This window comes from Lytechinus pictus, chromosome 2 (assembly GCF_037042905.1).
Source record: "Lytechinus pictus isolate F3 Inbred chromosome 2, Lp3.0, whole genome shotgun sequence".
In the NCBI taxonomy this organism is placed as follows: domain Eukaryota; kingdom Metazoa; phylum Echinodermata; class Echinoidea; order Temnopleuroida; family Toxopneustidae; genus Lytechinus; species Lytechinus pictus.
The window spans coordinates 16,357,509-16,429,597 of NC_087246.1; the positions used below are offsets into that span (position 1 = coordinate 16,357,509).

A 72,089-nucleotide genomic window follows, 5' to 3' on the forward strand; every position below is an offset into this window, starting at 1 on the left:
TCTGTAAATAAAGTAATATTGCATAAAGAACAAAAGAAATAGTGAGTGAGGGACATCATCGATACTTTCATTATTTTGCATGTGTCTAAACCGTGCATATATAAATCATTTTGTGAAAAATAAGCGAAACTTTAAATGTCAATACTTTTTCATTTTACATCCGATTTTGATGGAATTTTCAGCATTATGCTTGTCTGATTTTTCTCTATGGATCCAAATCAACATTTTTTCTGAGGTGGACTTGACCTTCAAACACATTTCTCGATTCTTGTAATGAAAGGATTGTTAATTCCTGCTGAATGTTACAGAGAACACAAACACGAATTAACAGGGCTCGAACCCGAATTCACCATCTAGTAATTAATTCGTCAACAGCTTACGATTAGCAGCGACCTCGTGGCGACGGAATATCTGGGATCTAAGCAATTTACCGCCATGAAATAACAACCAGTATGCAGGGTGTTCATGACCCACATTCTTGGGTTAGATAAAGTGGATTTTAGGCTCTAATTTCATTTCACCGAGGAGTTGATGATCAAGTGGTTTCTCACACAGCATGGGATGGATACCATGGTTACGTCATAACGCGCGGCAAGTTTAGAAGGGCGTGGTCGCTTGACTGTTCCAAAGTATGGTTTTGTATGGAAAATCACAATTATAGGGATATGCGTGTGATTCTTATAAATGCTATAGTTAAATGATTACGGAACATGGACTGCCGAACCCCAATTCCAGATGAGCTGTAATGCCCCCCCTTTCATAATTTTATTTAACATTTTATTCTCGTCGATATCCTTTCTTCATGCACTAATTAGAAGTTCACAATGATGACTGGCATCCATCTCGGATACATTTATTTACTATATTTCTTCAGTAACTTAACCGGGTGCAATTCAAACAACGTAAAATCCCATAGATCCCAAGTATCTCTATACGCGTTTAAGAAGAAAGTGCAGGTTTTGTGGCTATTCCTTTCTTAAGCAAAAATAACTAAAAGTAAACAACCCACACCCCCTCCCCCCCAAAAAAACCCAAACGATTACTGCCATGTCCAACTAGTTAGTCAATTTAGACAAGACACTTTATTTGATGAAGAATTAAATCAATAATTAACTGTTCTTTCTCTACTTCAATACCTGTTTTGACTTACAGTTCAAGAAGCATGCAAGACTTTTTGGGATATTCCCTTCCACGTGCAATTTTGCTTACAACACTAGATGGCGCTACGATGTCTACGAAAGTACAATGCATCGAGAAAATCCGAGGTCACACTACACACACAATGCAAGGAATGTTTCGGAATCTTTTTGTCTAAAACATCAGAACATGCTGTTCACCTGAAAAAGTATTGCATTTTAAAAATGCCAGTGAACGGTGTTGCTACGCCAGAAAAAAAAAGAAATCCAGACATGAGAGACAGGCGCAAAGCACACAATCTATTGTGCAAATGTGCACGTTTGATCCTTTTTTTAGAACATTGTGCAACGTCTTTTATCGATGAATTGAAATGCCATTGCCAGGCATGTCTTTAAAAACGTTTGAATTCAGATTATATGTTTTGTTCAAGAAATACGCATTGCATCATATACTACACTGGATAGGAGACTCAACCGTTCAATTATGGCAACCATTCGTCCTCATCTGATAAAAAGTTTTTTTTTTTTTTTTTTTTTTCAATTCTCAAAAATTTTGCTAAACAATTCAAGTCTTGAACAAGCTCTATTTGTGAAAAAAAAAGAAGGGGGCAAATATGTATTCACAGTATCAACATAATTCAATAGATATAATGGGGCTTTTTTCTTAATATTTTCAAATTCTATGCATTATATTCTTACAAAAGTCATTGGCATCCAGAAAGCTTGTCATAAGCTTATTAGATATATAGCAGCAAGTACTGTCTGTAAAATGGATTAAAGTATTATCTTTCATTTATCAACAGGTCAAAGGAATTCCTTATCACAATCCTGAACCTACTTTCTGAACCAGATATATTAATATTCAGAGAATATGTGATTAAAAATGTTGTTCAAATGATTTTTTTGTAGAATATAAACCAGCGAAGAATTCAAAACAAAAACAAAACAACAATCATCATCAGCTGTCAAAAAATGAAAAAAAAATGTTCATTTGAGATCGAGCAGTCTCTTGCTTGTTTTTCTAAACAAGCTAACCAATCTTTTTTTTTAAAGAAGAGGGCAAATATTATTTTTATCAATACCCAATTAATATATGTAAATATATTCAGTGAAGACCTAAGTTATCACTGGAAATATGAAAGCAAACGGGCAACATCAATTATACAATTTTTTTGGTTAAATGTATATAACCTAGCTTTTGATAAAGAATATTCTCCATTATTCCCCAAGATTACGTGTTAAAGCATATTAGATCAATGCCAATTAAGGTAACAATTTCAAAGTGAGATATAGAATCGACTACCCTGGTGTCTGTATGTATAAATGAAAACAAATGTGCCAAAGAATTCTGGAACAAATTGTGTAATTGCTGAGAAACAAGAATGAATTTGAAATTGATAATAATAGTTATTTTTTACATAGCGCTTTTCCCATACTGGCCCAAACCGCTTTACAGCATATTATTCCAACCCAGTGCTGGATCTTTTTCTAAGCAATAATAAACCATGAATAATACATGCACTCTCCCACAAGTGCTTATCTGTGTTCATTGACTCCAGTGCATGGGGTCATTTTTCAGCTTAGAATTAAAATTGCACAAACAGGAATAAAAATACGCCCAGGACACTCATGAAAATGACAATTTGCCTTCATTTTACAGACTTTTTCATGAAATCAATGTTTACTGCAAGTCCTTTCATTTCAATCAGAGTAGCTTAGTGATGATCAGAAGGAAAAGCTCCATTTCATGTTCTACCTATTTAGCTTTTATACAACTATTTTTTCTTGATTTTTTTGTGTGGTATTCATGCAAGTGAAATTTGGATTTGAGCACAATAGAAAAGATAGGTATTGTTTGAGAAATACAGTTTCAAAATAAGCTTTGGAAAACAAGGTCTAAGAGGATTCACCCGAGCAGACTGTTATATCAAGATATTTACAAAAGTCATTCCATGAGGTTTAGTTCACCCTGAAAAAAGTTTATTGCAAAAATAGCGGAAAACTAATAACAAATATTGATGAATATCTTGAGGAAAATCCATTAAAGATTAAAAAAAAAAAAAAAATTATTTGTGATGTCATGAGCAGCTTTCCATTTATTGTGAATCTAAAATTAAAAAATCAATGCAATGTCGTTTTCTAAAAAATTGTAAATGATCTTTATTATACCTGAATCATTTGACACTGAAAGAAAAAATGTTTTAGTCACCATGCATGATTAAAAAAAAAATGCATTTAATATATGGGGCAGCTGCTCGTTTATGACTTCAGAAATCAAAGACTTCAAATTCTTACTTTTATTATATCTGATAGATTTTTCTCAAACATTCACCATTATTCATTATTATTTTTTTGGTAGTTTAACAACAAAATTTTCATCAGGTGAACTTCCTCTTTAAGTTTCTTACCACTCCATTAATACATACTGAAAAACAAATTGGTTTGGCGAGCATGATTATGGTCATTTTTAATAAAAGCAACATAGTCTCAGAACATGGCAGTATTTAAGCACATAGAAATACATTTGAGTAACTATATTTTCATAAATATATATGTATTACACAGTTTATCAGGTAATAAATAATCATGCAAGTCTTCATTGCCAAATTACAACATGTAGCTATGTGTAAAGTAAATAGTGCATTATATTTCATGAATGGCATGTGAACCTGAAAATTCAGAGGTCTAATTATTTGAGACAGACCATAATATTAGCAAAGATAAATATACCACAACTTATTTAGAGCAACATAAAACATCTATTAATGTCATTTGAATGCACCAGGATTACATCATTCCTCTGGAAACATTGTAAAACCTTGTTATAGGCAAAATTAATAAAACAGTTTTATTTTTTCATTTACATAAAAAAACTAAAAAAAATATTTTATTGGCAACCCATTTTGTCATTTTTTATTGTTAAAAACCATGACTAAATCAATGGTAAACTATTATGTGCAGTAGGCCTAGTCTGCAGGCACAGACTCTGATTGAAACTTTGATCAACAAGTGGGGCTGTGTATTCAGACCAGTGTTTGCATAGCAGACTATAGTATAGGCCCAACATAAGATGATGAAATGAGTTCGGACATTGCTGTTATTATAATTATCCAGAAATATATAATAAAAAAATGTAAGTGAGAGAGCAAAGTGACAAGAGCTGATCACTAATGCATCTATAAAACATTACAATTAATGATGGATATTTGAGAAATATTACTGCAACAAAAAGGGTAGGGTTTGATCTGTCTACTCCTACTACTACTACTACTACTACTACTACTACTGATACTTCCGCTATAATGAAATGACTACAAATGCTACACCACATTGCTTTTGTTCCAGGTGCTTGAAATGCAAGAATGATCTTTACTACTTTGACAATGACAACAGTTTCAACAATATACTTCCTATTTTACATTGCCTATCTTTTCAATGCATAATAATCCAAGAATGTATTTCTTTTTAGGGGGTGGAAGGTTTCCTATAGCAATAGAGACCAGTTAAACAAAACATTTTCTTAAGATAAAAAAAAATCAAGGCACAGGCTAAATCATGAGAAAAAAAAAATCACAATTCCATTTACTTTCAGTACATAACGATGTATGCACAATGATCAATTTATAGGGGACTATAAGCACACAAATTAAATGTCAAAACCATCTTATCATTTTGATCCACTTGATGATATTCATCTTGTGGTTATATGATACAGGAATCTTTTTGCTGAAGAAGCTAAATTGCATAAAAAATATCACATAAAACATGAACACCATATTTGATTTGGAGCAGTCTTGAAAACATGATTACAAAGAATCCATACATAAATTGACATTGAAATAAGGCATAAAGTCAGTTAAAGAAATATCTTTGGATTCTGTAAATACAATAACAGAACAAACAAATTTTCTTATAAAAAGATAATTGTGTTATTTAACAAAATATGTGACTAGATTTGCAAGAATTAATAACATGAATCTTGACATTCTACTTTGATTTTAAGACATATATAATTAAAAAAGGAACATTACAATAAATGATGACCAGGGTCTAAAATCTTAAAAGTGTAGTTCAAACACTGAAAAGGTCTAACTACAAAAGTTTCAAAAACATATTAGTTTAAAAGTGTTCATTGTGATATAAAAAAGTTTTTATGAACTTCAATTCTTCATGAATGAAAAGGGTAAAAGGCAGATCAAAGGTGTATTCATGTATGCTAAGAGTTAAATTATGAGGTACATTATGCATGCATGTATGTCTTTGTCTTGATATAAATATTGTAGTATTCATTATTCCCTAATAAATAGAAGAAAGTACTTCCAAATTTAGAAACCATCAACGTATCTGACACCATTCATATAAATAGACTGTGTGAAAAGTGAATAAAATATAAAGATAAAAAAAGAAAAGAAAAAGTAGCATACAAGAAGAAAAAATACATGAATAAAAAAAATCAGAAGAGCAAATTCTAAAGGACTGGCGAAATATTGCACACTGCACCTGGAATGTTATTTGAGGTCTCCTTAAAATCTCTGTTATGTAATTTACATCAAGTCTATTTCTGATGTTGATTACATTGGCATGTTGATTTCTTTCTCTTGTACATTTCAATAAAGGCACCACACAACCACCACCAACACTAAGAAAGAAACATGCAAGGAATGTATTTTCTTTATAATGTTTGTGGAAAACAAGATGGTGGGAGTTGGAAGGGATGACCTTTCAAAAACCAGGTCAGATCTCCTTACAAACATATCCCATTGTACTATTCATGAAACTTATCAGACATAGCAACAAGCAATGTATGCAAACTGGATCCTACATATTTCAGTAGTGGTGCTAATATATTAAATTTTACGCACACCTTGTTTAAATAAATGTGTTTCTTGGCTACCTGAAAGCTAGTCAGAAGCTTGTCAGACATAGCAACATGGAATATAATATATAATATAATAATAATAATACAGGTATATTTACCCAGGGAAGCCGCTTCAGTTCCGAAAACTGTTCTCCCAGCGGGCCCTGCTATTATTATTACCCCGGCTTTAGCTGGGCTGCCTAGGCGCTCAAAGCATTCAAGGAATTTCTTCCTACCGGGTACCCATTCATCTCACCTGGGTTGAGTGCAGCACAGTGTGGATAAATTTCTTGCTGAAGGAAATTACGCCATGGCTGGGATTCGAACCCACGACCCTCTGTTTCAAAGTCATGGAATGCATGTTAATGGATCACACTTCCATTGTTACTATACCCATGATACCAGGCCGAAGGAATACTACATTGTGAGGTTCTAATGAACCTATTAGAAAACAATGCTCTGTACTTGCAATTACAAGTAGATTACGTCTTTTGGATTTTCCAAATATGAATCAATTAAATTTTTACTGATATCTGTAACATTTTTTATTGTTTGCAGATTTGATATATTTAAACAGCATTTTCTATTTTATCAATGTTTATCTTTTTTTTTTCAAGAGACAGATGAAAACTACAATTGATGCATAAAATGAGAGAAAAAAGGAAACATTAATTCCAAAATTTGAATTTATATAATATTCTTAATTGTATGTAATTATAATTAATGAAATAATCAACACCAGATAATGAATGCAATTGACTGAGAATAAATTAATTTTAATCAAAGAGATGAAGTAAATTGGATATTCTAAGTTTCAAAGAATATTTCTACTGCAACTCTTTTGGAGGAAACAGGTTCTCTTTGAGGCATAAAGCATATAATTTTTTTTGGTGTAATTATGTTTTCAAATATTTAATTTTTGAAGATTGATAATGGCACTGATAACTTTCTCCAAGCAAGAAATATTTATAGTTTCTAATACAAATGTTTGGCAAATTCATCTTGTTCATAATACTAGTGATTATAACTACATGAATATGCCATTCTTTAACTTTGAAAACAGACAAATATGTATATTTGGTCAACACAGCTGTTTGTCATGTATTTGTGCAAATCATGCACTCGCAATGTGAAAAAGTACACACACCATAAGTATAAATGCATTTGGCAAAGTTCATTTGTGAAAGCTTCCATACTAGAAATATTACACTGTATGACATCAAATACATTTTTTTTATTCAGAGTAGGATTTGAAATCCTCTCAAGACATGATTAGACATTATATGTTGTTCTTTTCCAACCAACATATTTTCTTTTGTTATACAAAATACAATGATTTCATTAATCTGATTCTATGTATCTTCTCCAGAGTGTCCTCAAATCAGGAAAAAAGGTCAATACTAATATAAAATTGAAGGTAATAAATCTGTTATATTTTGCTTTGCTATGTTTACATAGTTATCATCAAAGCTGGAATTGTCACTTAGATGAATTGAGACCTCACATTCATGCACAATTGACACATCATATTACCAATCCTTCTACAACAATATTGTACTGCTCAAATATGACTAGGTGTATATGTGCCTAAAGTCAAACGTACAAAAAAATATAGTTGTCTTATTATTCTTAGACATAATCACATGGATAATTTTTAGCTACAAATCTACATTATACCTCATATCTGTTATATTTGATTTGTAGCAACTTGCGGCAAACACCTTCAAGGGGTTACTTGTCAGAAAATTCTATTTAAATAAAAATATACCCATGTCATTAAAAAAAATCCTTGACATCCCAGAGGGAGGGGGCTCAACCACAGATTTCAAGTATTATACAAAGAAGAAAATGTGAAAAAGAAAACATAAATATTTCAGACATACGTTTTAAAATAAGTACCATCTTGTTTGAATGTTTCAATAAAATGTTGATTAATTTCAGATGAAAGTACAGTTAAATTATGTAACATTCTACCGGGTACTTTTTTTCTGTTCTCATGACCAATGAATCACAAGTTAAAAAAAAACTTCAGGATGTGAATAATGGATTTGATAACTGAGTAGGCAGTAGCAATTGAAGTTATCAATGGAACATTACTGAATTAAAAGCACAATACTGAAAATTACATCAAAATCGGATGTAAAATAACAAAGAAAAGTTGTGACTTCATAAACTTTGCCTATTTAAAGAACACAGTTATAATGTGGGACATTATGCAAGTGTGGGAATCAATGTCACCAATCAACTAGCATAATATCTCTTGTGCTTTCTTAATGCAAAGACTCCTCTTTGAACATGTGGTATTGCCATTGTTGTAACTATCAATCAAGAACTTCCTCATTGTCAATCCCCCCAAAAAAATAATTAAATATTCGATATATTTCATATAAAAATACCAAAGATGGTGAGTGTGTGTCATCATTGTTCCCTCATGTGCATCCTGATTAGGATGTGCACATAACTAGCCGAAATTCAAAATGTTATAACTTTCTTATTTGACATAATAGGTTCATTATATAGCACAGACAGTATCCTCTATTGCACTTAATTTGGTATCATATTACCCAAGCTGTAGTTGAGCCTTCATGTAGGCATTTATTCAAGGAATAAATCCTACCGGGTACCAAACTCATTCACCTCACCTGGGTTGAGTGCAGCCAGTGTGGATAAATTGCTGAAGGAAATAATGCCTGAAGTAGGATTTGAACCTGCGACCCTCTGATTACAAGGCGAGAGTCAGAACCACTACACCATGATGCTTCCACACAACCGATGCTGCTGAAATTTTCAGTGATATGCTTGCTTGATTTGTTTATTCATTTGAATCCATTTGCTGTTCTATAGACTTTACCTTTAACTATCAATTGCTTACACCAAGGACACGTTAGGAAGAGTGAACTTAAAACGGCCGTCAGTGTCTTCTTCATACAGACCTGAAGTTGCAACAACTTGTCCTACACATTTTCATAATTTTTTTCACTCAAACGAAGATCATTTTATATCAGAGAATCTCACTCACTCATCAAGTGTTTGTGGGCATGAAACGAGAAATAGTTTAATTTGATTTTATCTAAGAGGAAATGTCATATTGGAAACTCCTTTTATTTTAATTGAATACAATATTGAAATTCCCTCCTTAATGAAGTTAAATCATTCAGAATTTTTTCACATTTCAAAAGTGTACTGAAGCAAAATACAAAGAATGTCTCCACTCTTCAACTCAAATGTTTATCATCCTTTTTTTTTAGAAGCACAGGCATAAATCCGGGGGGGGGGGGGGGGATGGGGATGATATATTCCCCCATTTTGCAGAGAGGGGGATGGCATGTACAATCATCCAACCACTTTTCAAGACAAAAATTACATTTTGAATTGTCAACTTGGTTATTATTACTATCAATGGGTGGATTTATCTTTCAATGCAGTCAAAATGCTATTATTTGCCTAAGTTTGCATTCTAAAAATGCAAAAACTTCTCATGCAGGAGCCGAGGGACTGTGCTCAATCTTAGAATGATCATGACCATGACAAATCCCTACGTTTGGCTTTAAAACAAAGGTAATTATCCACTGCATCATGAGGGTATGGTTATAATAACTTTTTTAGGCTAAAAAATACCCATTAATTATTCCTGCATTCACACCGTCCCGAAACATACCCTTCGGGATAAATTCCTGAAGTTAGGAGCATGCGCAGTATGGTCTGATAAGCAGGCAAGGCGCGAGATTCAAAACCACTAGCTCAGCAGCCACCCACGGCGCCCGCGCCCAACTACACACTGGGCTAAAAGTTCCCGTAAATTGCTTTCACATTGCCAAAATACCTGCGACCTTGGAAAAATCCCCGCGAAAGTTCTCCTAATTTTGCCAAATACCTACTATTTAGTGGGTATTTTCTTTCGGGGATATTACGCGTAATTTGCTTTCACATTGCCAATATTACCTGGTATTTTCTGATCGGGTAAATTTCCCGATCAGAAAATACCTGGAACTGACGAACTTCGAGGCGGTCTGAAACCACCTATTGGCTCCATTTATGAATTGTTTGATTCCAATGACTTTTTAAATAAGTAAATTACAACTTTGATCAAAACATCCTTAAGATACACTGGTGTGAATGTAAGGGGGCGGTCATATCATGGCATCTTTATGTAAGCGAATGATAATATCCCATACTTCAAGTTCACTGTAAGATGAGTAATTAATGACATCAAATCAATGCCATTTATGAAACACAATGTTAGGACAGAAATATTTCTCACATATCTTTACAATTTTATCCATTGTTTAAAATCACATTTATTATAAACACAACAATCTGAAAAATATTTCAAATATGAATTTTGCTCAAAATCATGAATGTTACATCATATCTGAAAGTAAATAAAACGATTATTAAAAATCTTTCCTTCTGCGATCGTTTACTTTTCATTTGCATCATTGTACTATTTCCACATTTTTGGAAGTTTATATATTGTGGCCTGTGATGGCATACAATAATTTCATTAATGATCCTTGTTCCCGATAATCTTCATCCCATTTATTCATTCTCATCTCGCCTCTAACTAGTGAGTAAAAGATTTTTAATTGATTCTCGACTGTTAAATCCTTATTTCCCAATTTTCATATAAGAACTTTCTTTTCATCTGAAGTTTTGATTATTGATTAGTTACCCTTATTTTCCTCAGTAATACTGTGCACATTATTTTAAATGACTTTTTAAGGCTCTCCCACTATGCCCACTCACCGCATTTCTTCCACAATTACACACTCCTTGAAAAGACATTTTTTGATACCATTCTGTCTTCCAGTAACTGAAAATTTGCTTGCTCGCATCTATATTTACTGTAATTAAGTAGTTTATATCGCATAAGAACATTACAACAGCCATCTGAAAAAAAATTGTTATAGGCTTTTAACCGTCATTACTAAAATTTATATACCTGGTATACATAGCCCTTGATGTGATAATTACACACCACTTGAAAGACGTTTTGGACATCAATCTTTCTTCCAACAACTGAAAATTTGCTCACGAACTACATATTTTATATCACAATAACGCTATTGTATAGCCATATAAACAATCTTGATAGGACTTTAACTGTCATCACTAAAATGGGATAGATCATCATAGATGGTAGTAATATATATATATATATATATACACACAGTTACATGCCCCCCTTATACAAAGCCCCAAGGTGGGGGATTCCCCAAACTTTGATTTTTCCGCTCAATGTACTGCTATCATTCCCCAAATGCTTGGTATGAATTTATGTCACTGCTTTGAAGCATATAACTATGAACTATATACATAACAATCATGTATTACAATTATTATTCTCATCATCTTTTCTCTATGTAGTATGTTGTCCATTGCACATGAGTTTTTATTTCAAACACAATCATCTGTCCTTTTAAAAATAATAATTTATCTGGCTAATTAGTGCTCAAGACTAGTTTGAAGTAGTTGATAGATGTTACTTAATATGTTTTTCAGTGTACTTTGTCATCACTTACTATAGGTACAAACCCCATTGGAACTAAACAATCTCGGCTATCAAGATAGTTTGGTAGTTTTTATCTTATTCTTGTACCTGTTACATCATACCCAGCAAATGAAATCAATCAATCAACCTCTGAATATCTTTGTTTGAAGAATAGAGAAAATACAGACATAAGAGGAGCAAGAGTTTATCCTGTGTGTTTACTTGAATAAACCTATACCAGATCTTTTCATTACTGCTGTTACAAATATATCACAATGCAATATAACCATTCACACATAACAATACATACAGTTTCTCTTATATCAACACCAATAAATTAATATCATTGCATATGATTTAATTAAGCTGCATATTTCATATTTCTCATACAACAAAATACAATGAATTTGATTCATTACACCACAATGACATATCACAAAGTGCTTGTATCCAGTCTTGATGCAAGATTGATGTGTGGAGCCAAAAATTGCAATAATATTCATAATTTGATTGATGATGATGATAATAGTGATAGTTACAATGTTGATGATGATGCTAACGATGGATGATGGTGATGATGGATGATGACTATGAAAAAGATGATGATGAGGATGAAGATGGTGATAATGATGATGATGATAACGATGATGTCAACGATAATGATGATGATGATATGGTGTCGTGTACTAGTGGTCAAGTCCCCAGTCTCTGAACCAAGAATTCCCATTGCTGCACTTATGTCTGTTTGCAAGACATTAATCTACATTTGCCACTCTCTATCCAGATGTAATAGATTCCTGCAGGAATGACATTCCTTGAATCCTATGCACATTGTCAAAATGAAACCTAGCTAAGCCAGATCAACATGGGAGCCCCTTTAGCACCATTGTTAGGTAGGTAAGCTATCAATATAAATAATATTGTTATCTAATGTATAACAATGATAATTATGTTAATGTTGAAGATGGTGATGTAGATGGTGGTGAAAACAACAAGAACATGCTACATAAATCGGATTCCATGATCTCTCAAAAGAATCTTCTCTGCCTGGACCTCTAGCTTACCCTGTCTTGTTGCCATGGCAGAGGTTGCATGCATGATGGGAGATGACGAACCTGGTGATGGTGATGATGCCGATGTCGATGTGGTAAAACTGGATTGTGGCCTCAATGGCTGGAAGTAGGTCTGGTAAGCGTCGTTCTGACTCCCAATCACTGTACTGTGCTGACCTCTGTTATAAAACAAATGGTCAAAATCATATCACATCATCCCCATATGGTCTAATTCCACTAAGACTAATTTTAATCTCACATGACTATGTGTAATATATCTGATTAGATGAACTGTTAATATAAACCACATCACCACTACTTAAAAGTGGAAATAAGTAAAGAATGTGAAAATTAATTAAATAAGACAAAAAATGATTTTAGGAGGGTATTGGACTAAATGATGATGAATAGTACCAAACTGATAGTACACAAAATGTGTGTAACCAAAATGGTGTAAGATTATTCGAGTTTTCATAGAAATTGACAAAGGAGGACAAAAAAGACTGGACTGGACAAAATCTGGGACAAAAATATTGTAAAAAAAACCATTGTAAACAAGCAAAATCCAATCAAACAAAACTATACACCAGCAGAAAATCTAAATAAAAACTTTTTGCATTGTTTATTAGTATGTGTTTTTGTTAAGTTAGATTTGCAATTAAAAAATTGAATCAGAGTTATTTAGTTATTTTATCACAATCTTAAAGCAGATTTTTCTACTTAACATTGCTCCATGTCACTAAAAAAATGTACTTTAAATTTTAGAACACAAAAGAACACAGAATTTTACTTTTTTAAAATGAAAATGTGAGACAATTCATGAAGTAGACTATCAGGTCTTGGACCATATGGAAAGAAACCCTCCCCAGATCTGTTTCATTATCTAAATTTTTCAGGAGCATTAAAATAAAGTTAAAACAATGGTAAGAGCTAAAAAAATTAACATATCTGAGCGTTTTCAGGTCTAGGAAATTACTCCAATTCCCCCCCCCCAAAAAAAAAAAAAAAATTAAATAAAAAATAAAAAAATAAATAAATAAAAGGTATTTTTGGCTCATTTAAATCATGATACAGTAAAATATTCATAGTTCCATAAACACGAGACTTGAGTGTGCAAGTTACTCTTTCAAAAACAGATTTAACATTGTAACATTGAAGTAAAAATATTTTCTGAAGAGCAAATTTATTCTAAAATATCAAAGATTTCAAGTCCATGACCCCACACCCCCCAGAAAAACCCCCCACATATTTTTATTATTTTCATTGCCACATCAATGTCTGATTAACTTTTAGGCTTTGAAGTGGAAAGAGCTAGAGCTTGGAATGAGTTTAAACAATGATACATGATAAATGATAAATAAATCTATAAAACAAGACCTTGAAGGCATACTGAAAGATGGCCTAAAATATAATTCAACAGTCAAATACAAAATTTTACACCAAAGAAATCAAGACATTTATATCTATAGATGAATTCAACTTCAGAGTACTATAACTCATGGAAACCATAAGTGGGGGCTTCCAAACAAGAACAAAAGCCCTCTTAATTCATTATGACATCAGCCATGTTTGTTGATATGTTAGTGCATAAATTTGTTAGTCATACCTGAAGCCCCCCCCCCCCATGTTAGAAATTACCATAAAAAAACAGCACCCAAACCAAACTGGCCAGCAAACTTGGACTATAAAGACATCAATACAATAGTACAATACAATACGTCTGGCAGAAGTTTGCCAGACATAGCAACCAGCAATGTAGACAGAATGAATTTAAAGTATTTTCATCCATTCATTACTTACAGGGTCTCTGAATACCTCATTACTCAGAGTACAGGGAAAGAGATATTTATATCTCTGAATGATTAACCTCCATTGAGATAAGTGAATGTTTGTTGACTTCTTTACCAAAGTCTTTCAAATCCATGAATGCTCTTTCAGAGGGGCTTATCAGTGAGATATTTCATTCACCTGTTAATACTGATGAATAGACTGCAGTACTTGGAATCTAAATAAGCCTATTTTACTTTGCTAAATTTATTTATAATGTCAGACAAGCCTCAGACAAGTTTTCTGGTTGCTTAGAACAATCAAGAATGCACAACACCTGGATTCCAGTTGTGGTAAAAATGTATTAAAAAATAAAATGACAATGAAACAGAATCCAACTGAAGTGACAATCAAGTCATTTATGTATGAATTCAATATTGTGCTTTTAGACACCAGTTACAAGTATTTACACACATTGCCATGTAAATTCAGTAGACAAGTAGACTGAATGATGATCCTAAGCACTGTTTGAAGACATTGAAATTTGTGAGATATTTCCTATTTTTGAGCAAGCGCCATGAGCGCCCAGCTGAGGCGGATACCGGCGCTATACAAGAACCCATCATCATCATCATCACAAGAAAACACAAAAAATTTGCCTCTCTGAGAGGTATTGAATGTAATTAAATGCAAAGCAATGACAGGACTCATGGGGGGGGGGCATGGCACTACGGCCCAACATTGCGATCTCGCTGTGGATTGCGTGCTCACTTTGCACATTGGTAGAGAATGATGTAATCTACACCATTGTATAGGTATATCTCATAATAATAATTCTAAATTCACATATTTTCTTTTATATGAACCATGCTAATTTATTCATTAAATCTTACTTCTTGCTCCAATTTACTAAATAATGCTCACTGGATGCTAATTTGGTGTAAATATTCTTTATTCCTAATAATTGAAAATGAAAAAAATTCTGGTACCAAAATTGATTTCTTACATATTTTATTGCTTTTTTGCATTTCTTACGTATTATATATATTGTTTTGAAATGGTGATTGTTTGTTACATGACGCATACCTCATCACAAGATGGTTGACTTGGTCTTTGGAGACAAACATTTCATGCATTGCATCGACGACATTCACAAATTGTTTATTCTCCATCGTCAGGACACTAGCAGTATTGGCTGGAGGGTGCAGAAAAAAAAAGAGAGAAGAATTATGAGACAATTCATATCATAATGCTTTCGATTAGAATTTCAAAGTAGAAGTTTTTTAACTTATAGAAACATTTATAAAAAAAAACAATCACATACTCTTGTAGAAAATGCCCATATTAAAGATATATAAAGATGATTGCTAGTTAAAAAAACAAAAACAAATTCATAAGCAAACACCATACAGAAATTAGACCATTGATTGCCGGTATACAAGGACATGGATCTAAAATATGAACAAAATTGAAAGAATACAAGTACAGAATGATTTAGCTTTCTGGTGTAATAAAAAAAGTTATCAATAATTCTTGATTGAAATACATATGTTATCAAAAGCTTGTTGATATATTACATATAGACAAATCCAAAAAGGGATATAACAAATAATTATAACTAGTAAATACAGAAAGAGCAAAGTATGAAATCTTGAACAATACAGGAAATAGTCACTTTACTTGGAGTAACTGAAGTCTGGCCAAGAGATGGCGCTATACCACTTTCATACTTGGTAGAAGTAGGGTATTTCACATGGTTTCAAGGTAAAATTGTAAGGGAAATCCATCCTGACATCAAGTTAGTTTTAATAAAAGCAGAAAAATATAAAATAAACCTAGCATGGAGGCTCGAGAAAACTTCAAGGAATAGCACACTTATTATGGGATGTTCAAGTTCCTTTTATGTGATGTCACATGCCAAACGCTGCCCTATATATCACATACATTCCGTTTTTAGTGGTTTATGGTGATTGAAAATATTTTTCTAATAGAAACTTGAATGAAATAAACACTTCTGATCATGACATTTCCAATGCAAAGGTAGAATCATTTTCAGAGAAACTAGAATTTATATTACATGACATATGGAGGTGCTGCTTAAATACTATGTCACACACTGACACACACAAAAATCTATAACTGTTATTTTTCAACAAATACATTAAGCAACCCAATGATGTTTTTCTTCATCTTTCTGCTTTTAATTAAATCGACTAGATATCAGGGTAAACATCCCTTTCTAATAGAATGATTGAAAGCTTACTTTTGACTGATTTCTCAAAAGGACTAAACTGAAGAAAGTTGTAGACTTGATCTTGCTCCTGGGGGAGATAAAATAAAATAATTAATTCTATAAACCTGTCCACCCCCCCAAAAAAAATATTGTAAACAATAATTTACAAGACTGAAGAAAGTCCAAACTTCAGAGTTAGTGAAATAGCGTTAAATTTGCTAGATAAGAAAAAAAAACACAGAAGTTGTAAACAAATGTGTTTATGATCGCATGCTTGATCTGTGATGAAAATAATAAGTCAGAAAAAATTGGAACCAAGAGGATTCAAGTCGCTGCCCGGAAAGCAGTAGATGGCAGGTTTGAATCCCCCTGCTTCTAATTTTTTCTGACTAATGATTATCAGCACAGATCGAGCATGCGATCTTAAACACATAGGAGTAATGCCGAAAATTTGTTTACAAATTATAATTTCCTCCTATTAATGCCTCTATACCTACTAAATCACAGAAGTTTTCATTGCCTGAAAAGGATGTTAGATTCATTTCATAACAAAAAAGATACAGAATCAGAGAGGATGGGAAGGAAGGAAGCCACTTGCTCCCAAAGGCAGTGAAAAAGCATGCTCTAATTGGCAACCTACATCATTCTATTTCATTAATAAGATTTCAATTTTTTTTCTTATGAGATAGCGAATATGATGATTATCATCCTTATTTTTTCCAGGATCGCCATTTCAGCTGTTATAACCTGATTCCCAGTGGGCCCTGCATAACTTAATATGCTATTCTTCCCACTCTCCATTCTAATATGTCAAACACCTGACAAGAAGGCCACAGGTCTTTGGTATGACTCAGCCAGGCATTGAACCCACAACCTTCCAATCATGAGGCAGGTGCTTTACCACTGAATTTGAATCATTTAGCATAAATTAATCTGCTGAAGCTTGTTTCATGGGAACATCATAATATCAATGAAATCTGATTGTATCGGACAGGTCAAAACTCAAAGCTATTATGCACAAACAATAATAGGCACTGTCTATGTGCTCATGGCACGAAAGAGAGGAAAACACAAAATTACACCAATAACATTTGTTACCACCAATAAAACATGTTATTCCTACCTGGTGTGGGACCTTGTCGTCCAATACTTGCTGAAGTTCAGGTTCTAGCTCCGAGAGCTTCATGACAAGTGACTGCCACTGGAAGTAACAATAGGTAAACAGGATAAGTACATGTATGAAACAGTTGAATTTAACTAATAACGAACAATGGAAATACTTTTACTAAATAAATTTCAATAATTATAATTCAAAATATTATAAATGCAGGAAAGCCAGAGCCTAAGGAACATTATCTTGTAAAACATATTCCTCCCTCCTCCTCATTCTCTTCTGTCTCCTTATCTTTTTCCTTCCCTTCCTTCTTCTCTCTCTCCCCTCCTCCTCTTCTCTTTCCTCCTCCTCTTTCTTTTTTCTTCTTTTTCTTCTTCTTTTTTTTCTTCTCATCCTCCACCTAAGTGCATTATTAATCTATCCTTTAATATCCTACACTAACCCTCTCACCATTTCAAGAAGTCTTTTCCTATCCTGGATCCAATCTTTCTTTCCAAGGAAGATCAGCATTGTGTCAGAATGTGCTTGGACATAGAGGGAAACATTGACCATACCTTCAACCTATGAAATGATAATACAAAATAAAATAGTTTGATAACTTACAACATATCTCTTTTGTTTTACAATCAATAAAACTTATTGTTATGAGAAAATGATTTCTGGATTGCAAAGTTCAGATTTTTAGCTTTAAAATATTTATGGTATGAGAGAGCAAAAGCGATTCCAACCCCTATTTGTTTTACCCATTTTAAAATCCTGATTTCGGTACTAATATTTCATTTTCTTTTCCTGATTGCCATGGATTTTGTAGTGGTATTTTCTAAATAAGACAGGTTCAAGCATGTACATGTAACCATTCTGATGGTCAACTGATATCACATGGTGCCTGCATTTAATATTCCCACCATGCATTACATCTCCCATCTAAAAATAATAACCTATAAGCGTTAGCTTTCTGTTATCTCCGCATTGATATTACTCTCACAGATTGACATCAAATCAAACCAAGTGCGGTTGGATCACAGATTAAATACAAATTCTACCAGGTCGAGAAGGAAATCCATTCATTTCCAGTTAATCCGATTGTAAAATCTATAGATTTATATGCCAATAAGTTCTACACATTACCTTAATATGTATTTCTGAACTCAGTAACTTACTGGACAATAGAATTGTACATTGATGCCTATCAAATGACATAAAAATTACCAGCAGTTAATTCAAAAGGTGAGTTTATTTTTCTAATCAGGTTCTATAATGCAATATCAATTCCTTGTGGTGACTATTATAAAAAGATGACATCTAAAGAAAGAAAAAAAACTCACCAAAATAAACTAAGTTTAGCTCTATAGATTTGTAGGTTTAAAGAATCCCAAGAAACCACTTGATCTGACATGTCAAGAATTCTAAATCAGATATCAGTTCCTCAAAAGAAATGTGGGAAAATACAAATTTCCCCGAGCCATAGCCATGTCACGTAACCTGTCATATTTGTCTTGTTTTCAGTGTTCTGGGTCACTAAAAAGACTGAAAATTAAAGTCAAATCTGATTTTGAGATCAAGTAGATATAAGGACCATCTGTCTTTATTTACATTACCCCTGAATGTTGCTGCTCTTTTGAGCAAAAACAGCAAATATTTAGAGACCTGTCCATAAAGAGAATCAGCTTATTATCCTGCCCCCAGGGCAAGCCCATATAACAGAGTTTAGACTGTCTGTTGATATTTGTATTTGATAAACAAAATTGTGTATTATATGGAAGTCATGAAATCCACATGGATTCTTACCTTTGTTCTTTCTTCCTCTGATGCTTCTTGAGAGATCACTTTCTTTCCTGAAGTAGGTGATGTGGACCTTGAACGAGTCCATCCTTTTCTCCTTGTGCCATCTGCTCTGACAAGGCCTCCTGTAGGGGACTGAGAATTATCCTTAGGCTGGTCTGAAGCTACAGAATCATGGTGGACTGAAGCAGCCACAGACCCCAATCCTTGGTCACTGGTGGGTTGAACAGTGTGCGAATTGGGATGGTTGGTTTGATCAGAGTTATCAGTGAGCAGAGCCGAGTTTGCACAATAAGGTGTCTGATCGGTTTGCCTTGGTGAATCTGTAGACGCATCACCAGCTCCAGATCTGCTTAGATTCCTTGAAGCCTTGGGAGTACTGTATTCAGGAACTGATGCATAGTCCACACTTCCTTCATGTTTGGCAAAGTTTGGCTCAGTACCATGTGGAATGTGTTCATTGCTATAGGAATGTGAGAAGGTTGTCTTCAAAGAAGGCTGTTGCCCACCACGTTGCGGCAATTGCTGCATCGCAGGTAACCTTTCCTGACTCAAAGAATCCCTACTGTGGCTGTTATTTTTGCTCAAAGTAAAAGAATCCACGATATTCCCCAACATCCTATCATCTCCACCATTCCTCAATCCAACTGCCTGACTATATCCATCAGCCCCAGCATCCATTCTATCTAAATGTCCAAATTCATCCTGGGGGAGAATGTTCCCATTGTCATCTGCTAATGGCTCCAACATATGTCTGGCCATTCCTGCATTGCCTGAAGAGTCAGAATGTTCTGGAGATGACTCACTGTCTAGAGGGTTGATATGGATCTCAAAGGGTTCATCTTCAAGATTCTCCACAGCATGGTTCACTTCAACCTTTGGCAAAAGAATGTCACCAATACAACCTGCATTTAGTTCAGATACTGCTGTTGATATCACAGTCTTCCTGTTGGTTTCTACTTCACCAGAATGGTATTGTCCTGTTTCCTTGTCCTTACTCTCATTTGAGTGCGAACTACTAATGTGAGAACTTAAATGTGTATTGTTATAACCACAAATAATGTCTTCATGATTGTGAATGATGCCATTAATCTCACTAACTTTTGTGTCAAAGGCAATGCCAGTGGCTTTTACTTTGCTATGTTCATGATTTGACTTGTTATGAATATCTACTCTATCTTGACTTTTCCCAGATTTTCTGAAGTTGTCAATGTCTAGTGTCACTTCAGCCTCTTGGTTCCCAATATCTATGACCTTGGCATCCTCACTGGTCTTGGCACCATCACTTAAATGTTCTTGTCTCCTACCCTCGAATTCAGGAATATTTCTTCTGCATTCTGTGACTACAATCTCCTCATCTGTTAAGGAACATTTAGTATCTTCCTCATCACCACGGTGACATTGATGTCTTCCAGAGTCCATCAATGCATCATTGGTCTGTGCAAACTGGCTGACAGCATCACTGCTTTCTTGAGAACTGCTTGTTCTCTGCCCAGCATCACTCTCAGAAGAGTCTCTATTGCACCTGTTGCTCCCATCTTCCTTGAGTTGTTGTAGATACGGTAGAGTTGTTACTGACATTTGATCACCATCTCCAGACCCCAATTCCTCTTTTTGATGACTTTCATCCTTACTTTCAAAGGCTCCCTCTGACATAGCATCCCCTTTTCCATGCCTTATATCAGCTGCACTCTCCTGCTTTGCAAATAGTTTGTAATCCTCATTGCGAAGATAAATGGATAAGATGCGCACTCCAAAAGGCAAGTCAAAATCTGTTGTGATCTTTTCTCCTGGAAACTGTCAAATACAATGAAATATGAGATTAAATTATCATTTCTCCTTGAATGGTAAGAAAAAAACACAGAATATGCGAAGAAAATATACAAATTAGGTAAAAAAAACAGAATATGGATAGACATGTACTTACAGGGCTTTGTGAAGCCTTGACAAGAAATAACCTACTCATAAGGTCAGAGGTCATCTGAGTACATAGCACCCTAGGAGAAATAAAAGATAAACATTTTCATTCAGATAGAACTTGTAAATCCTTACTTTGTTGCTAGACAAAATGCTGCAATTGAATATAACATAGTTTGAATAATCAACACATCTGCAATTAAATCAGTATATGTTTGTGCAACATTGTACTTTATAGTTATAAATTATCTTGGAAGATGCAACATAAACATTTATTTTATAATACATGATGGTATATTGGGTATGTTAAAGGTTGAAAACTTATACATATTTCTAAAAAAAAAGGTCATCAAACCATACCCACTTTGTCCATTATCCTAAAGATGAGTTGATTTTTACAGGATTATTGAACTATGTACACTAATTGAACGACCACTGAGCAAAAAAAAAAATTCAATTGACGTAGGAGCCGAGGTTACATGGAAGAATTAACTGCTCTATAATTCAAAGACTCTTATTGCATGACAATCATCATTTTGCTAATACATGAAAGGGTTAAATTATTTCCTCTTTACTTTAATCAGAAAAAATATTAAACATTTCTTACCATTTCACAAGCTATTTTTGTATGATGACAACTTTGTAAAATGAGTTGTTGTCAATGAATAAAAATCTTGCTAACCAAACATTTATTTAAGAATGGGCAAAAACATAAGGTGATAAAGGTCTATTGCAAATGTGATAAGCTTTAAAAACAAGGTACAATCCTTATCAAGTATCTAACAACATTGCTCAAAAGAAAAATCCATGAGGGAAGTAAACACTTAAAATTTCATTTGGGGAATCAAAGCTCAACATATGGGTAATTCTAACTTGGTCCTCATTCAATTTCATGAATGTTTAGCACCATAGAATAACACACTGAATTTAATGATGCTAATCAGGTATTCATGTTGTTATATCTTGGGCCCCATAATTAATTTTGGCTGCGGATGTTTTCATAAGATATGATATAAAAAAAAGATGAAATACAATTTTTTTGTTCTTATGTTGTCACACAGACACATTGAAACTTTAACCCTATCTAGGCCGGGGTATTTTGGGAGTTCATATGGCCGGGGGGGGGGGGGGGGGGGGGGGGCCTCCCAGGCACCCCTTGAGATCTCGGCCGTCGACCGCGCGATCGCGCCGAAAATTGGCACGCGGGTTGCCTAGGACATAATCTACAAAATTGTATAGTAATTTATTTCATGCAAATCGCTATTAAGTGATTATGCTAATTTATGTGTAATTAGTATGCGAAATCATACTTTTTCCTTTAACTCCCTAAATAAAGCTCCAAACGTTCTATTTTTTGGTATAGAAACTCTTTGTGGTGTTCTTAGCAAGTGTACATGAAAAAAATTGCGATGTCAAATCATTTTCTTATGTATTACATTGTTTTTTGCAATTTCTTATGTATTTCTGTTTTTTTTACCTTTTGTTTTTCATTGTTTTTTCAATGAAATTTGTTGGGGACTCTTCTGAAATCAGGAAAAAGCATAAATAAATACATTTAGACCAGCAAAAATAAAAATAATCATACATTTATGAATTTTGGTTGAAAACACAGTTTGCATTGACTTTGTACACAAACCACGTTTTTGAGCAATTTTTGGTCTGTCATGCACTTACATAAAATGTTGCGTAATTTCGGAACCACGTACCCGGGTGACGCAAAATTGGTCTCAAAAGTTGCGCAAGACTTGAAAGTAAAGTCAGCGAGCGGCGCGGTCAAACAAATTTCGCGTGGCAAAAATATTGCGCGATTCATTGAGGGGGGGCCTCCAAGGCCCCCCCCCCCCCCCGGCCTAGATAGGGTTAAATTGGAAAAGGTTCATTTCAATATTTTGATTCTCAAGTGGAAGATAAGTAAATAAACCACATTCTGATTTCATAGCACTATGAATGTAATGCACAGGCTTTAACAATTTCATCAGTGATTTTTGCACTAAATCTTTACTATGCTTTTTAACCACCAATAAATAATGAGAAAAATATACCTTATATGGATATATTTGGATTATCAAAAGTAAAATACATATGTTTTATACAAGGAGAAGACATGTCACACTCTAATGAAAAACAAATCACTGATTTTCAAAGGAAATTACAGTACCCAAAATAGTTTAAAATATAACTTTTTTTTCAAGAAAGGCTGATGCTTTCTCTCACAACTGAACATTAAAGTAGAAATAAACTCACTTATTTTTGTAGAGAAGACAACCAGCTAGTAACCATGGTTTCCGTTTTAACCATTGCAGAAGATGGGAACACTTGAGAAAAATCCATCCACATTTCTAAAAGATAATGATACAGTCCAACCGCGTTTATCAAGCTTTCATTTTATTTAAACAACTTTAGTAACTAACTGGCCATGTATCTGGTATTTCATTTCATCTATAAATGTGAAGGTGTGTTGTGGTTCAGTGGATTAGTCTCCAGATTTTCAAACAGAGGGTCATGGGTTCAAATCCCAGTCATGGCGTATTTTCCTTCGGAAGGAAATTGATCAACATTGCGCTGCATTAGACCCAGGTGAGGTGATTGGGTACCTGGTAGGATTTGTCCCTTGAACTCTTTAGCGCCTACATGATGGCTCAGCTACAGCCGGGGTGATCTACCAAGTATCAAGCGTAGTATGCATGTAGTAACTGTGCTAAAATTAATGGACCATATTATCATATCATTATAGATAAAAATATGCAAAGAAGGAGTAGGGGAAGAAGATGATGATGAATAGAATGAAGAGAATGACAGCGATGAAGAAGAAGAGAATAGGATCAAGAGAAGGAGGATGAAGATAAGAAGGAAAAAGAACAGCTAAACATGAATTGATATCAAGATTCTAACCTTGGGTAGTTCTATAGTCGGTACTGCATGGAAGATCATCTTCATGTTGTTTCCATGGTGACGGATGAATGGCAAGTAACAATTCCATATTGATGACATCTGGGAAGAGAATGTCTCTCTGTTGCCATGACAGTGCTATCCAAATTGAAAAAAATATATATAGATCATAATTATAACTTATAGATATCATATCCGATATCATCTAATTACCATCATCATGATTACCATTGCCAACCTCCCCCTCATCAATTACCATCAACAACTTTTTGATCACCATTGCTAACATCTTCCTCCGCCTCACCCAACATCATCACCTACAATTCTTCATCATTATTTTCACCACAAGCATGACCATATCATCTCTATTATAATATAACAATAAAAATAACAGACCAATACAATCATGCAGATCTCACTGTTACCTTCAAGAGTCTTGTAAGAGAACCGTGGTACATGCAGAACAAGTCATAAAGGTTTTTAACAATTGCTATGGCAACTGTATCTGATAGCTTAGGATCATGTGCCAAGGCCTGAAATGAGAAAGTAAAGATAATGAGCATATAAGAGAGAAGGGGGGGGGGGGGTAATTACAATTGCAGTTTCTAGATGAATATGATTTACTGAACAATATACAGTAAATGAACGATGACTTAAAAACAAACATATACCGGTACATGAAAGAATACAAATAAAATGAAACTGATAAATGACCAAATGTATTTTCTGGAATTTCAAAAACAAAGAAAGCAAATAATCATTATGTTAAAAACATGTAGATCTGTGTATAAGACCTAGAAACAGGTCTCCAATTTTACCAAAATCTTTCACTCATCAGCAACATTAATCTCACAATCATTTGAATTTGATCTTGTACAAAGAGATGTGTACCACCTTTCCTCCCTCTAAACCAATTAACACAGAATATTCATTGACAAGTAAATGTGTACATTTATTTCTAAAACATACTAGTAATTTCTGATCATAATAATAGCATCACAGAATTTTCAACTCACCAGAGTAAAATTTCCTTCATGCTTTGTTGTGACTTTCATCTTTCTGAGTTTAAAGATACGAGGCTCCGATGAACACAAGATCTTCAGAAAGTTGACCATCCCCATCAGTTGTCCGCACAGCAAACATTGGGTGTCAATTGAAAACTATAAAAGACAATTAATCATTTTTTTGAAGAAAATAATGAGTGGTGGAAATATATTTTTTAAGTTCCAACTAAAATGAATAAATAATACTTGGTGTAGCTGTAGCATCATCAACAAAATTACTACATATTTTGGGAAAAAATGCTTGAAATTTTTTGTTTTTAATCAGTCTATCCAAAACCTAGATTTAAAGGTTGGATGGAATTACACCTCTAAAAATGTATTGTAACTACATGTACATGCCATGCAACTGCACTAAACACCACAAGAGTTACATTTCTGTTGAGTGACTTTGAGCATAAAGTCAACGAATTACAATTTTTTTCAAATTGAGAGTAATGGAGGCAGTACTATACTGTACAAAAAGTCAATCACGTGACGGAAGGTCAGAAATCTTTTATTGTGTATTGTAGCACCACACAAGTCACAATGCCAAAATAACTGTAACAAGTATCAGTCTATACAAAATTTGGATGAATGTCATATAAGTCATAATGGTATTGCTGATATTTACATTTGGAGGATAAAAGTATGCTATGGCATCTTTCGGATCATCTTCTTCCCTCTGAATAACAGAGTGATCGTAGACAAAAAACACTCGATCTAAAGGTCTGTAATGAAAAAAAAGTGGAGGAAAAATAACATCATACTGTAAATTTAGCAGTCATGCCAATGTATGGTAGTTTAATATCCATGGATTGTCAAATAAATGTGTAATTAAAGTGAATTTACATGTGTAATTGAAAGATGGTTCACTGAAAATTCATACCAATTTAATGACAAATTATCTTGCACAGTACTTAGCCATATATGACAAGTGATCACAATCTAAGAGACATAAACACAGAAGGGCTGAGCTGAGATTATATGTTATATACTGTATAGAAAACATATATTTTTACTTCTTAGCACCTCAAAGCAATTCTAAAATGTTCCTGATCGTCAGTTTAGTAATCTGAGATATTTATTTCTATTCTGTTTTGTTTTCCTTTCCGCCGCTGGCTGAATAATGCGTTATTTATATTTCTTTTTGGAGGACGGGAGTCAAAACGGAAGGTATATAAAATGTTTTCACTTGTTAGCACCTCAAAACAATTTCAAAATGTTCCTGATTGTCCATTTAGCAATCTGAGATATTTATTTCCATTCTGTTTTGTTTTCCTTTCGGGCGTTGGCTGAATAATGCATTATGTAGGCTATATTTCTTTTTCAAGGATGGGAGTTCAAAACGGAAGGTATATAACATACGTTTTCACTTGTTAGCACCTCAAAACAATTTTAAAATGTTCCTGATCGTCAGTTTAGTAATCTGATATATTTACAATTTCTATTCTGTTTTATTTTCCTTCCCGCTGTTGTCTGAATAATGCGTCATTTATATTTCTTTTTGGAGGACTGGAGCTCATAACGGAAGGTACCGGTATATGGAATATGTTTTCACTTGTTAGCACCTCATAACAATTTTAAAATGTTCCTGATCGTCCGTTTAAGCAGCGCGCACAATATGCGCGCATGTAAAGTGTGCGTGCGTAACGCAGCGGTTCAGCGCTAAATTTGGGTGTTAGAGAATAATCATCCATTTCAAAATATGCGCCACGCGTAATTCCCTACTTTGCAAGAGCCCTGGCTGAGTAGGAAATACTTATACTCGGTAGCCGTAAAATCGTCCAAGTCTTCAAGGGGAAGTTCGCTCTGACAAAATATTTGTTGAAAAATACCAGATTAAATAAGAAAAGATATTGTTGAAGGTTTGTGAAAAATCTTTCAAGTTATTAGAAGTATAATTTTTTCATTTGTGCAGCTGCCCCATATATTCTGTCATATAAAATGCATAAATTCTAATTTTGTAATGGTTCATGAGAACTACTTTTTTTCCACGAGTTTGTGTGAAATGCTTTGTCTGTTTATACTCTGTTGATATACTGAAGGAACAATAAAAACTATTTTCACCATTTTGAAAAAACAACATTTCATTTACATTTTCAATACATGGAGAAGCTGCTCGCACATGACATCACAGATCAAAAATTACATTTTTTTTAATTGTTGATGGATTTTCCTCAAAACTTTGACATTAATATTTTTTGCTACCTTTAAAATAAACTTTTTGTCAGGTTGAACTTCCCCTTTTTATAACAAGTGGAAAAGTCCTTCACAAACACTACATGTGTACTGTATATTTAGCTACACACATGTATACTATCAACAATCAAATAATTTTCCAGTTAAATCATAGTTGACATTTCTCAAGTATACCAATGAAATATGATAAAAAAATAATGTAGCTAAACAATATTACAGGGCTCCATACTAACCCTTTTTTCTACTGGTCCCACCTGATCTTGTTGGACCAGTAGATACCCACTTTTTCAATTTTTTACTGGTCCGAACCTAAACTTTACTGGTAAAAAAAAAAAAAACCATAAAAAAGACTTGAGTTTATTTTGCTGTCTTTTATCGCTTATTGTTACCCCCCCCCCCCAGTACACATACACAACATAATTCATGAGAGCCATTTCTCAATTTCAAAGAGCCATTTTTGAGACACCAGAGCCATTTATATATAAAAGAGAAAAGATATCATCTTTATCAGTTTGATATATATTTTACTGGTCATGTCGGACCAGTAAATCGGGCAATTTCTGAATATTACTGGCCTGACAGCAATTTTTACTGGTCTGGGACCGTCGGACCAGTGCCAGTGTCGCGCACTGCATTACAAACAGGCCTACCATTCACTTAGGAAAAAAAATAAGTACAAGATTCACAAGTAATGTGTGCAATGGTTTACACATATATTGTATTGCCTTTCCACATGTACATGTGCCTGCATTCAGAATGTTTGTATTATTGTATATCATTAGTTTCGGTAATCATTGTCACATATAAAGAACCATCCCCCCAAAATAATGAATAATACTAGTCAAGAGCTGTGCGTTTCCATCAGTTTAAGCACCAATTATTTTAATTTTCCTAGAGCTGCAAATCATAAAAAAGATGGAAAACTCATTAAAGGAGAAATTCACTCTGACAATAAATAAGTTGCTTTAAAAAAAAATAGAAAATAAATATTGGTGAAGGTTTGATAAAAACCCCTCAAAGAATATCAGAACTATGATTTGTTTAAGTTTTGATTTTGTGACATCACAGATGAGCAGCTTCTCCATTATTCCCTGAATCCCCATTTTCTAAAAAAAAATGAAAGTGATTTTATTTGCACAGTGAATATATGATTAGACTCATCATTTCAGAAATATATTTCTAATAATAATATTCCATTCCAGAATTTGAATTGTATGGAATGACCTCACAAATAAAAAACTTGAAAAATTCATTAAAATTGGACTCTCTTATTCTATAATAGATTTTCATCAAACCTTCACCAATATTTTCTAAAATTTCTGTTTTTCATTTAACCTAAATCATTGTCATAGTGAATTTTTAAAGATTGTGTTAAAGGACATTCCACAGTTAAAATTAAATCCATGTCATTTTCACCAAATTTTGCACTGAGTTAACTTTAGCACCCAAACATTTCAAATATGCAAAAAATAACATGGGTTCATGTACTTGATTTTTTGGTATTGAGCTTTGAATTTCAACCAATTGGAAGTTCTCGTCTTCTCGATAATTGCGCATACAAAAGAATTTGGCATTTTTAGACCCCACGAGATCACTATGTTAAACCTGTATTACAAACTCCAAATCCATGTAAAGTTTACAGTAAAGTACAGAATTGCAAACTGAAGAAGGAGAATTCATTCATATTGGTTTTTTTTTGCCCTTGTAAGGCTAGCAGCACCTTCATTTCTTTCAAATGGTGTGAAAGATGACACAAACATAATCTCGAAAAGTCTAAATTTCTATTTAATCTGAGAAGTACAATAAATGCTGCACTTTATTTAAAATCCATGTAATTTTCACCAAAATTTGAAAGCTTGTAAAGGAAGGTGTACTTAAAGGGAAATCCAACCCAAATAAAAACTTGTTTTTATAAGAAAAAGAAAAATCAGACAAGTTGTTAGGTGAAAGTTCGAACAATGTTGGACAAACAACAAGAAAGTTATGAATTTTAAAAAGTTGTAAATATTGGTAATCACTATACCCATGGAGACTTCTAATTGGCCGCATATGGGATGTCATAGTGATGTACATGTAAGGCAAGGACTACTCTTCCATGTACTGCAATACACATTATGGCTAAAATGTCATTTTTCCCAAATTTTTTATTTCAAATTATATTTTTCTTTCATGAGGACATAAAACAATATACTACCTGGGTTATATTTAGATTACTGCCCCAGTGGAATGGGTACTTAGGAGAAAACCACAATCCCTGATAATAAAGTACATGGCCTATGGGAAACTTGTCCTTGCCCCTTGTCATAATTTACTTACCCAGTTGCCAATTTGAAATCTACATACTATTAGTGATCTCAATTTTAAAGCAGCTATAACTTTCTTATTGCTTGTACAATTTCTTTCAAACTTTCACCATTCTGTTTAATTTATTTTTCTCCTTTCCAACACAAAATTTTATGGCCAAGGCTGGATTCCCCTTTAAAAATTAAGCGGTGTAAACGTTAAGAAATAAGGGTTCATGCACTTGTTTTCAAACTATTAGCACTTGTGTTGGAGCAAGTGTGATATTTATAACACCAAAAATGCGCCAAAGGCTTTGTATCTACTATGTGAGAAAAAAATCTAAACCATTCTACTATCTATTCAAACTCGAGATCATTCGTCATAATTTACAGCACTTTACAGTAGGGGAGACCGGGGTTAGTTGGAACATGGGGTAAGTTGAAACATTGTAATTTTCTTTAACGTCTTTAAATAAATTTCTGCAATACTGCCCTCAATTTATTGTCATTATCAACAGCCATCCACCATATTACAGACAACACATGTGCAACAAGCCTGGTGAAGTTAGAAAGGAATTTTTGTTTTTTGACCTTCTGAGTAATTTTTTTCTTTTTCAGAAATGTTTGATTATCTCAGAGAAGTTTATAGATCAAGTTGGCCAGTTTGGGTGTATAATAGACACTTGTACCAAGCTACAAAATGAGTTTATTAATATGCTATGGTGAAGTCCCTTTTTTGTGCTGTAAGGTTATAAACGTCAAACGGGCCTCCGGGGTTAGTTGGAACAACATTGAAGGGGCTAGTTGGAACATGTCCCAACTTACCCCAAACATAATTATGAATAAAAACATTGGATTTGATAAAAAAATATATAAAGTATTTCACACTCTTCTGAACATATATTGTATACCATGCTTGTTTTGTTTATCAGTTGGGTCTGAGTGTGCATTTAAGACCTATTGTAGGCGCCTAATGCAATATTAACCCTTATCAAAATGGGAGGGGGGTCAATTTGAGCCCCCTCCTCAAGAAATTTTGTCACTATGCCATCGTGCGAATATATTTTCCTACACTGCTCGCTGACTTTTTACTTACAAGTCTTGCGCATCATTTGAGACCAAATTTGCGATGCCTGTGTGCACGGTTTTGAAAATATGCAACATTTTGTACGTGCATGTTCGGACCCAAAATTGTTCAAAAACATGATTCCATGTACAAGGTCAATGCAAATTGTGTTTTTCAACCAAAAGTCATAAATGTATGATTATTTTTTATTTAAGTTGGTTCAAATAGATTTATTTTATGCTATTTACATGTATGATCGCAATTCGCAAAAGAGTCCCGACAAAGTTCATCGAAAAAACAAAGGCAAAAAAAACACCAAAAAATACAAATAAAAACACAAAAAATACATAAGAAATTATATTTTTTTTGCAATTTTTGGTGGATATTTGTTATAAAATGGGAAAATTTATACTCTCACCAAAAATCAGCATTCTACTAGCTTAATAAATACAGTTAAAGGCAAAAACATACCAAAAAATTAGGGCAAATTTCATATGCTTATTTGCATAACTAATTAATTTAAATATAAACAATTAATTTTTGTGTCTTATAAATTTGATGCAAATGTACATGAAATTGCTGATAGTACACTTTGCATGTAAAATCAAACGCACCCAAATATGTGGAATTCTACTACTTAGTCTGCTTGTGTGAGTGGCTGTATAATAGAAAACATAAAGTTCAACGAATCCATACTTTAATATTTGAACTTGAATAAATAAAGCAAATAGGCTAAAACCGTGTAATATTACAGTTTTAAGTAGTTTTAGTATAATTCTTAATTGACCATGCAGTGTTCCAACTTACCCCATACCATGTTCCAACTTACCCCGTATATGGGGTAAGTTGGAACGTTTGCGATGGTCTTGTTCAAGGTGGATTTTTTCAGTAACCATAAAAGAGTTAAAAATTTTATGGGGTACATTTGAAGCCCTTAGATATATGCTTCAAGCTGATATATTGATTGTTTCTCGAATAAAATTTATTTGGATTTTACAGCCATTTTTTTCAAAAATGTTCCAACTAACCCCGGTCTCCCCTATTATGAAATTGTAGTGGTATTTTAAAAAAAAGTATTGGTCCATTGATTGCTTGACAGCTAACATAGTAATAAGCTTTAACACATTCTCTAATTCTTGTTAAACAAACATCCAACATTGAGAAAGAAAAAGAACATAAGAAATCCAAATTTATGATGTTCAAAATCTGTATTGTAATTAATTTGAATAATTGCTATAGTAACTCCTGGCTTAAGGCTTAACTTTATTTAGTTTAGCCTTTAGGCCCGGGGGGGGGGGGGGGGGGGGCACTCAGTATATAATGCATAGTGGGTATGTGCCGCGGAGGGGACCCCCATTTTTACACTCAAATTTCCGTTCCAAGGCATAGCATTTTTGTCTTATTGAGAAAAAGAACAAAGAAAGCCGCTCCAAGGCATAGCATTTCCTTCTTATCGAGAAAAAAGAAGAAAGAAATCCGCTCCAAAGCTTCGCAATTTTTCGTTACGCCATTCCGGTCGCATTGATCTGCTACAATTTTGGTGAAAAGCGGCCGTAGAGCGCTTTTCGACCATCGCCTAAGCGCGAGCGCACCCGGCGGAGGCCGTGCTAGCTGCGTCATGCACGATTGCCCGTTCCATAGGGATGCATACGCACTCACAGAGATCCGTCCGAGGACCCCCGTTTTCACAAACATTTGTAGTTCCGAGGACCCTCCTTTTTACAATAAGCCCGCTCCAAGGCCCCCGTTTTTTGCCTTGCCCGCGGCACACCCCTTCCACTTTTTTGGTCGAGTGCCCCCCCCCCCCCCCCCCCGGGCCTTTACTATTAGGCCTTACTACTACTAGTTATGTAGATATTTATATAATAAAAAATGAAATGAAATGATTGCTCGTTCACCTTCTATCCATGGTTTGACTAAGGCAAAGGGCGAAAAATCAAATTATTTTGCAGTGTGCCACTTGCCGCATCCCGTCTCCAGCTCCAACAGGCGCTAAGCCTGGCTTAGTTTACTGTTTTAGGCAGCCGGCCTGGCCTGGCGTATGCGCTTCGCCTCGATCGAGTCAGTCAGTCAGTGCAGTGCCAGTGCCAGTGCCAGTGGACTGTGGCAATGTGATGTTGTTTCCTGTTTCACTGGTCGAGACTCAGGATAGCTATAGTTGATTCTCTCTTAAATTAAGAGAAGTGGTCCTGAAATACCAACACACAAGTAAAAAGTACTCGTAATGTATATTTTTCCACCACTTGTCTAACATGAAGAGCCAACTACCCCGCCAACTACACTAAATCATAAATGAGAAATCACAGATCCGATCCGGATATATTTATCAGGTGACATGTCACGTGACGAAATGAATTTCATTTTCATATCCACATCCACGACCACAACATCATTCATAACATGGCAAAAGAGGTGGAAAATTTCAATGGTTGTTATTGCCTAGTGAGCACCAATCCATTCTATAAGGGAAGAACATATATTGGTTACACAGTGGACCCAAAAAGGAGAGTTGGGCAACACAACAAAGGTTCAAAATTTGGAGGAGCGTACAGGACGAGTGGAAAGGGTCCGTGGTGAGTACGGCATGACGGGGCTGCGCTGGCCCGGCCCCGGCGGCAGCTTGGCTACTAGTATGATGGGGTGTCCAAACTTCGCGCACTTTTCAAAAATATTCATCAGGCATAATTTTGTTCACAAAATAATTCATAATTTATACAAAACCAATTCAAGAAATAGTTACCACATTGACGGCAAGATCGTAAACTATAAAATCATGGACGAAAATGTAAAGTAGGTCAAGGGGTTTCGCCGGTATCGCGATCTCAAAATTCTATTCCGATCGGCGAATGCGGGCTGTGCTGGAAAACCGTTCAGAAAAGTGTGACCTAACTTCGCGCACCAAAGCTTTTGTGGAGATTTAAACAAAAACTCAAGTTCAAAAAGTGAAAAATTAAATCAGATTGATGGCAAAATGCTATGGAATCGGTTAGTACCACATTTAACTCACATTTTTGATGATTTCTGCTTGCAAAATGGTGATATCGTGATGCTTGTGATTTCTTCAAAACGGGCGCTAGTGGTGACAAATTTGCCGATCTTTTGCCAATATTTTCATGAATACTGAACTCATCCTAAAGAAATTTTCATTATACGGTAATTTTTAGGTCGCTTTTCACGTTGATGATGTCAGATTTTAAGGATATTGGCTAGTTTTTGAGATAAGGACCGTCCGCGAAGTATGGACACGCGCGAAGTTTGGACACACTGCCATACTACTAGTAGTTGTGGCAATGCCGGCGCGGCGCTGTGTGATGGGGCCGCACGTCTCCCTCAGAATCTGGGGTGGTATTCTGAAAACGTTCTTATCTTATGCCGACTTATCTACGTCACGTTCTCCAATTGGTAATCTGAAAACGTTCTTATCTTTTGTTATTTTTTTTCTTATTTTGCTTTCCATCCTATGCTGAGTTGAGCGCGTAAATTTATAACTTGCGCATAAAATATAAAGCGTGCTAAAAAAGTAAAAAGATAAGAATAAAATAAAGATAAGTGGTATTCTGAAAACGTTCTTTTATCTTTCTTATCTCCTTACGATATTTATGATAATATTTAAGATAGCTAGACTAGAGGGTTATCACTTCTCATGATGTCCGCGTTCATTCATGCTCAAAATCGATGGCCACTGGTACGGTAGTGTAACAGGTATTTCTCCCACCCTTTCTTTCATTCACCCTTTATTTTGCCCGTCTCTTTTTCTATCCCTTTTTCTTTATTTATGTTCTCTTTTTCTTTCTTTCTATCTGTCTGTCTTTCTTCCTTCCTTTTATTCTCTATCTATATCTTTTGTTTTATTCTTTTGAATCTTTTAATTTCTTCTTTATTTTTCTTTTCCTTTGTTTCATTTATTCTTCATCTTTCTTCCTTTTTTATTTTCCCTTTTCCCTTTTTTTCCTTTCTTTTTTTTCTTTACTAAGTCTTTATTTCTGCTTCCCCCCCCTTTTTCTCTCTTTCTTTACTTTTCTTCCTTTTTCTTTCTACCTTTTTCTTTCTACCTTCACTTAATTTTGTGTAATCTTTTTATTTCTTCCTTATTCTTTTTTTTTTTCATTCATTCTTTCGTCTTTATATTTGTTTTTTCCTTTTTTCTTTATTTCATCCTTCCCTTAATTTTCAAATTCCCCCCTTATTTTTCTTTGTTTTCTTTGTTTTTATTTATTTTTTGGGGTTCTTTTTTTTATATTTTCATTCGTTAGTTCCCTCTCATTTTTTTAATTTCTGCTTTCTGACACTTTTGTGTCTTATTTACTTTCTTTATTTCTTCTTTTTCTTTCTTTTGCTCATTCTTTTTTTCATTCATTCTTTATTTACTCTCTTTCTTTACTTTCTTTTTTCTCTCTGTCTTTCTTATATTGATTTATAAAGATCTTTTTCTTTATTCTTTCTATTAATGTTTTTTGTTTCATTCATTCTTCATTTTTCCTGCCTTATTTTCCCTTTTCGTTCTTTTTCTTTCTTTCTTTGAATTTACTTTTTCTTTCCTTTTATCTTTATTATTTATTTTTGCTTTAATTTTCCTTTATCTTTTCTCTCTTATCTCTTTTTTCCTTCTTTCTTTCTTTCTTTCTTTCTTTCTTTCTTTCTTTCTTTCTTTCTTTCTTTCTTTCTTTCTTTCTTTCTTTCTTTCTTTCTTTCTTTCTTTCTTTCTTTCTTTCTTTCTTTCTTTCTTTCTTTTCTTTCTTTCTTTCTCTCTCTTTCTTTATTTCTTTGTTTAATTTTCCTTTGTTCTCTCTCCCTTCACTTTGAATTTTTTTATTCCTTACTTTTCTCTTTCTATCTTTCTTTCTTACCTTCTTTCATTCGTTTTTTTTCTAACTGTTTTCTTTTTTTGGTTCTTTATTCCTTCATTTTATCCTTTTTAATCTTTTTATTTTGTCCTTTTTCTTTTTTTTCTGTTTTCCTTTAAGTTTCTTTCTTTATATTTACTTCATTTTTATTCTTCCTCACTTTATCATTGATAATCGTTCTATTTCTTTCTCCTTTTTGTTTCTTTTAATAATTTTTGTTTCTTTCTTTCTTTAATTTTTTAATATTTTCTTTTAAGTTCTTTTTTGTTCTGCTTGCTTTCTTTCGTTTGCTCTTTCTTTCATTATTTTCTGCTCTGTTCCTTTCATTATTTTTATTTCTGCTTCATTCCTACCCTTTTTTGTCTTATTACTTAGATCTTTCTTCCTGTAATTATTTATTTGTTCCCTGCTTTATTTCCTTTTTTCTTTACTTTCTTTCTTTATTTTGTGCATGTGTCTGGAAATAATAATCAGCCATTGCGTATAAAATGCCTATTTCCCGCAATGCGCTAGAAAAAGTGTACGCGCAGCGCCCATGATATTCTCTTGACATAAGGAATGCTTCTATTGGTTAAACTGCCAATATAAAGGGCATTTTGATTGGGTAATATCTTAAAAATGGGCATGTTGAAGATAAGAAGGGGGCAGTCCGTACAGAGATAAGAACGCGTTAAGAAGATTTTCAGAATACCGATTTGCAATGATTTTAGCGTCTTCTTATCTCAATGAGATAAGATAAAAGATAAGAATAAAGATAAGAACGTTTTCAGAATACCACCCCTGGTCCCGATATAGCCTAGAGGATTCTGTGATGATATTTTTTTATGATTTTGATATTGTCATTTTATCACGGAGCCTAGACAAGCATATGGGACTGTGCCTGGAGAAGATAATACACAAGAAGGGAATTCCCTTCATATTTAACATTAGAAATAGCGACCCTATTTTTAGACTAAAATTTTATTAAATTGCATACCTTAATATACCTAATGCGTATAAAGGTATGACAGTCCCCCCCCCCCCTCAAAAAAAAAAAAGAGACACCTGTTTCTTACCAGACTACTATACTACTACTGCTGCTGCTGCTGCTACTACTACTACTACTACTACTACTACTACTACTACTACTACTACTACTACTACTACTACTACTACTACTACTACTACTACTACTACTTTTACTACTACTACTACTACTTCTACTGCTATTGGTTCTGCTGCTACATCACTACTTCTATAAAGTGATGAATGAAATTAATACTATTCCAACTTGATGTACTTTCTTTTTTGTTTGTTTAGGGATATGGTACTGATCATATTTGGCTTTCCAAATGAAATAACAGCACTAAGAGTAAGTTAATATGGCTCTTATATGTTATATGCAAATGAGAGAGTTGATGATGTCACTCACTCAATATTTCTTTTGTAGTATATTGTATGAAATTAATATTCAATTATACATTTTTTCACAATTGTTTTTTTAGATTAGACATTAATGTCTCTAGGGAGAGTCTTTAATTCACAGTAGAATATATCAACAGCAATTCCAGTGTTCAGGGAGGATATAAAGAGAGAAAAAAAAATCAATATTCCATATTGTGGGGTTGAAAATAATACAGTTTATGGGAAATAAATGCTCAACTGAAGATGAGAATAACACAAGCTATGATAAGATACAAAAGAAATAGTGAATGGGTGACATCATCAGTTCCTCTATTTGCGTACTTACCAGGATTTTTGGTGAAATTGTTAGAATATGTAATGACACAACTTTCTTTAATAATTTACATAGGCCTACTTTTCAAATTAAAATTTCAGAGTTAAGCTTGTTAATTTTGTCTACACTAGGGAAAATGAGGACAGTTTTGCCCCTGAAATGCTCGAAAAAGCCCTGGAAAACCCCATTCACTGCAATGATGAACCTCATCTAATGTTCCAGATATATGCAGTAGGTTTTATACAGTAGCCCTCAAAAACAAAATTGAATACTTATTTACCTGTATTCAATGTTTCGTTGGTTAAACTTTTCCATAAAACAATATTCTCTAATATATATATCATCTAACAATATACCTGTACTGACCGCACGGAAACGTTGTTAGTAATGTGCTAATAGAGGCCCTGTTACAACCGGTAATGTGGCAGCCATGTCTAATGTTACAACAATGCATTACGTACACATTGAAATAAATGTTTTGACTTCACAATCCGAAAGATGTGAAAGGGCTTACTGTTAGCGGATTAGCACTCTGTTAGGCTAACAACGTTTCTGTGTGGTTGGCACTGGATGTAAAGGAGTTAACAAATAAACATGAACATTCTGGACTCTTATAAAATGTATCTGTGTATCCATAGTTGATCTTACCAATTAGGGGACTAACTTGCAATCCTGAAATATAATGACCTTCAAATTTAAGGTTGATAGATTTTTATTATTTGCAGCAAATATACATTGAATATGGTCATTAGTTAGTGAAGGATGAAACATGTAATTACCCCCTTTACAGATTCGGTACCCTACAAACTAATCTGTGTCGATCCACAATTGCAACTGGGATATCTAAAATGTCACAAGCTGGGTACCAATTTTTGTAAATCACCAAATTATTTTGTCTTTTGAACAAGAATATACCATATCCTCTTTAAAAACCTTTAGTTTGAATGGGCATGGCAGCATCCAACAAAGTCAAGACGACTGCGGCACATCTCTCGTAAGACCCATAAAGAGACAGCATTTCAGTACCGCTTCCGAGTTGTCTCCAACATGCTTCGTGTTGGACCCTGGTGTCGTCTTCCTCTCACAATTCAGTGGCTCATGCAAGAATACAAGCAAGACTTTGATGTCAGGCTGCAACCCCCAAGTCACATGCCCATATCGTATGGTCAGGTGACCAGTACAAAGGTAAAAACATTGAAAATTTATATGTATTACACCTAAATCTATTCCCCACTGCTATCTTTTTAGGTCTTATTCATTTATTTTTTTGAAATTGATATTTTCCTTCTCTTGTGTTTCCTTTTTTCTGCAATATTTAAATAGTAGTATAATCTTGTCGCGTAACTTTGTGTGCTTTCTGTTATCTTTTTGAGGCTCCCATGCATTCTGAGATTTTTAAGGTTGAGATGATAGTCTCCCACATTCCTGTAATGTTCATCTATAGTTATTCTCATTATGGGTAAAAATGAGCAACAGCTGATCAAATAATTGGTTGACCTTTTATAGGTCAATAATTCTTTTGAAGAAGAGTGTCTATGGGATGCCAGAGGGTCACTCACAGATGAATGTGGCAAACAATGTTTTAATAAAAACCTCAAATCTTACTGTAAATAGGCCAAGTGATCCCTCTCCACCCCTTTCTGTACCTTGTTATCTATTCACTCCCTATCTGTGTTTTTTTTTTTTACTTGTCTAGATTTTTTATTTTATTTTATTTTGTGGATTAGTAACTTCTATCAATCATGTTATTTATTCCAGGCCCCTGCTCACAATCCTATCTTTTAAAAGGATCCTAGAACCAATTTTTCCATTACCTATAATCTAATTGATATGTGTTTATGTACTCAATATACATTTATGTATTGTTTGAATATGTTTATATGACTACCATTCAAACTTGATCCCGAACCCAATATATACATTTATACAACCCTCCATCTCTTTCTCTCTCTCTTTCCTTTTCTCTCACTTCTGTCTCATAATTTGCTTCTATTATTTAGGTCAGTGGCTATGGGAACCCAAGGCGGATGAAGAAAAGAAAAGGAAAGAAGGAAAAGAGCTCAGATTCTCAGGAGGTTCCGGATGAAGACGATGATGTAGTAGCAATGCCTTCAAGTCAGACTGCTGGCAAACGATGCATTATTTGTGGAAAAAGATTTATGGTGAATATCTATGTTTGCCTGAGAATAAAAGATGATAGATTGAGTAAATACTAGTCTTGAGGACCCGCCATTTGCTCTTTTGATTGCCAATAAAACAAAAATTGGTAACTCCATGTATCACATTACAAATTTAACAAAGAATGTGTGCACATGACTTGAGCTTGCTTGACCCTCTGACCCCTACAATTTCTTTGACTCCAGTAATCTACACTTATGTAATCACACAAGGTTCTTCCATAGAAAGTTTTAAAAAAAAGATGAAATATTAGAAAACATGAATGTGTAGAGGGAATAATTTTACTTCTCAGATTTGATAAGCATTTCTGGTAGTAAGAGAAAGCTTTCAGCTATGTTCTGTATGGTCCTATGTAAAAAAGTGCTTAACAAAAGACATTTTGTGTCGTCATAAAAAAGTGTGGAGCAAATTGCAATGCATAAAGCAGGAAAGTTATTCCCTGAGTGTTATTTAAAAAAAATGTTAGGTTTATATTGTGAATGGGCAGATAGTCGAGCGGAAAAGTTTCTCGAAAAATAGTTGCATGTTCGGGCCAGGACATAACAATATAGATATTTTGTAAATGTCTTTGAGCCAGCTTTGAATGTAATTGGGCTTAAAACATTTATTGGGATTGAAATACACCTGGTTCGGGTGGGATCTAGATTAATGCAAGAGTGAAGTTAAGGGTTATATGTCAGAGAAAAATTGCGATAAAGCTTCAAAGATTGTTAGAAGCATGGATTATGGTCCAGATAAGAACAAGTTGATATGATTAGATACATTGATCATGATGAGTTGTAGGGCTGCATGGTATATTTGGGTACTTGATTATAACAAGCTGTAGTCTCTTAATAAGACTACATGTTGCAATATAGACTATTACTGATATCTTGTTTTTATTGCCTATTGTGACTGGTTGATTTGAATTGAAGTAAGTTTTGAAGTCTCAAACAAATTCATCCATATTGTGCTGCAATCATCTCAAAGGAGTTTTATTCCTTGAAATGTAGAGCTGCTATGCTATTCCATGGTAACTACTAATGATGCTGCATTTACTGTAGAGTTCTTAGGGATTTCTGATAAAGTAAGTATAAAGCACTTTGCATAAGCAAGTACAATTATAATTATGCAAGCCACTAATTTCCTTATATTCTAAGAAGGGATAATTGCCCCATACAATTTGTTCTTAAAGTTGTCAAAGTTATGAGAGTTCAGTCCTGATATTTTTATACAGGATCTTGTGGATACAAGGATGTTGTGCAGCCCTTGTGACAAATTTCCTTGTTAATAATCAAAGGTGTCTTTCTTTGTCACACAGGATGATGACACCATGCTGACTTGTCTTTACCCATCATGCAAAGCAGAGTATCACATGACCTGCCTTTCAAAGTGCTTCCTGAAACATGAGCCTGACCAACTCTTGCCTGTAGAGGGCTCCTGTCCATCCTGCAAGGAGACTGTCTTGTGGGGTGACCTGATTAGGAAGAAACAAGGCTGCTATGCAAACTTGGCAGAGGTGAGAGATAAAGTCGGGGGAGGGGGCACTGCCATTTAAGATGGACACCACACTCATTTACAAAAGCACATAATAAAAAAAAAAATTTGGGACTTGGTGATGATACATGTGTGTACAGGAAAAAGGGAATAAAAATTGCCAAAATCAGGAAAAATAGGGTATTCTTTTCAACCTGGATACATGAAAAGGGTATACGGTACATTTTCATTGAGGCATTGTACTCTAGGTTGGGGAGAATATGACAAATACTCTTCTGATATTGCAGGATTTTTACTTGTTTAGAGGCCAATTTAAATGTCCATGTACAAGTATGGTGTCCACCCCTCCAATGACAGTTTGTTTTTATCATCAAAGTATGGTGTTCAATACTAGTAGTTTTTTATCGAAACAAATATTTACCATGTTTAACATACTCCCAAGGCACGTTAAGTTTTATCTCAAAATGATTGGATATTTCCTTCTTAAAACAAAAATGTAGATTTTAAAATAACAAATATTATAATGGATGGCTAAGAATGGGATACCAGTAATATTTTATGAGTTAAATAGGATCTTTGAGCCAATGTGGTGGTGCAATATTGGCCTGAACGAGTGCAAGATATATCTGGTATCCCATGATATGAAGAAAACCATCTGACATGATTATTATTATTTTTTGTGATTATTATTCGTGAGACCATGCAATATGCATAGTTTACTGTAAGTCTTTGTGGAATTTGTCAGATTTTATTGCATCACTTGGTCTAATGATAAGATGAACTGTTTATGAACCAAATATTCATTTGACACAGTGAAAAATAATAAGTAGACTACACAGAAAGTAGACCATTCAATGAGATTAAATGAGTATTAGACTCATTTGGTATTAGACCAAGTATAAGGTAGACCAAACGGGTTTAGTCCATGTAGCCATAGAGGCCGCTCTCATTACGCTTCCTAAAACTAGTTTACTGGAAACCGGTTCAGGAAACCAGTTTGGAAGATCGCCTTGCTAGCGTTCCCACTTGATCACACGAATGTGGTTTTTAAAATCACTTCACGTAAACCGATCTTGTTGCTATGGAAACGCTCTCAGTGGGGTGACATGTTCCGCGCGAAGAACGGTTGTGTCCTCACTTGCGCTAAAACTAGTTTACCGAGGCGAAGCGATCTTGAAAACTACATCGCGAGGTGGTTTTCTGAACTGGTTTGGAAGATCGCTACCAAGACCGCTTCGACCGTTCTCACTACTTGTTAAACTAGTTTCCACTAAACTAGTTTCCAGTAAACTAGTTTTAGGAATGTAGTGAGAACGGTGTCATAGAGACGTAGACCAACTGCTTTTATACCAAGTTAATATTAACCTATTTGTTATCCATTCATGACAGATATCAGAAGATGGTGAATCCGACCACTGGGCTGAAGAGCTTAGATCAACAGATACAGCATGAAAATGAAGAAAAAATACACACGTGTCATGGTCTATGGGGACATGAGGCTATTTTGCCCATTTACCTGCACTGCAGAGCCTTCAGTCATGCGTGGAGATGACGCCAGTGATGTATGGGGCCATTCAGTGATGGAAGAGTGATGTAGAACTGCATTTGTCATTCTCTAACAATGTTCATTTATTTCTGAACGGTTTTGTTGATTTCATGAACATGGCGGTACATCACATATCCTGTTTTAATAGGCCTTGTGTGGACTTTGTCGCCATCATGACATTGCTGTGGCAAAAAAAAGGCAGGGTAATATTCCTAACTGAGGTGTTATTGGATAGGAGCCCCATGAACTATTAGGCCTTACAGGGGAAGTTCACCCTGAAGGAAAATTTGTTGTAAAAATAGCATGAAAAATAATGAAAAAATATTGGTGAAGGTTAGAGAAAAATCCATTAAATTTAAGGAAGTTATAAGAATTTAAAGTTTTGGATATGTGACGTCATAAACAAGCAGCTGCCCCATATGTTATGTAATGTAAAATACATAAATTTCAATTTTTTAAGGTTCAGGATGACTTAGTTTTGTTTTCTTTTAATGGGTGTGAAATTATTTGTCGATTGATATGCTAAAGGTACAGCAAAAACCTTTTTTAAATTTTCTGAGAAAATGACATTTCATTAATTTTTTTCACCATACAATATTTAGGAAAGCTGCTAACATATGACATCACAAATCAAATAATTAAAGTTCTATTATCTTTTTATTCTTAGATGGATTTTTCTCAAACCTTCAGCAGTATTTTTTTTCCTGCTATTTTTACATCAAACCTTTTGTCAAGGTGAATTTCCCCTTTAAATGATAACCAGATCAGACATCAGATTTAGGAATATTTTGTTGGTGTGCCTATGCGTAACTGATGCAATATGACAGTATTTGACAGTAGCCCAAACAATAGTCAATGTGCCAGAAGCGGACAATACCACTGCCAATTTCTAAACTTGATCACCGACGTACTATTCTTTCGTTGAATATGAACACCACATAATGCTAAGTTTGGAAAGTTTATGCAACATCTTCATTTAAAAGTATTAGTGCCTGTTGTAATGAAAAATGGGAGAGGTTATTTAGGAAAAGTTTATCATGAGCTATGAACTGGCTTATTCTCGCACTCTTATTTACCATTATTTTGAAGAAATTTATGGCAGAAGGGAAATTGATTTGATTTGTATACAAGTGATGAGTGTCTGGAAGGGAAGAAATAGAAATCATGCATCTTCTAACAAGTGCAGATATGCAAAGATGATGGAATGAAAGCCATCAACATCACAAATTCATTAACACTATTGCAACATTTTTTAAAAAGTGGTCTGAAGTGCTGATGATAAACATCGAAGGATGACTAAGTTTTATATCTATTTGCTTTAGTATGAAAGCTGGATAAACAGTGCTTTGATGTCCATTCAAAATTTACTGTGCATTATGTGATTGACTACTAGTATTCTTTCTAAAAAAGGCAACATAAGTTGTAAAAAAACTCGGTCTAACTGCAAAAGGTAATCTCTATTCGTCTCTTGTCAAACTATCAGATGAATCATCTTACCATCTCAAGAGTCTTAAAATGAGGGTTGTCTGGACATTGTTGTGATGTTATTGCTGTGATTTCTGGGAGTTAAGTTAGTTGGACTAGAGTCTGGGGCCTGTTTCACGAAGGTGGCAACTACCATGGCTCAACAGCCAATCACAATCAAGGTATCCATAGGAGTTGACAATGATATCATAGCCACCAAATTTGTTGCTTTTCTGAAAAAGCCTCTGGATAATGAGAGGGTATACAAAAGTTTTCTAGGTAATTGATTTAGAAGTACATAATGTTAATGATTGGAGTGTAATAACATCAATGTTCACTGTGCTTGGTGCTTTTCATAGTCTCCCTGCAACAAACAAACTGGACATAGTTTTATTCTAGGTTTCAATATAAGAGTGCACTATATTCAATAAATTCAGTGAAGTTTCTGAATGAACAGTCACAGATTCATATGAAAGTGTGGTTCAAGAAAACATTTTATTTTGAATGTTTATATTTTCACTTGGAAAGATGAGAAATACTAAATTCATTGGCTAATTATTTCCTTGCTTTCACTGGCCTTTAAAAAATGATTGTAGCATTTATATTGTGACATCATAGCATTCTAATTACAACAAAGACAGAGTGGCTGTTTGACATGCTAAACCATTTGTTTTATTGGTAAGAAAGTGTATTTGAACAAATATTTCAAGTAATGTACTGATACATGATAGTTTGTTTTGGTTTTGTCAGTGAAACACTGACCTTTTTGTCAATATTTATTTAGTTTTCTCTTATTTTGTGCAGCTGATGATACATTTTTAGTAATACTTATCCTTTGACTTAATTGTATATATTTTTGTCACATGAAGGAAGAGGCAAAGAGAGATAGAAAAAAAGAGGAAATGAGAATAGAGAGAGGGAGACGGAGAAGGCAAGAGAGAGATTGAGAGAAAGAGAGAAAAGTGATGAGGGGGGGATGGAGAGAATTAAAGGGTCCTGGCATTCATTAATGGAAGCGGTGATTTCACCCTGGAATTGCATCTGTTCTAATCTACTGTGAAAAGCTCTTATCATACCAGCAAAAATAAATGTTCTACATTTCATATAACAAAATACAAAATAAATATAGTGACACCAATTGACTCTCTCATTTGTATATATTGCTTGTTTTGTGCACATATTTGTTCTGTAAAAATAAGCCAAACTTCAAAATATTGGAGTGGACATGACCTCTGAAAGAGAGAGTTGATGATGCACTGTTTCTTTTGTATTTAATAATAGTAATACATATGATTTATGTAGCACCTTTTCCATTTTTATTAAATGCTCAAGGCGCTTAGAAGAGAGCAAAACATAAAAGTAAAGAGAACTACATAAAGAGAAGTACAAGAAAGGGCTGGTCCAGCATGAGCAAAGGCTCGATCGCCCCAGGAATTTTTAGATATTGGAATATGTAAGAGACTAGATTGGTTTACTTTTTTTTCAAATAATTCAACTTGTTTGGATGGACATTACATTTAATGATTTACCTACCTGTATTTGCTGATAGTTGTTATATTGAGAAAAAAAACTTCTTTAACCTCAACCAATCTAGAGTTTCAAACATGCTTCTGATTCATTGAAAATCAATTTGCAAAGGAAAATTGACTCTGCAATTTTGCACTGAGGGTGTCTACAAACCGAGCTAGTTTGAATGTGAGGTAGCTAAAAGAGTGCAGATAATCTGAGCAAAGTTTCTTACTGAAATTTAGACTGAAACTTAGGAAATTATGAATTTGGATATCCAGATTTATAGCAACTCTGTAATGTACAATGAGCCCATCTCCCATTCCCTCAGTACTAAAAAATGCTAAATCTACACGAGATAGTAAAGGTAATTCACATCATAAATGCAATAGCTAATATATTTATTTTTAATCAATAGTACCTCAAACCCTTTATCATTTCCAGTCAGGAATCTGCATAACATTCACTGACTAGTTTCTTCATTTTCATTATTTTTTATTTGCTCCGCTCAAAATAACAAATTTCACCAGTACATGCAGTTAGTCAGCCCTTTAAAAAGCTTTATGGGCATGAACACAAAGTACACAATAAAAATCATCTCGTGAAAACTTGTCTAATTTCAAACGATCATTTTAATAAATGTTTATTTATCTCCATGTACATCTAAATACATTGCATCACATTTTTTTGTACACACAGGTAAGTATGCCCCATTCAAGAAACATAGACCTAATAATAGAACAAAATGGTTCCTTTCTACCCACTTTTGGACTCCTTTTCATTCTAGTTTCATAGCAATAAAGTATGCTCTACCTTAATTGCAAACATTGGGACAAGTTTGTATAAAAAAAGGAGCTTATAATTCTGGATACAGAGAAAATAAGAGATAAACCATTCGATCTTAAATCAAATCTTTTATAATTCTTCCATGTAAAATACTGAGAAGTATATGTACACATTTTATGAATCAACTGCCTCCAAAGTAGAAATTCATGGTGGTGTTATGGTACCATGCAAAAAGGTTTTTGCGTAACATCTTTTGCTCTAATTCTTTTAAATCATTATATGGCATGTGTGTTTCAAATTCATGCATCATATATAAACTTCATCAACTGAATTTATCTTCATCTGAAATTAGTTCATCTCTTGAATTAACTGTTGAACTCTGGAATATGATGCTATCATTTTGAAATGATGATGGATGTAGGAAGTGGATGACTTATTTTCAAGGTTGTTTTAAATCCTGTTCACCACATGAAACTGAGTGTGATTCTTGGCAGCTTAAAAGCACAAACTACTCCTACGACCGACAGAACAAGCACAGCATTTTTCCAGTAGTCCACAGCCGGTTGGGACAACTGCAAGACAGTTTCTTCTGCTTTTCACCATCCAGGTCAAGAGTTCCAATCACCTTAGGGGCCATGTGAATATGTGATGAGCGACTGATGTATATATATCTCTAGCATTGATGTCAAAGGGGGGTGGCTCTGAATAAGGGTCTAATCTTCATCATCCTCTCCTTCTAGTCTCTGTAGAATGGGTCCTTTCACATCATTCCATTGTTTCTATAAAGAAAAATAAAGGCAGAGATAAGAGTAAGTGCAGGAAACAGAAAATGACCCACATTATCACCTATTACCATCAGGGCAAAATATAACTTTTAACCCGAACTAGGCCATGGTATTTGGGGAGATCATAAGCAAGGCTCGACATTAGCGGTGGCCCGGGGCCACCAGAAATTCACCTCGGGCAACCATTATTGATCAAATGTTCAGTTTTGGTGGCCCGAATCGGGCAACCAATAATTTTCAAAGTAGCGCAATTTTTCTCCCAATTTTGCACGCATTTATCAACTTTCTACAGGTCAAATTGCAACCCAGTTCGTCGTGCGCCCTTTTTGTTGATCTACACACAAATACACACACACAAAGTTTGCATATTAGGCCTACAGCTATAGCATACAGTAGCTATTATCCAGCCAGCCGCGCCGGCCGGCTGGCGTGAGCTTTGCATGAAGCCACTGCATACAGCTGTACTCTAGATGGAGCTGCGATTAAAAAATGTTGCTGCTAAGAAATCTTCCACAGAACTTTGTCTTTGAAAATCTGAGTCAAAGTCACATTTTACACCTATGAAATGACATTCTACAGTCTATATTACGAAAATTTGGTGTACCCTGATTATTTGCAAGCATTAAGAAGAGGAATTATGACCTCTCTTTTGACTACAAAAGACCGATTTCCAAATGAATTAATGCACATAAAAACACATTGGCAAGTAAATCACAGTCCCACATGTGCATTTGTATGTACATACATGTACTTGGTTTCTTTCGAAGCTGTGTCTTTTCTAGCCAAAAATAAACAGACAGTTTCTTTCTTTCTTGTTTATAAATGACTTCTTAAACCACTCTTGAGAAAGTAAATACTTTGGGAAGGCATTTCATTGATATGAAATGTGAATTTTTCCAACATTTTGGCAATTAAATAGGGAAGGACTTTTCTCACACTTTTTTTCCAGATATAACTTTTGCCGTTTTCTTCTTATTTTTTTTTACAGTGGTTAAACCATTCATACCCCTTCCCATTGAATATGCCTGATTAAAAATATGTTTCTACTGAAAATAAAATAATACAAACTAAAGGATATAAAAATAGAAATGCGCCATTCCCAGAAAGTAAGTGAAAATTATTTGCTTGGCTTTTAATTATATTCCAGTCAGAATAGTCTGTTGCCACAGCTGTTAAAAAATATTCGTAATGGCTTCTTAATTTTCCCCTTTTCCCCATGTTTATATTAATTTTGTTTTATTCATTTTTCTTTCACTTTCTTTTTTTTTTCTCTAAAGTTTTTCTTTTCTTTTTTTCCCTGTTCTTTGTTTTTTCTTTCTTCATTTTTTTTTTCACTTATTTCTTTTATTATTTTTTGTTTTCTTTTTGTAATATACTTTTAGAAAACTATTTTCATTTGTTTCCCCCTTTTATGCATTGTTCTAATTTTGCAGCATATTTTTCTGTGATTTTCTCCTGCTATAATATGCTGCAAAAGAGAAAACAGAAATAAACTGGATTTGGGCCTGCATAATCTAGGTTTTAGGATTCAAAGAGGAAGAAATAAAAAACCATTGTTTTGTACATCTATCTGAGTTTGCTATGCACTATTTATTTACTTTACCAATATGAGTGTGTGTCTATACGGAGATTTAAAAAAAGTCCACACAACCTGCGAACAATGAAATTCATTTATTCTCTTTCAATCATTTCATTTTTACAACGATAGAAACAATTTATATTTTACCACAAGCCAATTAGCAAAGTAAAATAACAGCAAACAAGGTTTACATACAAGATGATAAAGTGAAAGTAACTTGTGGTAGTGGCTGCAGAATTAATATTTCAGAAGTTTGTTTTATTAATTCTTAATGTGTTTCTTTATATTTTTCGGGCCACCAAACTTTAATATCGGGCCACCAAAAAAAATTATTTGATGGTTTTGGTGGCCCAAATGGGCCACCACCAAAAAAAGTTAATGTGGAGCCTTGTCATAAGGCCACTTGAGATGGTTGTTATTTTGGTTTAATCTGCCAAGTTAATATACAAATACATAAGGTATAACAATTCATAAAGCTGGTCAGGATAAATCCATGAAAGCTTTATGTAGAGAGCTCATTTCCAATTGGGTAAAAAAAAAAAAAAAAAAACACACACTTTCTAATTGAAACAATTATTCTCCTTCAAAAGCAAAAATAATTAATGGAAAAGACAATTTATATATTAAGTAAAAGAAAGAAAAGGAAGAATAGCTATTAAAGAGAAGATAGGAAATCAATTAAAATGTAAATTGACTTGAAATGAACAAAATGGCACCTGGATGGTCTGTCTGGAACCTCAAAAAACGAAAAGTTCTCTCCTTCTACCCCCGTCTCGATCGGCCATTTTTGTTATGAATTGTAACAAAATGGCCGATCGAGACTGGGGTAGAAGGAGAGAACTTTTCGTTTTTTTGAGGTTCCAGTTTGTGCCCAGATGTCAGGAAACTGCCACTCGTTAGACCTTCATCCATATAATCGTGGTAAGTGCATAATTTCTGTTTTCACAATTCATTTGGAGAAATATTTAGACCATAAATCACCCTAGTCCGTGAGTATGGTCAAATACACGGTAAGCCCCTGGGCTCCCACCCGCTGCGCGGACGGGAGCTCCCTGGGTTACTTTAAGTACTGCTCTATCATCAGGATCGGCGCTAATGCAGTTCCGCCCCGGCCACCCAAGGGTTCATTACATGCCGTCGCGCACAGAAAATTCAAGCCATAGAAGTAGTGTGTTGTGGACCCAAGAAGTGAGATCCCAGCACGCGCGACCCACTAGTTAGAAATCCACTGCCAAACGCGGTTCGTGGTGCGAGGTTAGTATACTAAATAACTAATACTAACCTCGCAATACGTGTGAGTGCGCCCCGGCTGACTTCGTCGAGCGAATTCCCCCACCAGGCCACCAGTAATATACTGGTATACGCAAATGTCGTAGCAAGTTTCCCAGTCAAGTTCAAGGCCAATATGACCTACACTTTTTCCAATATCGCAATCGGGAACGGCTGTATTTCGGCTTCGATCTTGGCATGCCAGCATGCTCGGCATCATCATCGACATCGTTCAAATTCTTTTTCAATTCTAATTTCTATTTTTTAATGACATTAAATATTTCAACATTCGTACCACAGAAATACACATGATTTTTATTTGATATAATGATTATTTTTGTCCAATTATGCTTAGTCAAAAGTGTCCGATATTTGGGAACTTTACCTGCACCTGTTTACCATCAAAGACAAAGACAAAGATCAATCGATCATCATGACATCATCATCATGTCACATGTCATGCATGCACAGGCAGCCGTTCCCGATCACAATATATGAAGCAGTGGGAATATATGTAATTGAGAGACTTCCTATGACATTTGTGAAGAATTACTGGCGGTGAAATTCTTTCAAAGTCGGCCGGTGCGAAACTGCATTAGCGCCTCAGGATCTTGAGCTCCGCGGCAGTCGCGTAAGCTCCCAACGTAACTTGAGCACGGAGTTACCCGAGAGTCTAGGGAGGCGGAGAAAAACGTGTCCGCTGGTTCTTACCCCTGTGTTGAGGTTGTTGAACAACCCATCAGCGGTCCTGTCGAATACTCTCTCGAAGAAAAATGCCCCAACAAGGATTGTGAGTGCAAATGTTGAAGATCTCCTGAAGAGATTGTTGTACACAGTCTTTGTTAGTGACATATTTTCTATAATAAACGTCAATGACCTTCAAATTATTGGATAAATTATTAAATAACAACGATACTTCGCTCACTTCTTCTCGTTGATCAACCGGCTTGCACTGAAGGTCAAATAAAGGTCAAAGAATAAAGTCAAATTATCAAATTATAATTTGATCAAATTTTATGTAAATTTTCTGTTAATGATTTCTTTCAATTCATGAAAATAATGCATACGAAATCAATTTTTTAGTACAAAGAAGGTACCAATTTGAGTGAAATACAATAATTTATCACTGATAAAATTTTTAATGTCGTGCTCTCATGATCAATATCATTCGCGAATATTAGTGAAACTAGTGTCACAAATTCACGAAGCTTGCGGCGCACTTTTCTACTTTTAGATTAGCCAGATGTCTCACATTCCCAGTGTAGCTACGGAATTCCCAATTCATTGGGCCATTTGGCACAACAACTTGGATGATTTGAATAAAGAGCTGTCAAAGAAAGAGGTAAAAGTATTTTTGCAGTACAACAAGACAGAGTGAGACTGAGTCTGACTGGATGAGCTGCCTGAGCTGCTTGCTTGAATTGTGTCTGTGTTGATGTGGGTGGCCATCGGGGGCGGGGACTTTTGACTTGTTGAAAAAAGGGGTATTCTAATTCACAATAATCCATCATTTCAAACTAATTTTATTATTCAATATAACTTATAAGATGTAAAATTTTTGAAAAAGCAAAGATCTTGAGGACTTACAAGTTACATTATGAGTTACAATGTATTCTTTTTTACGATTTACCCCACCTGGAATCGTACCTAAGTTAAGTACAAGTACGATGATACACCAACCTGGTGGACTGTAGCTTTAACGGATGATGATGGAATATGCTTCGATAGCATGGCACCCGGCCCAGGCACAGACAGTTAAAGAACACCAGCATGACCAGGGGCCTGTTGCATGAAAGGGTCTTTCGTAGAACCGTTCTACAGAAGAGTTAAGACTAAGAACGAGATATCGCTCAACTGTTTCACAAAGCCGATTTCGGCGATACGAAGAATGGTCCTTGGAAAGACACCTCCAGACATGTCCTACGTACGCATGATCTTCTTTGCACACCGCCCGCCACCGTCGCCGTCGGCATTGAGAGAAAATGCATTTACGGCAAGCCACACTGACTCACCTTTAATTTAAACATTTTTGGGGGTTGCACTCTGATCTGGGAGGGCGCCAAGTTATTTTTTAAATGGGGGCTAGTTGAGATCAATTTCAGGTCGTCTTTTTGCACGGCAAGACGACCAAAAACGGATGTCATTTTAACTTCCCCGGGGTATTTATATATAATTTTTGTAAATATGTTTTCCTTTATTCTCCCTCCATCTTATCCCCACCCCTTTTCCATTAAAAAAAAATTAAACTTGAAATATCGAAATGGGCGGCACTATCTCTCTGACCCCCATGCTTTCTCATTATAGATAAACAACATGAAAACAAATTTCTTTAAAGTAAATTATAATAGGTAAAAACGTGTTTATAACGTTCAGCAAAAAAAAAACATGATACAAAACTAAGATGTTAAACATGCTAAATCAGAGCGAGACTAGGCGCCGCTTTTCCGACGGCGGCGGCGTCAACATTGAAATCTTAACCAAGGTTAAGTTTTTGAAATATCATAACTTAAAAAGTATATGGACCTAGTTCATGAAACTTGGACATAAGGGTAATCAAGTATTAATGAACATCCTGCCTGAGTTTCAGGTCACATGATTAAGGTCAAAGGTCACTTAGGGTCAACGAACTTTGGCCATATTGGGGTTACCGGTATTTGAGGAATTGTCATAACTTTAAAAGTTTATGGATCTTGTTCATGGAACTTGGACAAAAGAGCAACCATGTATCCCTGAATATCATGTGCCAGTTTCAGGTCACATGACCAAGGTCCAAGGTCACTTAGGGTCAACGATTTTTGGCCATGTTGGGGTTATTTGAGGAATTGTCATAACTTTGAAATTTTATGGATCTAGCTCATGAAACTTGGGCAGAAGAGCAATCAAGTACCATTGAACATCCTGTAAGAGTTTCAGGTCACATGACTAAGGTCAAAGGTCATTTAGGGTTAACAAACTTTGGTAATGTTGGGGATATTTGTGGAACTGTCATCATAACTTTAGAAGTTTATGGATCTAGTTTGAACTTAGACATAAGAGTAGCAATGTATCCTTGAATACCCTGTGCATATTTCAGGTAAATTGCCAAGATCAAAGGTCATTTAAAGGTCAATGAACTCTGGCCGTGTTGGGAGTATGTTTTGAATTGGCATTATGGTGTTAGGGGATTAGTAGTACTCGTAATTAAGCACACAATGTCACATGACCCACCGGCGGGACGAACGAACAGCGAGATATACGTACACACGCAACCACACAAGCAACATCATTCCATACCCAACCCCCGGTCGTAGCGGACCTGTTGTAAGAGAGCTGTCACAGTGCCTGGATAGATAACAAGAATAAGGTAAGGTTTTCTCCCGGTGTGAAGTTTATATGTGTATAGTGAGTGTATGATTATTTATGTTATCGGCCCCCCTCTTTACTGGCGACGAGGATTAAAGCGATTTTTATTTTATTTTCGGCAAAACATTTCTTTACTTCGCCACAGCCAACGCCGTTGCAGAATCTGCGTTGGCCGTGGCCGAATATAAAAAAGCCGCCGCCATCTTGAAAATTTTAGGCTTTTTATTAATTTGAGCTGTTTGACTCTGTTTCGTCCATAATAGTAAATATAACAAAAAGTAACATATTATTTTAGTTTGAGATTTTATTTTTTGGTGGAAAAAGTTTGATTTTTAGTTCCGTAAATATACTCTATTTTTTTACCGATCGGCACTGCCGTGCTGGCCTTGAAGGAATTCAGCGGCTAGCTCGACAGGAGCTAATCAGATTTTTTTGGACAAAACATTATACGTTGTACTAGTTAGGGTATATATCCACACATTTTGTTTGTTCATATATTTAAATGAAATCTTCCCTCGTAGGATAATTTTTTCTGGCCACCGAGAGTGATTGACTTTTGATGATTTTTTTATTGTGTTTGACGTGTGTACTGATTGGGTTGGTGTTGTGAATTTGCGACGTGAGTGAGCTGAGCTGTGTACCGTATGTGGTGTGAATGGATTGCTGAATATTATTGATGTTGTGAGTTGATTATTTTATTACAAGCCTGAATTTGCTTTTCTCCTTTGACCGCCGCGCTGCTGCTGCTGCTGTTAGTATTTTTTTTGTGTGTATTTATATTTCTGGGTGTTTTTTGGAGAAAACACCAGAAATTTGCTGCTGCTGCTGCTGCTGCTGTTAATTGTTAGAAATTTATTATTTTTGGTCACGCGTCTCAGGAGATAAGGAAATTCAGTCTTGTATTAATTATTTTGTTGCATGCTGCTGCTGCTGTATTGAATATTTTGCTGCTGTTGCTGTGCTGTTGTATTGTTGCTGCTGCTGCTGTATTGAATATTTTGTTGTTTATTGCTGCTGCCGTTGTGTAATTGAATTGTTGCTGCTGCTGTTGTATAATATATTTTGTTGCTGCTGCTGCCGTTGAGTGAATGCTGTGAGCTGTGCTGCTGACATTTGTATTAAATTCATATTCAATCAATTAATTATAAATTGTATAATTATATAAATTTTGTATATATTTAGATAAATTGTACTTGTAAATATTAACTTTTGTTCAAAAAACAAAAAAAACAAAATAATAAATAATAAGAATTTATTTATTTGAAATTATTTCTATATATTTTTCATATCTTTCTTTGAACAAGTGAGCGTTCGATTGTTTGCATTTTTTCTTTTCTTTCCTAAGAATTAAATCATACAGGAATTTTATTTTTTAGGCAAGGTAGCCTCTGGATTTTAATTTAATAACATCCTCAGGATATTTTGAGGTTAGTTCTGCTAATTTCTCTTTCATTTTTTTAAAGTTAATTTTGTCCCAGATTTATTTTGATTTTATCCGCAAGACAAAGTAGTCTGCAGGATAATTTTGGGTTAATTACAGTTCAATTTTGGAATTTAATTTTTGTTACTGATTAATTTCTACATCAAGATGGCGAGCAACATACAAAGAATCAAAATCAACTTTTGTTCGTCTGAGGAATTGATGAGTCTGCCCGGAGTGGGTATGGCCACCGCCAACCGCATTCTACACGCGAGGGAGGCGGCCGACCTTACTCCGGATACATTCTTGTCAATACCTCACATACCGAAGGCGGAACTATTAGTTTACGCCTTTGACTATGAGCCAACAACAACGGCTCATAATGTGGACCGCAGAGAAGTGCGCTCCGAAGGAGACGAGCCTTCTACGAGCGTTCCACTTATTCCATCTAAGGAGCCCCCCGTGAGCCAGGCGTTTGAGGCTTGGCCACAGCACACCCGTGCACATAGCGCACAGGGTGCTGCAGGCCAGACTTCTCAGACACAGGCCGGGGAGGCCCCCTTATTTTTCACAGGGGGGAGGCCAGGTGGCGCTTCTACTCAGCAGCCTTCGGCCTCTCCAGAAGATAGGGCTAAGTCCCTCTGGGCAAATCAATTTTCAGGATGGAACGATGGCCTGTTCCCACCGCAGGGTCCCCACCAAGTTACCCCACCAGGACCCCAGTTCCAATGTGGTCCTCGTTCCCAGGTAGCTACCCCAGCAGGACCCCAGTTCCAATTTGGTCCTCATGCCCAAGTAGATTTGCATGGTCAGGCTCCCGGTACTCAGGGTGGCCGACCAGCAATGACCAACCAAACTACCCAGACACCTCCACATAGCTTTCCACAGGCCGCTCCAAACTTCTCGCAAGCACAGTATGATGAAATGTATGGCGTGATGTTTAGGATGATGCAGATGATGCCATTCGGAGGAATTGGACAACCAGCTCCTCCATACTGCAACCCTGCTGCCGCCTACGGTGGGTATTGCCCACCATGGGCTGGAGGCAGATATCCGCCACACTACCCTAACACTGTGGCCCCGCAAACCTCTCCCCAAGGACCATGTGACTTGCAACATGGGGGTAGCAACCCTGTGTATCAAGGCGCTGGACCCCAAAGAGATGGACATGGAGGCCCAGTATACAGTGAAAATAGAAACACCACAAGGCCATCAGTAAGTCCTGGATACTTGGGGCTGCCAATAAGAAATCAGCCGCCCCGCGTCACCAGACTTACTTCGGCCTCAAGACCTGTGGTACCAGAGTATGACGACAGAAGGCCCCCTTCTAGACCAACCTCTTTGCCGAAGACCATTTCGTTCGACGGCAAGGGAAGTTGGGCGGCCTTCTATTCAAAGTTCCAACTTTACACCGAAAGACATGGCATGTCTGATACAGACAAGAAATATCAGCTGTGTCTGGCGTTGGAGGCCGAAGCCAGTAAGTTCATGGCCCTCATCCAGGAGAGCAATCCAAATATCGCCTTCTCTGACTTGGTTACCAAGTTGGAGAAGCGGTTCGCTCTCCAGGAGGAGCCGGAAGTTACTAGGATGCAATTTCAATCGGCTTTTCAAAGCTCGGATGAAGACATCATCAAATGGGCAGATAGGCTTATGACCCTTGCAGGTCAGGCCTTTATAGGCCTTCCCGACAAGTTCGTTCAAGAACTTGTAGTGGCAAGGTTCTGCCAAGGTGCCCAAGACAAAGATGCAGGGCATCATGTCCTGACTTCTCGGCCTGGGACATTAGATGAAGCCATGACTAAGTACAAATGGTTTCAGTTTACCCAGAAGACCATGCAGAAGCATGGCCCTAGGCTGAGAAACGAAGTAAGGCAGCTCTCTGTAGGAGAAGATAAGAATGGCCTCAGGGTACAAGAGTCGTGTCCTCCGGAAGCTGCCACCAAAGGAAATTCTAGCCTTGAGGCTAGAATCAGTGCTCTGGAGGCTCAGAATGCAATGTGGGCCTCCAAGATGGATTCGATGGTTGCTGCAATCACGGATCTGTCTCGGAGTACTAAAGAACTTTTGTCGGTGTCAAGAGGCCAGCCGAGTTACTCCTCCGACCGTGCCCCTGTCACACCTGAAAGACCAAAATATACCTCCGGCCGAGCTCTGGGAACACTGGACAGACCAAAGTATACCTCTGGTCGGGCTCCGGGTACATCAGACAGGCCGAGGTATACCTCTAATAGAACGCCGGATCGGTCAGAAGGAGGCAGAAGACCATCTTCGGGCCTTCCACCAACCGATCGGCAGCGAAACTTCGCAGGCTGCTTCAACTGTGGGGAAGAAGGCCATTTCAGTAGGGCCTGCCCCAGAGGGAGATCGCCTGCTCAGAACAGACAACTTAGGGCTGTCACCTTCGAGGAGGAGGAAAATGGACAGGGATCGGAGGAGATGGGGAATCCCCGATCCGATCACAGATCCCCACCATCTCCATTCCATTAAAGGACAGCCTCATGCCACAAGACCATGGTAGCTCGCGGGCACCGGACTCACAAGCAAGTCCAGGGAGCCCAAAGTTCTCTGAGGTAATAGATGTTCCTTGGAGAAATCCACCATGGCCACCAGACATTCCTGGTGAGGTTAAAGATCAAGATATTGAAGTAGTCATTTGTAGAATTATGTCTACTTCAACATTGAGTGTTGGGTTGACAGTTGGCAAAGAGCCCATTACATCTGTTTTGGACACTGCGGCAGCTGTCACCATTATATCAGATAGGCTATTCAAACGCCTCCAGCCTCGGCCACCCATCCTTAAGCGTGTAATCCTTAAGGGGGCTGGCCGAGACATGACAATGGACGGCATGGTGGTAGGGCCTATCAATATCAAGCTGGGTGCCCAAATACTCAGCGAGAAGATTTATGTAGCTCCGATAGCAGATGAGATGTTTGGCGTTGACTTGTTACGAAAACACAATGCCAATATTAGCATGCCAAATGCTATCTTAACTATGAATGGTGAAGACTTACCAATCATACAAAGAGAAGATCCATAAAACAAGGTGATATGATTGGGAAGGCTTATAACTCTTGATTGTAGGACCTGACGTAGAACCTTCAGAATGTGTCCCATTGTGGATACTTATGAATCGGATCTACTCTTCAACTTCCGAATCCCTGGAGCCGCTCTATTGAGGGGCTGGCCCCAGGGGAACAGGAGTTGAGAAGGCTTCTACTTTAAAAGAAATAGATTGGTACACTTTGTTGATTGATTAGACAATGATGTGCCATTAGGTCAAAGAAAAAGGGTCCCAAATGTGGCGGCTGTTGAATCTTTCCCTGAAATATGCATGGAAATATCCAACAAAGCCAACTCATTTGAGATCCGAATAGTTGACCCGGCTGAGGTGGCAGAGGAACCGCCTTCTGACAATATAGTCAAGATTAAGCGGAACCAGACCAAATCCTCGAGCCCCACTGCAAGTGGTTAACATACAAGAAAGAGCCGGCTGAAGAGACTCTGTTTCTCCTCCCGCCTAAGGGAAAGTTTTTGAGGACAAACTGGGAACTCTCCTACCTTTATAGCGGAGTTATCTTGATGGAGAAGGATGAGCGTGATGTCAGGATGATTCCTGAATCACTAAGACATTACATCATCCGGCTTAGTCATGATCCTCCTTCAGCAGGGCATGCTGGGATCGGTAGCTTTCAGTAATACCGATACGGCATGTCGAAAGACACTCACATCTGCATATAGCCAGGTGTGTAACTTGTAAAACAAGAAAGCGACCCGTTCTGGGAGGCATCCTACGAAACGTTTTCATGCGAGCGCCCCCTTGGAACGTGTCCATCTTGAATTCATTATCAATCCTGGTTATGGCAGATTAAAGCCAGGGAGCTCTATTGCCTCGAATAACGGGCAATGCTACTCCCTCGCACCTGTCTCTGCCTGCCACTGTGCAAATCGATTTATTTTATATGATGTGTATTTCAATGCATGCAAGCAATATAAAATGGATGCCTATAATTTCACCTATAATTTATTACCCAATCAATTTTGTATGCATCCCTTATTGTTTATATATTAATAAAAATAGATAAGTTAGTTGGTTGATCACACCCTATATGTATATATTCATTGATTTAAATATTTGTTTATTTTTACTTAGGTACATAGATAAGCACAGTGAGCTTATTTAATTTATGTCAAGGCAGAGACAAGGTAAGAATATCTTTTATGATTGATAATGATGTACAATGTATATATTGATGTATGTATTTGTGTTATATTTATGTTCATGAACAAATAAGAAAAAAAAATAAGAAAAGAAAAAAGATCACAAAGAAAAGAAAAAAAGATCTCAAAAGAAAATAAAAAGATTACAGAAGAAAAGAAAAAAGATCACAAAAAAAAAATGAAGGAGAAAAGAAAAAGAAAACAAAAGAAGAAAAGAAAGAAAAAAGATCAAAGAATACGAAAAAAAGGAAAGAAAAAGATATGATCAAGAAAAAAAAGGAAAAACAAATGTACGTTGATGTATATTTTATGATTTTATGTTTAGGGTTACCTTATGTTCAGTTGAGTTATACCTTATGTTAAGTATGTTCAGATATGTAGAAAATAGGCCACCCAAATTTTTTTAGGGTGGGGGGAAGTATGGTGTTAGGGGATTAGTAGTACTCGTAATTAAGCACACAATGTCACATGACCCACCGGCGGGACGAACGAACAGCGAGATATACGTACACACGCAACCACACAAGCAACATCATTCCATACCCAACCCCCGGTCGTAGCGGACCTGTTGTAAGAGAGCTGTCACAGTGCCTGGATAGATAACAAGAATAAGGTAAGGTTTTCTCCCGGTGTGAAGTTTATATGTGTATAGTGAGTGTATGATTATTTATGTTATCGGCCCCCCTCTTTAGCATCATAACGAAAGAAAGTTTATGGATGTACCTGTAGCTCATGAAACATCGACATAAGGGTAATCAAGTATGAATGATTGTTTTGCGCATGTCTTAGGTCACATGGTCAAAGGTCATTTGGGGTCAATGGACTTAATGTTTTATTATCGTATTAGTGTTTTCTTCTGTGAATGATTATTCATAGCTTTTTTCAAAGGCAGCACTGCTGCTATATCGAATTGCGTAATGCAGGCGAGACTGCAGAGGCATTCCCCTTTTCTTTCTTTCTTTCATTTTCATTATAATTGTTATTTTTTTGCTGAGATTAATTTTAATCAATGAAAATTAATTGTTCGATTTGGGCTAACTTGAGAAGTAAAACAGTGAAACAAAACAAAAAACCTGCAGTAACAAAATAGCTAATATTGAATTTAAGATACAGATTAGGCCTATAGCTTATGAATCCATCACAATCATTACAAATGAAGATAAGCACATTTTAAATCGCAGGGTAGGCCCCTTTCGGCCCCTATGTCATGTTAAAGCAATAATGTAGTCTATACTCCTTAACTTTGAAATGTTGAACATATATATATTTTTTATATTATTTCTTAACCTTATATTCTTATATAAACTTCCATAAATCAATGATCAACTTTAAATATGACCAACGTTTGTGATCGTTGTAATTTTTAGCATTATTTCTGTAAATAGTATTTTTTCCGTTGTGGATTGATTCACACCTTTTTCTATGTTTTAATTATTATTGCAAAGCACTACTTTATCCACTTGGACATGTTTGCTGCAATTTTCATATTTTCATTTTCTTCGGTTACTCATCATGCAACTGAGGTATGTTTATACTCTAAACACTCACATTTGTATTTCTTGCGTTATACCTGACAAATAAAATAAATAAATTGGATTTTTCACACGCAGCCTCTCATATTTTCCTTTATAGTCTCATGCAATCAGACACTGTTGATTTTGTTTACTCCATTCAAACCATATTTTTACCTCAACAAATAATATATTAAAGCATAATTTGCAAAATTATCATTATAAGTATTCTATAAAAATACAGAATATTGAATTAATAAAATGTCGAAATTACTTGGTTAAATCAATTTTTATGTCGGACAAGGGTCTCTTTCGTTGAAATATCAATGAAAGGTGTCTCTAAAATGACACCGTGTTCTAAATAAGGGAAGTAATGAAAATTTCAATTTTATTCAGTTATGTTTATGAATCTTTAAAGTTTTTTCTCTTTTTACCTCATAATGTAAGCTCCATACATCAATTCTACAATCAGTAATAAATAAAACATTTGATCTTCTTTTATTGAAATATATGATTTTATGAAAAGTCGTCATTCCGAAAAATAAAGGTTCAGGTGACGATAAAGACCAAATATTTTTCCGATACTATCGATATCAAACAATGTCGCGGACTTGGAAGACAAAATTGCCATCGTAAAACGGAAAGCGCTGATTTGTCGCCGATCTTCCTATCTCGGAAGAATGGTCCTAGGACGTTCCTACGTATCACTCATCTCGTCATGCAACAGGCCCCAAATCGCTGGAAATGGTACAGAGACGAGCCGCCCGGTTCATCACAGGGAACTACACGGGGATCCATCGTTACAAACATAATGACAACACTTGGCTGGATGTCTCTTGAAGAAAGGAGGCGAAATCACCAAATCATCAATAAGATCATCCATGGAGAAACTAAACTTGACTTACATAAATATGCCACAAGAAAAATAACAAGATTAAGAAGATCCCATGATGAACTATATGAGGTCACTTCAAAGTTCATCACAACCACCCAACTGGCTAATTCATTCTTCCCTGAAGCAATCTGCCACTGGAATAGTCTCATAGCCGATACAGTATCCTCCAAAAGCACTGACATACTTAAATTAAAACTAGACATGCAAAACCTGCAACAAAACATAACAGAGTAATAATACTCCCACTCTCGTCAGCCCTGAGTTACCCTTCCTGGTGGAGGACTTCAGGGAATGGAACTACAAGGTACAAGATTCTGATCGCACCTGGCCAGGCCCAGGGCAGGGCCCGGGGCGCTATTTATTCTCAGCTGAAACAAGTGAAAACCTAACTAACCCAGGGATCTCCGGCTTGCGAAGCGGGCCGGAGTCCAGGACTCGTCCGTGTAATACTAGGCAGACATTATACTCTCCAAAATGGGGTAGAATTAGCCAGGAGGCTTCTAGAGAGTAAAAATCATTTACTAACGTATGCTTACTCTCAACGAAGCCTGGAATTGCTTCCCATACATCTAAAAAACCTGGAAAAAAACCTGAAAAAAACCCTGAAACTTTCGCCCCCGAGATTTCTACTTTCCTTCTAAAAGATCTAGCCCTAAATCATGTACATGGGATAAAACTTCATTTCCGACATTTCTACGCAATCAATTTTATTTTTAAGCAAGAATTCATCCAAAAAATAAAAATATTATGAAAAGACGGAAGAGACTTCCCCTATGTTTACGCCGCCATCTTGTTTCCTATTGTTCGTTACGGACGCGTGTGTCGCGTAACATCTGAAATAACCAATTCTTAATTTCTACAATCAGCACTCCCCATCATATTTCTCTCTACATGCATCTAGCTCTAATTTTTATTCGCTTACAAAATGATGTCACAATGCAGACTTTGTTTCAACGCGCATGCACTTTTTTCCCCCTGAAAATTCTGCGCGATCCTTTCTTTAACAGTGCATTTGATTGGATTAAATAGATGCAGAGTGGGAGGAGCTGGAGATAACATGAAATGAGATAACAAGCAGATAACACCGTTTTCAGAATACCGATTCTGGGGAAGGCCTATGTTAAGAGGCTTGGTAAATCAGAGAGATAACACAATATTTTACACCAAAGTTAACACGATTTTCAGAATACCACTCCAGAAGACTCCGAGTCAGTAAATATCATTCACTTACGCATGCTTACTCTCCACGGATCCAGGGATTGTGCCTATATCACATGTCATGTGCGCACAGGACTGGCAAAATTCCAAATTTCGTCACGCCAAATTCTACTTTCCCTGTAAAATTTCTAGCCCTAAATAATGTAAATGTGCTAGAATTTAATTTCTGACACTTAGACATTATTGATTTCATTTTTAAGCAAACGTTCATTAAAAAAAATTAGAAATATATTATGAGAAGACTGGAAAAACGCTACGCCACGCATATAGAGGGCGGCATGGTGTTGCCGCCCTCTAAATGCATCTCGTATCTAAGCCACTAACAAAGAGACAAGATGGCGACGAAAACATCAGTAATTTCTTTCCAGTCTCCTCATAATATATTCCTCGTTTTTTTCATGAATATTTGTTTAGAAATGAAATCGATAATGTGCCAACGGAAATGAAGTTCTAGCCCATTTACATGATATCGGGCTAGAAATTTTACAGGGAAAGATAGAATATGGTAGTGGTGAAATTTTGAATTTTTGCAAGTCCTGTGCACACAGGCATTATAAGAGAGTAAGCACACGTTAGTGAATGATTTTTACTCTCTAGGAGCCTCCTGGCTAATCACACCCCTCTTTGTGCATGAAATACTTTGGATGCATGAAATTACTGAACATGTATTTTCTGTGGGAGAAGTTGTAAAATTTACAAAATCACTGATCAGATATTTTAACCATATTTTGCTTTTTTTAGAAAATAACAAAACTTAAAAAAATTTGTTTTTTGGCTTTTTGCCCCTTTCAACATCTTTCTATTCAAATTCACTTTTGAAGGATTTTGAAAAGTTTTAAGCATATTGGAATTATTTTCTGAAGTGTAAATGTGCGCGTTCGGTAATACAAGGCCGGTTGGTAATACAACTACTCACTACACTCCAGGGACTCATGGCTGAAAATGAACTGATTTGAACAGTAAAATCAGACAAAAGACTGAAAACTCATCAAAATACAGCAACATTGTTGCCATTCATCTGAACCTTTTTATCAGTCAATATTGGTCAAAAAATAAAAAAATTGATTTTTGCAGGAAATGAAAGTACACATCCTATTCTATACAGTATACTAAAAGTTCTAGGCTGCAATTTATTTTAGTTTCTGAGATATTTGGTGATTTTTCCCGGCAATGCCATACAAATTGTTGATAAAATGCACAAATCCCATAGGAAACGTGTACTGTAGCAAAGCAAACAACAGCTGCGTGCACTTACCTTGGATTTTACCTTGGATGTAGGCATAAAGTTATTCACAACTTATTTGCCCAACCGTGTATCCAAACATTGGTACCTAAAAGTTATTTGGTGTTGAGTGGCATGGGTAGAGCATGGATATAAAAAAACTTCATCTGGATTGTACATGTTCAGGGACCTTTTCCACACCTTTTCCAAATGTGGTTTGAACATGTTGACAGTTTGACTATTCACAATTCAATTATGCAAATGCGCGGTCAGTCAAACCGTTGTATCTGCAATGCATTGACTTTGCACGTGTGATAGCAATACGATTTGACTGATCGAAATCCTAGTCAGGGTTGTTGTATCCCCTAAGGCGTATTTGTACTGGGAAAATCTAAACCGCTCAAACCTAAATTACAAGCATGTTGATGTACATGTAGTTCTCTTGCGATATCTTCTCTGATCTTTGGTTTTCAAGCAATTGTCTTGGTCTTTCCAACCATGTGTTTTTCTAGCAATAAAAATGTTGTAATACTGGGGAACAAAGTGTGGAAATTGCAGTGAACTTTGAAGTCGATTTTCTCTGAAATGGGTTTTCACTGTCGTGTGTGTGATACAACGGTTCGCATGACCGCCGACGATATGGACCAACCAAACTGGTAGACTAGAATTGGCAGCAAAAGTCAAAAGCATACCATCGACTCATGTCATGAGATATGTCTAGATCTACATGTAGGCCTACGGTACTTAAACTAGTAAACAGTGGAGTATATTGAGTGGAAGTGGAATGGGAAAGGAGATAACATGTACTGTGATATGTCAACTGTAGTGAGTCAATGCAATGAACCTGGTGATACTTAGTAATACATGTATATTGAGAACTTGAGAAAGAATGAGGGGGTAGGATTATGATATGGAACATGTAAACATGCCAAATGCACAGAACTGATGAAATCAAATGTATAGCAGTCACATAACACAAAATCAACTGTAACAGTGTTTCTACATGATCTCATCCTCTGCAGAATGATAAAGAAAAGAAAGACCCGCGGGGTAGGACACCCCTCCATCTCGCTGTTACCCTGGGACATATAGAATGTGTTAGAGTCTTACTAAGATATGATGCAGATGTTACACTTCAAAACAAAGGAGGATGGACTGGTAAGTTTTTCAACAAAGAATATTTGATCCCCAAAATTTTGGAACAAAAAAGGGACAACATACTCTGAATAAAAGCAGTCTTACTTCACTTTAAAATGCATGTGACTTTTAAGTTGAATTTGTCCTTGGGCTATTAGTCACAATGCTAGAAGTCTATCACAAATTGTCTCCAATTAGATGATACTTTATCAGCAGTTTTTATATATTGCTTATATAACAAATTTATTGAATTGGATGTGAGAATTTTATAGAAATTGACTGTGCAATAGCAGCAATTATTAAGTATTATTAGACATATGTATATACCTTTGATTTAGTTCTCAGTCATGAGATTATGTATTTTGTCAAAGGTAATTGGCATCATATTCTTGAAGATACTTGATGTATTTATAATTTTTCATGTCGATATGAAAGAATTAAAGGAGAGATAATAATATTAATGATAATACTTTTCTGCTTCAGTACATCGCAACCAGCAAAGGATCTTGCTGGGTCAGATACAATACACTTTCAGAGGGCTGTATTGTTTGTGCACACTGTTGGGCCTGTCCATAGTATTTATATAGTATCTAATATCTGGCTAGATCCACCCCTGATCGGGGGAGTGTTTCATCAACATTTTCATCCGACAAGTTGTCAGATCTGACATCTTTCTCTGATGTTGATTGGCTGAGAGGTACTCTTACTATGGTAACTGTCGGATAAAATGGGACTTGTCGGATAAAACGTCCGACAAGTCCTTTCATGAAACGCCCCCCAGAACAACGCCTCTAAATGTAAACATGTATTGCTCTGGTCATTGGATTCTTGTTTCTTTCTTCTTTCCCTGGGGAGCAATTGAGCAAAACTTTCCAAACTCGATGGCAAGACTTTCTACATTACTGTACATCTATAGGCAACTACTGTAGATAATCAACACCTCATAAATGCTATTATTGCACATTAGCTGTCACATCCTAATGATCTTTTTCTTGTTTGTTTATAAAACCATTTTTACCCTCAGTGATCCAGGAAGCCACCAGTACTGGGGATCCAGAACTTGTCCAGTTGATCCTCCAGCATAGAGATCATCAGAGAGCCACAGCTCGGATAGGAGGGATTCCTGAACTTCTAGAAAAGCTTAGACAAGCTCCAGACTTCTATGTTGAAATGAGATGGGAATTTACAAGTTGGGGTAAGATTAACTTATGTCTCCTTTATAAGGAAAAAACAACAAAACAAAACAGGGTAGTCCTATTCAAGCCTATGGATCTTTGCGGTACAAACAATTAATATTTTGAAAATATTACAATGCATGATTATACACTATTTATAGAAAACCATAAAGAAAAAAGAAAAATAGATAATTCATTTCTATTGAATCTGCAGACACTTTGTTTGGAAATGGGAAATGACTTTGTGCATTTAGTAAGTATGGGCATTGAATTAAATAATTTTGCTGCTGTATTAGAAAACAATCTAATTTGTTTTATACCCTATAACATTTTGAGATATAATTGTTGCATTGATACTGATGTAATGATTCTCATCTGATTCATGTTTTTTTTGTAAACTATTTAGCTGTAATAAACATAATTTGGGAAATATTACAAGAATTGAAATGCATGTATTATATCACAAACATTGGTGCCAAAAATAATCTTTCATGCAAAATTTCATGTTGCACCTTACATGGCTTAGATAGTGGGTATCTTGGTTTTACAAAGCCATGGTGTTAAGAGTCTGTGTACTAATTAAAGAGTGATTTTCTTAAAGCGGAATCCAACCTTGGTCATATAGTGTTGTGTGAGAAATGAGAAGAATAAGAAAAATCAGAATGGTGAAAGTTTGAAAGAAATTTGACAAGCAATAAGAAAGTTATGGCTGCTTTAAAATTGAAATCCCTGAGACTATGAAAATTTCAAATTTGCATCTGGGTAAGTAAATTATGACAAGGGGTGAGGACAACTTCCCCATAGGCCATGTACTTAATAATCAGGATTTTGTGGTTTTCTCCTAAGTACCTATTCCCCTTGGGCAGTTATAAACAAATAATGCAGGTAGCACATTGTTTTATGTCCTCATGAAAGATAAATATAATTTGAAGTAAAACTTATGAAGAAAAAAAATGCTATTTAGCCATTTTATATGTTGGAGTTAGTGGAAGAGGAGTCCTTGTCTTACAACACTATTAAATCACAAATGCAGCCAATTTGAAATCTTCATGGGTATAGTGATATCTGATTCTTACAACTTTTAAAAATTCATAAATTTTGTATTTGTCCAATATTGTTCAAACTTTCATGTATCAACTTTTTGATTTTTTCTTTTCCCTCTAAAAACAATTTTTTATTTTGGTTGGATTCCCCTTTAACAACAAATATATTTTTGTTTTGATGACAGTTCCTCTGATGTCAAGGATGTGTCCCAGTGATACTTATCGTGTGTGGAAGAGTGGTCCAAACGTTAGGATTGATACAACCCTCATTGGTTTTGATAATATGAACTGGGTCAGAGGTAGCAGGAGTTATGTCTTCAAGAATGAAGGTGGGTACTAGCCACTTCTTACTATCTGTTTAGAAATTGATTCAGGTACTATACTGTTTAATGGCTTTAAATGTGCATTGTTATTTTCTAAATGTTCAATAAATTGTCTTAATTCTTTGAGTGTGTCGTAATATCTAAACTTCCTATTTAATATGGTTTTCTTCTACTTGATTTTTCCTGTCAACGATATACTTTTTTGTTTTTGTTTTGTTATATATTACATTGTGACATATACCTGTTTTTTTTTTTTAAACTAAGTTAAATTGAATGATTTGAATACAGATGGCATACATACATATATATATACATATCTTATTGACACCCTTGAAATGCCTTAGATTCCCATATTGTTTAATGATAGTGTCATAGAAAATCATCCACTCAATATCCTTCAGACCTTTTTCTTGTTTGAGTCTCTGGATTTGTTTATCACTGCAGTCGTAGAGTATAAGTGCTTAACAAGTTTAGTTTAGAGTCAGAGACTTTCTTATCAGTGCTGATATTATGGATATGTGACAAGGAGATGAATATATTGAAATTGTCCACTACTTCTCCAAGAAAGATATTTATGGTGATGAAAACCTTCCACAGTTTGAAAGATAATTACAAGTTCTATCATTACATTCTTTCATAGACATTTTGTAAGAAATTTGAACATTTTGCTCTTGATCTATTCGAACTTTAACATGAACACTAGTAGTAATATGAAAATTAAAATTTATGTATTAAATAAAAGCGAAAACTCAGAGTGTTTCTTAAATAAATTCCATGCATGCAACTTGATAGGAAGATTTGATTTCCTTTGAAAGAGTATTTTTTACCAATTAAATTGCAAATTAAAATGTACGCATAACTTATTTTATTTCAACTTGATTTATTATTTAAGAACTGTTGGCACTTTTATACTTAGGATTTGTCAGTATTAAAATAAATTCCAAGTGGAATTTTAAGAGTTGATGAAAGAAAACAAGCCTGAGAGATAAATAGCTTAAAGGAGAATGAAACCCTTGAAACCAGCTGAATCCATATCAGAGAGAAAAATCAAAGAAACATATTGTTGAAAGTTTGAGGAAGATTGAATGAATAATAAGAAAGTTATGAGCATTCGAATATTGAGATCACTAGTGCCATGTAGATCCTCCCAACGGCAATGCGACCAAGATCTGTGATATCACACACGTACAACTCCCTCATTACTTTAGTACTTATTTCACTTATATTCTCACTTTTATAGAGTCTATCACAAGGTGAGGTGTTCTCTTTATGAGATGACAAGTACAGAGGTTTCACAACATTATATCATTGATGAATCGTTTGTCATATGATTAGAATGAGCAAAAAGAGATGTTTTGGGGTATATTTTCAGTGTCCAAATGGGAGAGTTGTACGTGTGTGACATCACAGATCTTGGTCGCATTGCCAATGGGAGGATCTCCATAGCATTAGTGATCTCGCCATTCAAATGCTCATAACTCTTTTATTGCTAGTCCTATTTTACTCAAAGTTTTGTTGATCTTATTCTTTGATTTTTCTGCTTTCACAAAAGCTAACTTGCTCCAAGAGTTTCATTCCCCTTTAAATGTACACACGAAACCTCTGTCTTAAGGAAAGAATAATGGTTTTGATTAAGTACCCCTTCAAGATGTACTTTGTGATGTTATTGAAGTAGACTTTCAGATCAGTCAAGACAGTTTCTGTTTCCCACATAAGTGTTCTTCGTTGATAAAAATGTACAGAATTGTTGATATGTTCTAGGAGGTTATTTATCAGCCACAGTGGTAATATGACAGAATAACATAAAATGTAGCTACATGTATAGTAGATGTAACGTGTGGGTGTGTAAATTCTTAATGCAATCTTGTCTGGGCTCTCTTAGTATTCCTTCAATAAATGTGTAATTGATGGTTCCTGAAGCCGATGATATTTATGTAGGGATTAAAGGATCCCGTTTCAATTGAAAAGTTGTTTTTATAATCTGTTGAGTTGAAGCATAAGATATCAATTGGGATTTCCCCCTCTCTTTCAATGTACTATAATTCTTTGTTGAAATCTGCATGATACACATGATTTATAATAATGGTGAGAGTGTAAATTGTCTCTTGCACATCCATCTATGGACTCTCCTGCTGTAAACAATTTCCCTTTTCTTTACATAAGACAAAAGACAAAGTATTACCATGCAGTGTGCAGTGATGAGCATGCTTCTCATCGCAGGAATATCAGGTCTTAAATTTAAATATTTTCAGACAAGGTCACTTTTAGAGAGGGTACATTTCTAATTACAGGACAAATGGGGAAAAAAAGTACAAAAGAGCACAACTCATATCCAAGGCCAATGAGAATAGAATTGAGGCCTCGAGCATCAACAGCCAAGGGACGGTCTTGGATTATTTTAAGCCCCTGTATGAAATAGTTTGGTGTTAAACTGTTTTCCTTTCGTTCTTTTCTGCATTCAGATCGGAACCAGTTTGAGTTTATGGAGATAGACCATGATGCAAAGGTAGTTTACTCTGAGATGTTAGAGCTTCAGGCTCACCATGACGTATCTAGGATGCAACCTTCAGAGAATGCTATAGCCCAAAGACTCACCTCACCAGTCTCTAATACTTACATAGATACAGAGAAAATAGAATTCACCAGGTATGCCACATTTCTATCCTTCGATTCAATATAGAGATTAAGCTGTTGATGATGGATGTGATGTTTAAATTTGATGTTTAAATTTATTGTTTTTAGATATTTAGCAATTCGTGTGAGCATATGTGTTTACGTACGTTTGTAGAGTAATGTTCTGGTGAAAATACCATGATTAACTGTTGGTGCATACATACAACCAAGTCTATTTGTATTTTGTAAAGATATATGGGTGTTATTCTTATATCAATGGTTAAGTAAAACCTAGATTAACAAGGGCGCTCTTTAATTGAAAGCTAGTTGCCATCTCATTCACAAAGTACAAATGATAAACCCATGATGAAAATTTTACCCCATAAGTAATTTTGTAATAAGTAAGAAGTATATCATAGTATGAGGTTACAATAAATTTTAATTGATTAATTGGTACATTATCTTTGACATAAATATCAAAGAAGGAAAGTAAATCGAAGCATTTCATAGAACGGATGCATAAAATTCTTGTTTAGGCTTGAGGTGAAACTTTGTTTGATTATTGGAATACTGCTCATAATACTTATGATTATTATAATTTTCAAAATAATAAGATATAGGTTATAAATGTATTGCTGTCTGTGTAGTTGATTATCATGTTAAAATGACATCTGAATTTTCTCATTTGCTTCAGTAAGCCTTATATGGGAACTGCTTGCTTCTATTATGAAATGACACCTGTTATTCTTTATCAATCTCATTCCAGAACAAAGGCTGGTATTTGGGGCTGGAGGCATGACAAGGTTGAATCTATCAATGACTACGAATGTAAAGTATTCACCGCCAACAATGTACAACTCGTTACTAAAAACAGAACAGAACACCTAACAAAAGAAGACAAAGATAAAGTCAAAGGTATTATGATTATATTATTTCTTTATTGTGGCGTAACTTTTATTGCGGTGTGACTTATTGTCTAACATATACTTGACCTTAGTTTGTTTTAACACAGGTCTAAACTGAAACTACATGGTTGATTTTCTCATATCATTGATTAATTGACCCTAGGCTAATCACACATTTATTTCATGTCCATTTCCATCTCATTCATCAAGTACATAATGTTTTAATTGTGCTTTGAATTTGATATAAAAATGATAATATGAGGATAAAAGAAATTTTAATAAATTCTTAGTACGGTACGTTATCTTTGTAATGACTCATGAACATTATTTGAATAAGGAAGTTCAAACTTAGCATTCCATAGAAGTATGGAGTAAAATCCTTGTTTTGGACTTAACAGTGATGAGAATATGTCTATATGTGTTTCAAATGGTATGGAGCAGTGTTGTAGCCACACTTTTGTATTTGATTTTGCACAAAGTGCGATAGGAATTCTGCCATACTTTGGCAAAAAGAAGCAAGTGACACATCATTAAAATTTGAGTTATCATTGTTCATTTAAATTTGAGTTATCGTTGTTTCTTAAACACCCTTTGTATGTTGCACGTTAAGGCAAGATTTGGGGAAGAAATGAATGTTCTATGGAAAGATATTGAAGAAAATATGCTGTTAGATTGCATTAATGCGTATGTAAATGATGAACACACATTGCCCATTTACAACAAATTATAATTTTGTAACTTTTGCCTAAGTATGGCAGAATGCATTAGTCAGTTAAACTCAATCACTCAAAATACATGCAGAACACAAGTATTAATTGTGAGCTGTATTGAATATATAGATATGGATTAGACATGTTAAGGATAGAGAATGTTTAAAATTCAAACAGGAACTCAAAAGTAGTGAGGACAATTTTTCATGGCAGAAGATGATTCTCTGATTTCCTTTGTGGCAGGGAATTTATTTCATAACATTTCCTTGTTTCCTTCAATCCGTCTCTTAGTTTTCAAGTACACTGTAAGGAACCTCCATATTAAGTTACTCTATATGCAGCTTGTCCTGTAAACTGAAAAAGAAATGTTATAA

The 72,089-nt window shown here is 35.3% G+C and overlaps 3 protein-coding genes across 4 annotated transcripts in view; 2 read left to right on the forward strand and 1 right to left on the reverse strand.

Annotated features, from left to right (window-relative positions):
• Nucleotides 1–10,263: 10,263 nt before the first annotated feature.
• Nucleotides 10,264–33,169, reverse strand: LOC129254703 (uncharacterized). Its single transcript, XM_054893210.2, has 13 exons — nucleotides 32,728–33,169; nucleotides 25,914–26,010; nucleotides 25,256–25,399; nucleotides 24,665–24,772; nucleotides 24,243–24,377; nucleotides 23,595–23,689; nucleotides 21,361–21,430; nucleotides 19,440–21,230; nucleotides 18,102–18,212; nucleotides 17,661–17,738; nucleotides 16,568–16,625; nucleotides 15,391–15,499; nucleotides 10,264–12,716 (listed from the first exon to the last, which is right to left on the reverse strand). The coding sequence occupies exons 1-13, from the start codon at nucleotides 32,736–32,738 to the stop codon at nucleotides 12,488–12,490; spliced, it is 3,036 nt and encodes a 1,011-aa protein (XP_054749185.2). The 5' UTR covers nucleotides 32,739–33,169; the 3' UTR covers nucleotides 10,264–12,487.
• LOC129274802 (structure-specific endonuclease subunit slx1-like) lies at nucleotides 33,153–44,295 on the forward strand. Of its 2 annotated transcripts, XR_010296033.1 has the most exons (7): nucleotides 33,153–33,402; nucleotides 36,973–37,024; nucleotides 38,330–38,575; nucleotides 39,391–39,552; nucleotides 40,869–41,066; nucleotides 42,434–42,844; nucleotides 43,326–44,295. XR_010296033.1 is itself a non-coding variant. In XM_064111136.1 (6 exons), exons 1-6 carry the CDS (start codon nucleotides 33,230–33,232, stop codon nucleotides 42,494–42,496), a joined length of 894 nt encoding a protein of 297 aa, XP_063967206.1. In that variant the 5' UTR covers nucleotides 33,153–33,229; the 3' UTR covers nucleotides 42,497–44,295. The 2 variants fall into 2 exon arrangements, 1 of the variants encoding a protein (XP_063967206.1); XM_064111136.1 differs by having other exon boundaries at nucleotides 42,434–44,295.
• Nucleotides 44,296–64,753: 20,458 nt separating this feature from the next.
• The window catches only part of LOC129254702 (ankyrin repeat domain-containing protein 13D-like), a 13,524-nt gene continuing 6,188 nt past the window's right edge, over nucleotides 64,754–72,089 (forward strand). Inside the window, exons 1-5 of the mRNA XM_054893209.2 lie at nucleotides 64,754–64,967; nucleotides 65,971–66,141; nucleotides 67,350–67,493; nucleotides 69,950–70,133; nucleotides 70,867–71,015. Coding sequence (XP_054749184.2) covers nucleotides 66,117–66,141; nucleotides 67,350–67,493; nucleotides 69,950–70,133; nucleotides 70,867–71,015 — 502 coding nt within the window. The 5' untranslated portion in view covers nucleotides 64,754–64,967; nucleotides 65,971–66,116. The remainder of the gene's footprint in view (nucleotides 64,968–65,970; nucleotides 66,142–67,349; nucleotides 67,494–69,949; nucleotides 70,134–70,866; nucleotides 71,016–72,089) is intronic.

What these genes read in the sequence shown, in the direction of transcription:
- LOC129254703 (XM_054893210.2), bottom strand. An exon ending in CTCTTACAAGACTCTTGAAG is followed by an intron (nt 24,378 to 24,664) that starts GTAACAGTGAGA and finishes CAATTTGGATAG; the next exon opens with CACTGTCATGGCAACAGAGA. An exon ending in TGTCTTCTCTACAAAAATAA is followed by an intron (nt 21,431 to 23,594) that starts GTGAGTTTATTT and finishes TATTTCTCCTAG; the next exon opens with GGTGCTATGTACTCAGATGA.
- LOC129274802 (XM_064111136.1), top strand. Translation starts at nt 33,230, where the DNA reads ATGGCAAAAGAGGTGGAAAATTTCAATGGTTGTTATTGCCTAGTGAGC. An exon ending in ATGAAATAACAGCACTAAGA is followed by an intron (nt 37,025 to 38,329) that starts GTAAGTTAATAT and finishes AAAAACCTTTAG; the next exon opens with TTTGAATGGGCATGGCAGCA. An exon ending in TTTGTGGAAAAAGATTTATG is followed by an intron (nt 39,553 to 40,868) that starts GTGAATATCTAT and finishes TTTGTCACACAG; the next exon opens with GATGATGACACCATGCTGAC.